Here is a 71,321-nt window from a genome sequence, read left to right as displayed (position 1 = left end):
ATAGCCACCGAGAGCGAAGGCAAACCCAACAAAACAAGTTTTACTGTGAACTGATGATGGGTGATTCGACTGGCTGTGTATGTGTGTGTGTGTGTGTGTGTGTGTGTGTGGGGGGGGGGGGGATTTTGTTAATATTACATTTGTGGGGACCATTATTTTCAGATCCCCACAAAGATCTGTGAATGCAATCAAAAAACTAAAAATGCCAAAAGTCTCGGATTGTGTTTGGTTACTTAGGGTTAAGGTTAGGGCTGGGTAGGGGTTCAGGTCGTCATGTTGGGATTAGAGTTTACCCCATAGGATCGAATGGAGAGTCCCCTCAAATATATAATTACAAACCTGTGTGTGTGTGTTTCTGTACAAGAGATTAACAGGCAAGGAGGTGTGTGTATGTGTGTGTGTGTGTGTGTGCGCGCGCGCGCAACGTGTGCAACCGCGCGTGAGCACCTGCGAATGGGCTGCTCCGGGCTCCACGGCGCCGCAGCGAGGTCAGGCCCTGGCGACAGCACCCTGGGACAGACAGACGCTGACAGACGGCGTCGAGCTCGGCCCTCGCAGCGGGGCTGTCACGGCATGTCACGGAACACGGCTCGGCTCGGACCCCCCGCCCGGCCGCCGCTCACTGACTCATCACGGCCAACTGGCCGCTGAGCTGTTTGTAAGTCTGACTGCTAGGAGGTTTGATCAGCGGTCGAGGCGTGTGATTCCTTAAAAAGGCAGCGGATTCAATCTGAATATGTAAATCTGAACCCTACTCACCCTGCTGCATTTAAAATCGCTAATGAACAGACTGCTGAGCACCTGGCTGAACACAGCCCCGTCCGCGCCAGGTGCTTTGAAGTATATTTCATTCAATGCACTTACCATAGGCGGTAGGGGAAAAAAAGTAAATTGGAGCATAATATATTTATATAAAATACATTATCCGCATTTTATTTAAAATCTACTATGATCGCTATCATTTACTATAATATTTTACTGGGAAACGAGCTCTGTAAAAGAGAAACGAATTCAGTAGAATTCGCAGATGAGGAATCTACTGTAGTTAACTTAATGCCGGCGTCTGTGCTGTTGAGCGTCGGGTCGCTAGGGGGCAGTGTTTCTCTTCACTGCCGACGCCTCGCGGTCGCCGGTGCGCTAAACAGCCTGCGAGGTTTATTTGATCGCTCTTTCTTTTCCAAATAAGATTGTGGTTTGGGCTGGTTTGTATGTGTTTTTTTATTTAATGTTCATTCTCATCTATTTTCGTTATTTTGTAACTGTCCCGAAACATATTTTCAATTATACAATGTAACATTAAAAATAAATTTACGTAAACTTTTTGGGAGTTTTATTTTCGTTTTATTTTTACGTGAAACCGACGTGGAAGTTAAATACTTTTTTTTCAGAAAATAAACACAGGTAGTTATGAATGAAATATGTACCCAAATTATCCAGGTATTCGTCTTCATAATAATATTGCATGATTTATAATCCGAAGTAAATGTTTTATTGTTTGTTCCTATTAACATTTAATTAAGCTGTATTTCATTCGATGCATAAATTGGCTAATCATGACATAAAATGTAGAGTATAATATATTTATTAATAAAAAAAATAAAAGATTCGCGGATTCAGTGTGTGACAAGGGGGGAGTAACCTGGTTATTTGAGTGGTCAAGTCAAAGCACGTAATTTGTTAAATGTGTTATGTAAATAAATACAAAAAATATAATCCGGAAAATTAAGTTTCCGTATATGACACGAATATTGAGATCATATAGGCTGCATTTACAAGCAAGAACATTATGAATAGCAATAATTGCATTAGTTTAAGTCGGGTGGACTTCGTGGATTTTTAATGCGCTGCTTTCTTCTTTTGTTTTTGTAACTTTCTGAGTGCGTGCTATTCAGCCTCTGCGTTATATATTTAAAGTTCCCTTTCGGGGTATTTTCGGGCACAACACGGCTCCCCAAAGCTTTGCGGAACTAATTGTAAATGCACCCTACATCTCACGAGTGCCTCGCCACAGAAATTTGAAGTGGGCCCCCGCCTAAATGGGATTAATTCCCAAAGACTGTCCTTTGCTCTTCCTCCAGTAATTTCATTTGCAGGATCCACAAAATGAATAGCAAAGCAGGCGGCGATGGGGAACGTAGAGGGATGGTGGCGGTGGCGGCGGCGGCGGTGGTGGGGGTGGGGCGTATGGGAGGGGCTGGACATGTCTGTCTCACAGCCTTCAGGTTATGTTACTTTGATAATGTCACTGGCGAAAGAGCTGCACTGTCTATGGCCCGGACACCGGGAATCCAATTTATCTGTCCTACTCGCGCGTGGGAATCTCATATTTTTGGGCTCAGCCACCCCCCCCCCCCCCCCACCCCCCCATGTCCTACTGTATCTTCAGAAAGAGTGGGATGGAATGGGATGGGATGTTTATACAGCTTCCCCTCCGCAAATAGCTTGCAGAGAAGTACAGACAGGGTAGAACTTGAGGTAAACTTACATCGTCCTCCACCACTGCAGACAGAGTTTGCGTTAAAGTTAAGTCCGCTACTATGTATCATTGGAGCTTCTGTTGCCATGGTATTTGTCTGGAGTAAAACGCTCCATTGGGACGATGTCTTAATTGTTATTATTGACAAAAGACAGTGCTTGAATTGAATGGAGTCTCTTCCCAATATGCATCAAGCTCTTTTTAAATGATGTCATTGCCTGAGGATAGTTTGTAACTCACAGCAAACCCTTTACTGAGCAGAATCAGCCACTTCAATTAATTTCATAAAAGAATCTTTACTTCTGGCATGAGTAGGTCATGCCTGTTGGGAATGAACAGGAGTAACTGTATTTTAATACCTCTTTATATCTGTTATTTAATAATATTATAATAACAGCACTGTACCTTTTTTACATTTTTGTTATGAACTTTCCAAGTTAAATACCAGTGGTTAAATACCAGTGGTTAAATACCAGCGCGTGACAGATGGGTTGCCTGACCGTTAACGGGTTTAGTGGGTTAGGTGGGTGCAGGTAACCATCTCCGTATCATCAGCCACGGCGCCCAGCGACGCAGACGGAAACGAAGACACACTCTTAAGCGAGGCTTGGAAAACCTGCTGCCGTTCACCAGCGTCTTTAAACTTCTAATTCGCATTTTGAGATTCAAGACAAAAAAAGGCGGGAGGAGAAGAAGGGATGGCAGACGAAGGCGGCGGACGACTCCACTGGGGGAGATTGGGAAGAGCATCTAAAGCGGAACATTTTTCAAACTCCCAACAAAGAGAAATGAGAGAGGGGGAGAGAAATGAGGGGGAGTGTCACACCGCAGGGCCCGGCGGCACTCCTGGGGGGGGTGAGGATGAGGAGGGGGCGTCCTGTAACGGTGGGGGTGATGCAGCAGCCAGCAGCAAATGGAGGGGAATCAGCCTTAGAACAAAGAGCACGTGCAGTGATGCCAGGTCACGCTGGTGTCTTCACCGTTTCTGATGTTTCCGTCCGCATTCTTTGCTTTTTGCTTTATTTGTTTTTATTTATTTCCCGCTCTTCTCCCCCTCCCCTTCCCCAGCCCTATGTCGCTTGTACAGACTCGCACTCCTCACCTGGCCGGCCCCCCGACCGGTCTTGATTTAATTAAAAGGGAAAAGGGCGCATCAATTTCTCCGCCGTTGCCGGGAGATGACAGTACACAAATTGAAAGTGAGGCACGCGCTGGGGCTGGGAGGGGGCCAGTCCATCATTAACATGGAGCACGATTCTGTGTGCCATGTAACAAGATTAGAAACGTTATTATCGTCCCGCCCTCAGACATAAAGCTCCTGTCAGTGAGTGAAAAGACGACTCCGGCAGTGTACCGCAGCTGAGCGCGGCGGGTCTGCCGAGCTAACGGCACTTACGCGGGAAATAGCTCCGCTTTCACACTGCCATGCTGTTTTGGTTCCCAATATCGGCGTAAAATAAATGTGGAAAAAGACGTCTTATTGATGAATGGTTTGTCAAGAGATTCAGACCTAAGAACGCCAGTGAAATTGCACTCATAACTGTGTCATATTTGTATTTAATGCAGTGTGTTTATATTTATTGTATTTGTGTTTATCATATTTGTATTTATTTTATTTGAATCATACTGGTATTTGTTGTATTTGTATTTATCGTATTTATATTTATTATATTTGTATTTGCCATGCTGGCTGCTGTAACATTTTTCTTTAGAAGGCATTTCTGTTGTACCTTTGTATCAGGTGCTCGACCTCCAGTGGAGTCGTGCAGGTAGCGGCTGTCGCTATCGGCCAGGCGGCGTACAAGCAGCCCTCTATCTCAGTACACGGCACAGCAGCATGCGGCTGCAGATGGCGGCTGTGGATTAGGGAGGCGGGGGCCGCATGTGGATGCGATCGCGTGGCGTGCGCCTAAACGTGCCGCAGCCTTCTCTGACATGCTGACTGAAAAATGCCCCCCCCCTCCCCCCACACCGTAGAGGGGCCTCAGCCAGGGACTCTCCCTTTCAGAGACGAAACTCCTTTTTTCCTGTCCCTGGGAGCTCGCAGATCTGGGAACGACACATCGCTGAGCCCTTCGCTTCAGAGAAGGTCCCGCTTGTCTGCCATCTGAACCGCCCGCCGTGTCATCAGCCCGACGGAAGGAATGAAGGTGCAGCGGACGCGTTTGTGCCCCTCCCCGCCCACCCCCCCCCCTCCCCGCGGTCGGCTGTGTACGACAGAGACTGTCATGCAGAATGATGCGGAACTGGGGAGCGTAAGAGGCTTGGGAACGTTGGGTCATCTGTAAGACGCGTGTTTGGTCCCGCCGAAGGTCACAAGAAGTCGCGGGGACCTGGCGGGATATTAAAGCGGGAAGTGAGGGGGACGGTTACCTGCTCGGGGGCGCAGCATCACCCAGGGTGAGATTTTACTAGCTTGGCGTCTTTCTGTAAAGATCGCTGGCATTTACATTGAAAATCATCACGCGCTGTGGTCCGCAGACGAGGATGGACACCACAACAGAGGGCGCTGCTGCTCACATCCTGGTGAAAAGCGAGTGAGGAGGAGGATTCGGCCTATAACATGGGGTGACACAGGGGGCTCGATCCCCTGGGGGCTAATGCATGAGCCCCCTCATCCTGCCACAGGGAAGTTCTTCCCAGGGTGTTTATTAATCAAGTATGGGGGTCGTGGGGGGATATAAAAGGTTGTAATGTATTAGGGAAGATGAGATCAGTGCCCCCCCCCAGTCCCCCACTGACAGGTGACTGACACTGTGTTTGACAGACCCTGGGAAAGGGGGGCATGCAACTTTCAATCTCATTTACTGTAAAAAAGCCTGCGACAGACTTTGAGCGTAGTGACTTGTAAGATCCTGCGTGGTGTCAGGAAACATGAGTTGTGCATGTTGCCGTTTGTTCAGCAGCGTCAATCTGCACTTCAGAGAGAACGTCTATCGCTCTTGGCTCCCAGCATCGCTGTGCGGCCAAAGGACTCCCCCCAAAGTCGGTGTCACCCAATAGCCCTCCAGTAAATTTAAGGCTGGCCTGAAAGGCGACACCCACCAAAACAGACATAAATATTAAGCTTGAGGGATCAGTGATCATTGGCACTTGGAGATAATGTCTCTCCTACTCCCTTTATCAGGAACATCCATCTGAATCTGTCTTTCTGACTTGCTGGCCAAATGTGAAATATTCATGTGTTAATGGTCGTGTCTTTCTGTGTTGGTTTATGGAACTCGTCCGTTAGTTAATTTGCCCATATCCCCCCCCTGTGTGTTTTCAGTACAAGAATCTGTAATCGTAATGAATGTTTAAGGATTTGTTCTGTAAACTATTAATAAAAGGAGACAGGAACTCCTTTTAAAGCTGAGCCTTTAACACACACACACACACACACACACACACACACACACACACACTAACAGGACCCTCCCCAGCTCTGCGTGTGGGCCCGTTCTGTGCCGAAGGTAGAAATCATTCATAGCCTGACTGCCCCCCCCGCAAACACAGATGCCCTGGATGAGGTCACCGCTGTCACTGGGCTCTCGGTGTCAGCCTGTTCTTTTCCGTGCCGTGCTGCCCGGCTCCGGTTCCCGGCCCGCTGCCGTCACTCGGTGACAGACCTGACGTAGCGACCGCCGCTCCTGTGTGCGGTCCTGTGACCGGCAACTCGACCCAACCCCAGCGTGGATCCTCCACCTATCCAGCGCCCCATCTCCCCTTTCCCTGCCTTCCCCGCGTGCCGGATCCACACCCTGCTGGGCCTCTTCGTGCCTCATACTCTCATCCGTACTGTGCCGGAGGCTGTGGGGGACGCTGCGTATCGCCGGGGCGATCATTGCAATTTATGGTAGCCTGACTCGGTACAGCTTTCCCGGCCACTGTGGCATAAGTCATGATTATGTGGTGACAGCGTTGGGGGGCAGCATCGTGTTACTAGCCCCCCCCCCCCCAGCCAGGCCAGCTAAACGACATAATCATCCTAGCACGGAGGGAATGTTTTAGACTAGGTAAGTTATTCAATGTTTGGATGAACCTGATTGCATTTGCTGCAGAACCTCTCCCTCTCTCTCCACTGTGGTACCCCCCGCCCCACCCTATGGAGGCTAATGAAGAGTCATGTGTGAGGGGGGCAGGGGCGAGGCCAACGCAGGGAATTGAATTAAGCTTGACCTAGGCTTTCACTCCGGGTGGTACTAGTCGGTCTGCTGGATGGCAGGGTTGTATTTATGCTTTTGTTACACTGATGGAGTCTGAAATGAATGGGGTTGAAACCCCCCCCCGTATAAACAGGCATATGACTGCTTCTGTGGTGTCAGACTCTGATTCACCCGCAGAGGTGGTGGCAGGCTGGTCGGTTGACAGCTGTTAATACGGCAATGACAGCGATTTTAAATTTCTGTGGGTGGTGATGGAGCTGCAGGGGTGTAAGTAAAGGAGCTGCAGGGGTGTAGGTGAAGGAGCTGCATGGGTGTAGGTGAAGGAGCTGCAGGGGTGTAGATGATAGTGCTGCATGGGTGTAGGTGATGGAGCTGCATGGGTGTAGATGATAGAGCTGCATGGGTGTAGGTGAAGAAGCTGCAGGGGTGTAGATGATAGAGCTGCATGGGTGTAGGTGACAGAGCTCCGCGGGTGTAGGTGATGGAGCTGCATGGGTGTAGGTGAAGAAGCTGCAGGGGTGTAGGTGATGGAGCTGCAGGGGTGTAGGTAATAGAGATCCGCTGGTGTAAGTGATGGAGCTCCGCAGGTGTAGGTGATGGAGCTGCAGGGGTGTAGCTCATACGTCTTCTTAGTTGAGATCGGTCTATCGGTTTCCTTTTGGCCAGCAGGAACGCAGGTGCCCTGGTCTTCTCCTTTGCATGTGGCAAGTTGGGGGGGGACTCCATTTGTTGCCGGCTGCGTGGTAATGGAGGCTGCGGGTTGCGGGACCGTCTGCCTGTCGCTAGGCTCCCGCAGCCCCCTCTGCGCGTGCCTGCGGCTGCTGGTGGGGGGGTGGCTGGGGGTGCCCCCGAGCGTGACTGTGTCTTATTCACGCTGACGAGTTCCGCTGTTAACTGTCACCTCTCATTTTCAAAGCAAATAAGCCCCGGGAAGGAGTGGGGGGTTGGGGGGGGGGGGGGCGGGCGGCAGGGGAGATGACGACGGGAGCGCAGAGCCCGAGGCCGGGCATCAATCAAAGCCCCCAGGGACTGGGGGTGGCAGCACAGGGCAGAATGGAGCCATCCCGGTCACCACACAGATACAACAGCCCCATATCATCGATAACCGAATAACCGATTTTTCTTTTTACGTATAAATATAATACACTGTCTTAAAAACATATAGATGTTTCTCCGATTGCAAAGCATTGTGGGCATTAGAGTAGTAACCATGTACGGAATTTAATTTAATTAGTGTTTTCGGCTCGCTGAGGCGGTTTGGAGCGCCGCTTGCTGCTGATTCAGGGCGCGTTGGGGGACGCGCTCTTTGTGCCTGGCTGGGCTCGCAAGGTGGCCCCCGTTTCCAGCGGGGGGGCGTGGATAGCTGGCTGGCCCGAGAACACTGTGGAGGGTGAGACTTCCTCTCCAGCCTCTGTCTGGGGCATCATGCCAGCATGGCCAGCACCAGCTACTGTTACCCTCGGACAGCCCTACCCATCCCGGGTCCTCGGGCTGAAGGATTCTGACGCTGAGCAGACACACTCAGCTTCCAGGAAGCTCAGCTTCCGCCTTATCCTACCGAGAGCTGTTTGGGCCGGTTGCCAGGGACTACGATGTGACAGGGTTCTGTTTAAAGCAGAATACAGCTGTGTACCCAGTACTGTCCACTCAGGCAGGAATGAGTCAACTCTGGGTCCCAAATAGACATTTTCGACATCATAATGTCTAAGGAAAGGCGACTGACATAATGCATTCAGCCTGTGTGAGCCCTGTTTGTGCTTGAGGCATATTTCAGGCCTAAAATATTTCAGGACCCCTGAGCGGACAGCGCCTCCCAGAGGACCCTGTCAGTCGCGCTGGTCTAACTTTCTTTGTTATGCCATTATTGGTAAGCAAGCAATTAGTGACACAGTGTTTTACTGTAAAATAACGATGTCATGTGGCCGCCTGGCTCGCGTCCAGACCACTCGCATGGTCTTCCTAACCATGTGGAGGCCACTTACGGCACAGCAGTCCGTCCCCCCCCCCCCAAATAAAACACCTGTTGCCTCCCCAATGCAGGATAATAATAATAACAGCCCCCCCCCCATCCTGGACTGCCGCTGCCTGTGTGATTAAGGCTGGGGGTGCCAGCTGAAGCGGGGGCCTTGTCAGCTCCAGCCCTCCGACGGCTTTGAAGTCAATTACTGCCTGATTGCTTGTCTGTTCGGTTCAGCCGCACCGGAGTTGCTGCGATCACAAGCAGAGCCCCCCCCCCTCTACCCCCCCGAGCCCCAGCCAGATCCCTGCACCTCAGACAGCACCCCCGCAACGGCTCCATCCCGATCATCCTCTCCATCCTTTTTTGGGCCCCCCCACACTTTCACCCTCTTGTGGCTCTCCCCCTCCTCCTGCTCCCCTCCCCCCCCACCCCGCCCTGGCCCTCTGCCTGCTCCTCCGCTTGCCCCCCCCCCCCCTCCCGTTCGCAAATCACTTCTCCCCGTGTCAGCAGGTAAATTGTTTTGTCCCCTCATTCGCCGCTTTCATTACCTTGTGTAAATTAAGCGATATGTCGCGCGCCGGTGCGAGCCCTGGGCCGGCCACCGCGGCGATGCCGAAATCATGAGATTTGGCATAATAAATGAAGACAAACTGGCGGCAGCAGTGCACCTTCCCCGCGCCGACTCGCCTTCATTATCCGCTTAACTTGCCGGAGAAAATGACTTAACCCTGACCTGTGTATTACGTTCCATATTCACTCCAGATAAAAGCCTTTTTACAGCACAGAACAATTTATATTCCGGCAAAGAGGCTCCTTTTCCCTGTCAGTTTTCCAATCTCGGCTCCTGAACACACGTCATTAAACTTGTCTTGCCTTTCTGTATTTGTCCATCAGTCCTTCTTTTTACATAAAACCTGGCAGCATTACTCCAGGATTTGATAGCTTCCACTCATTTTTTTTTTTTACCCCTCTGGAACATTTGATTGGAAGAAATATAGCCAGTGTGGGCCTATCTCCTCTGGTGGGATCGCGCGCTTGATGAAATAGTGTTCCCCCAGCAAGAATAATAAAAACAGACTTGTGCATTACGGGTGGCTCTCAATCTGCCAGCTGGGCTGCAAGGGGAGGGAGAAAAAAAAAAACCTTTTCTGTTCTCTGACAGATTTTTATAGTTATCTGGCTGTATAGATGGAGCTCCCAGCCAAGCGACCATGATGGCCCTCACTGAGAACCAGGGGACAGAGCCGAGTTGCCCCTGCCCCCCCCCCCATCCAAAATGGCAGGATAGATGACACAGGGTAGACAAATAAGCACAGGAAGCGAGGATGCTTTCAGAAAGGTATCTCATTGCTGCGTTTACACGTCACACTGGAAGATATACACCTGCTGTGGAGACTGGTGCATTGTGGGAAACGGAGGCTTGTCCGTGCCGTACTGTTTCAGGCTGTCCCTTAAAAGCGAGTGACATCGTCCTGACTGCTGCTGTCCAGGAGGCTTCTGAATTATCAGTCTGCCAGTGATCAGCTGATAAGTCAACAAGGTCTTTTCAGTCGGGTGAAACACCAGTGAGCATATTTTGACTTCTAAAGGGATGTAGAACATGGAATTTTTGGGGAGACTTAGGTAGGTAAATTACGGTGTTAGCAAGGGAAACGAGAGCTGCCCGTGAAGCCGTTTAGAATGTTCCGTTTGGCTCTCGGCAAGAACTCAATAAGCCTCCTGTGCTCCAGGCCGACGAGGTGCGTCATCGTGTCATGGGACAAAAGTCCATCGTCTGGGGGATTCTCACCCAGCATCCCCCGTCCATCTGCCCCCAGGGCAGGGAACACCCACCCACGTCCTGAAAGATAACCTGTCGGCATGAATATCAAAAATGGCAGCCCAGGGCGCCCACACTAGTGAATAAACATGTTAAGCTGCTGCCTCCGGGTGAGGATGCCGGGTGACAAAGCCCCAGAAAGCTGCCCCCAGACAGCCTCCAGGTGCCGTCCCGCCAACGGTCCGGGCTCCGCCACTTCCTAGAAATGGCAAGACACGTCGGGAAATAATTGTTTTGTCATTAGCCGCTGTCGTCTGGGAGCCGGCAAACAAGCCCCTTTGAATCGTAATGAGAGCCTGGATGCTGTGAGCGTCTCCACCTCTGAGTTTGTCAGCTATTTCATTCCTCAGGCTGCAGCTGCTGTACTTGTGTGCCAACCTCGTTTGAGCCGAGAAACAAGTCAGCCTCGTTCCTCACAAACCTTCTGAGACAGTCTGAGTGGCTTGTCCAAATCCGGCCCTTCAAGTCCCGCCTGAAAAATACAGCATGACAGATGATCTTTACCTACAATCAAACACCATATATCAGTGTGTCGCAATCCGGTCCTCAGGGAACCACAGTCGGTCCATGTTTTTTGCTCCCTCCCAGCTCCCTGCCAGACGGTCAACATTTTTGCTCCCTCCCAGCTAACCCTAACCCTAACCCTAACCCTAACCCTAACCCTAACCCTCCCAAAATGTGGACTGTGTGTGCGTCCTCATGGACCGGATTGGGAAACACTGTCATTTATAATGATCGTCATATTGTTAATGTGCCTTTATATGTCAGTGAAATGCAGTTAAAGGTTTTGTCCCCATCTCTGTCTTAAGCCGAAACATTAAGTGGGAGAGTGTCGCTACACCCTACTGACCTGTACAGGTGTGTGATCCCATCTGCGCTTAGGAATGTACCCCTGATGCTGAGTTTCCCAGGTCAGTGTGAATTCAGTCTGTCACTGGGAGCCCCCCACGGAAGTTCTGGTCATGCGGGCAGCAATGGTCATGTGATCAAGACAGGCGACGCTTTCACGGGAACGCCGAACGCCGCTGTCCGCTGTCGGCTACCGCTCCCATCCCTGTTCCGGCCTCCTGCTGATGGGACAGGCGAGCAAAATGGGAAAAACATACCGTGTGGCATCGCCAGGAGTCCCGCAAGGTCACCGGAGGGGCGTGAGAGCGGCACTGGGGCTACAGATTCACCTCTGCCGCCATGCATGATGCCGGATCTATTTTTTTTTTTTAAAAGAAAGGATCATTATTACCATACAAATAGACAGATCTATTTAACAAGCGCTCCTTTATCGCAGGGCCGTGGATCCTTTAGACGCGGCTCCTCCTCTGGCGAGGGGGTGCGCCTGCGGCGTGATAAAAACCGAGGGCGATAGACGGAGCAAGGCTGACATCTTCTTAAGAGATGATAGGACGGCCGGGCCGAATGGGATGGAGAAGTCACTCCACACTGATAGGTAGCTCATTTGCGGAACCGGAGCAGCCGCATCCCCTGTGACTCCCTGCCTGGGAAAGATAGCTCGCCCGGACTCCATCCATTATTGCCTTCCGCTTCTCCCTTAATGTTTTAACGGCCCCCCTTTTGTTTTAACGGCACAGGCTGCCTCCCCCCCCGCCCCCTTTCTGGGCTTTCGATGAGAATCTCCGAGTTTGAGTTCGGCGTTGGCTAATGACATCGCCTTTTCATTAGAGCATGGGAAGGGGAAAAATCAATTATTTTCTTTGTGAGACGTGCCGAAAAGAAAGGGAGTAGATTGTGAATGAAAGGAAGGTGTGCGTTTTCAAACAGGGACGCCTCTCGCTGTTGATAAGTACCCCCCCTCACCCCACCACCACCACCACCCACCCTCACAGATAAGACTATTTCTTGTGGGTCAAGTGACAATGTACTTCTGAACTAAAAACCGAAAGCATGGATCTTTCTAACTTTACATATCATTGCTGCACAGGGACACAAGTTTGTAGTATGGAGTTTGGAATGGCATGGCAGAGTTAGGGTTCTTCATAGAGCAAATGTAAGCAGGCCCTAACCCTAACCCTAACCCTAACCCTAACCATAACCCCTAACCATAACCCCAACCTGAACTGCATCTTTTCGGGGCCCAGAGCACAGCTATACTTATTTGGCCCTACTACTGAGAAAACTGCCGATCACTTCACTTCCTCCGCAACACAGGTCATTCAGGGCCATAAGCAGCTGCCTATTCTGTCTATAACTAGACACTAAGTGTAATCACCAAAAAACATGAACCATGGTGCACATGGGCTAAAATGTTACTGTCACGACCGCCCCACTTTACCACATTTATTGGACGTCTGGACTGCAAATTGCTTTGTGGTCAGTCTTTAAGCCCATTCCAGTAAAATCTAGATTCAGTTCTAGCCTTGCATGATTGGTATTTAAACAGTATACTAAATGTGTTGTAAAATTAACTAAAATAATCTTGACATGGTACACCACTGTGAATTTGTAGTTTGGGATGAGATTTTAGAAAAAGAGATGCCCATATATTACAATATATATGTCTGTGTTAATCCGCAGGTAAACATGCCTCATGAAGGACCAGCCAGGGCCCAAAAGCATGGCAACCTGTTGATGCATTAAGTTCCTGTTCCTTTTCAGGCTGATGTCCCTGGCTTCAGCAGTCGTAAGGGGCTTGTAATTGTCATGAGGAACAGCATTGTTCTCTTAAGTGCAAGTTATTATTTTATTGTGACCATTAAGAGTCAAACAAAGCAGTCAATTAGCTAATTGGCTTCCATCTTTAATGACCAGAATGCAGCCGTGTTTTCAGACTATTGCGAAAAAACTCAGTGACCAGGGAATTAGAGTGTGACGCTCTTAAAACAATAACCGCGCCATCATGCTATTAAAATTGTTTGTGTTAAACGAGAAACAGCCCCAATAACGATGATGGCAACTCATTCCCAATAAAGCCTGTTATTGTACGTTATAATCAGATTGATATGAAGCATGCAGGAAATATTATGGGCATCCTTTGCTTGGCACTGTTTTCTGACCGAAGTCCAGAAAACCAAAGAAAAAAGGAAAAGAAAGAAATGGAACAGCAAAGCATCTTCTACTGTGTGAGTGTGTCCTGCTTTTAGCTGCTTTTGCATGAATGGACCATCCCTAAGCAACCGACAAGCCGACCGACGTTTAAGGGTTTAGCTGCAATTGTTGATAATTGCGAAAGTGATTACGGCTCTCGCCAAAACGCTAGACGATTATCCCTGGATTACCCATAAGCCCATTACAGCAGGACGCGCCGTCCGTCAGGCCGGTCCTTTATATAATTCGATCAATTACAGAGGCCTGCTTCTATTCAGTACTTAGTTCACCACAAGCTAAACGACTTAACCTAGCATCGGATTGCATCATCACGCTAATTTCACCCGGAGCCGACACCCACTGGCTCCGCCTTGGTTCATTTAGAATATCAGCGTTCTATTTCACCTGTTCTGGTTTTCCAGAACATCCTTCAGCCCCCCCCCCCCCCCCCCCAAAAAAAAAAAAAAAACACAAACTCTTTTACCGAAGCATTGCAGAACTTCCTAGAGAGAGATAGATTTAGCCTTCAAGGAGAACTGGTTGACTTGGCTGATCGTTTGGGTAGGTAGGCGAGGGGGTGCAGTACAGTACTATCCCAGATTAGCAAGACACTCTGCCAAGGGAGGAGGCCTGACTTTAAAAAGTCTGAGGCTGCTGACGAGATGTGTTTATACGGAGGCCCGGTGCCCAGTAATGTGGGAGGGTTTATCCAGTGTTCATGGCGATGATTTTTGATGAGATTGTTTACAGTTCTTAATTAAAAGCCCCACACATTGCTGGCGGGTAGGGGTGAGGTGAGGGGTGCAGGGGCTGGGGAGGAGGCCTGTGGGAGCGTAGCCTCCGCCGATGTGTCGGAAACGCGGACACCACTGTTTTGATTCCTGGGGATTTTCTAATTAATCTCGGGCCATAATTAGGCCTGCTGGCTGATAGCCTGGCGCCATCCTGGAACGCCAGGCCCAGGCAGTTAAGACCTGCAGTGGGCAGTGAAATTAAAGCCCTCCCCCAGTCCCTCACTCACTTTTATGTGCTATTAATGTGACACGGTTCTGGCATCAGCGTGTGGTCATTTACATTTGAGTCCTTTGCTTTAATTATCCTAATTCATTGCCTGCGACTTTACGTTCAAGGTTCGGTGTCTGGGACGAGGTGGTGAACAAGCCCCCTTATTTGTTTTGGGGGTTTGATGATTAAAGAGAGGCATTCTTTTTGAACGAAAGTCATATTTTGTTGGTGATCAGGCTGTTGCCATGACAACCATGGAATTCATCCATTCATGCATCTTCCAGAAACGTTTATCCAGTACAGGGTCCAGTGAGCCCAGAGCCTATGCCAGGAAGCACAGGGCACAAGGCAAGGGATTGGAATGGGATGGCATGGGATTCAGCTCCAGTGATACAGGGTTTTCCAGTGAACTCCAGGTCACTGTCCCAGTTTGCAAATGCATGTCCCCGCTGGCTGAAGGAACCTGCCGTCTGACGTCGGGTGGTCGCGTGGCCTTGACACACCCCAAGGCCCAAGATTTCCAACTTGGAAGCACTTGAAGAGCACTTTGCTGTCATGCCCGAGCATTCTTAACAAGTCCCTTTGAAAATTATTTATAAAAATTAACTTCTCTTGAGGAGGGCCTCAATGAAAGGAAGAATTACATGAAAGATAAAACACTTTATCGTCAATGAAAAGCCGGACAATGCGGAGTGGAGAACTGGGGGAGACGAGAGAAACAATGAATATTAAGTGCTTTGGAATCCAAAGCCGTCCTGCTGGCTAAATTGAAACTGTATATCCTGAGGGGAAATGGTTTCCAAATTGCTAATTATTGCCTCTGAAAGGGGGCCGTTTCTGATATGTTTTCTTCTGAAAGGCTAGTGCTTAATGAAGCAGTGGCTGCATCCCCCCTCCCAGCCAGCGCCCAGATCTCTCGGTGGACTCCTTCCGCAGGCCTCAAACAATGAGGGCCCTGGAGTCATCCTCTCCCACAGGTCCCGGCGAGAGGGGGCTGGCGTCAGGGTACTGAGGGAGCCCGGCCTCCTGCCGAAATGTGGAGGGGACAGATAAGGTGGTGGAGGCACAGAGAGCCCCCCTCCCAGGGGCCGAAGGGGAAATTTGCAGTTATTAAGAGGAAGATGAGAGAGATTAAACAGCTTTTGTGCTCATTTCACTGAGCCGTTTTTTATTTTTTATTTGGTCCAGCTTCATCTCTGAGATGAAAGAAGTTATAAATGACTTTTCTCTCAATTCTGCCCCGCCGGCTTAACGGCTTCAAACTCCTATTATTTGTATGTACTGTTAAATACAGAGTATTAAGCACTGCCGATGTTCAGTGTATTGCATTAAGCTGTAAACATACGTCCATGAATATATAAGTTTGTGCAAGCTCACACGCCGCAATTGACAGGGAACTGATAACGCTACTTTCCGTGGCATTATCTAGGTTGGGCATTTTCATAAAACTGAAAAAAATAACTTTGCACACTGGATTTATCAAAAGAAAAATGGTGTCAGAGCGGCAAATTTTGTTACATTCAAAATATACGTAAAACTTGATTTAAAAAGCTGCATATGACAAATAACCCAAATAATTATTTTAATCGTCTGCAATTTACAAATATAAAAATAATAGACGTAATGGGTTTTACTATGCTGACTCGGTAATAAGAGAGTATAATTCTGTTAAGGTTTCGTTACAGAAAAAAAATACTTTTTCGCATAAATGAAATCACCCGCGTTCGTTTCTTCACGAGCTATAAGCCCACCAGAAAGAGAGGCGGAAATCAGGATGCCCACTTCAATGCAGGGCGGAAGTTGACGTGCCCGTTTCACTGCAGGGCGGAAGTTGACGTGCCGGCTTCATTGAGGGGCGGAAGTGCGTAGCGCGTTTCAGCTGCAAAAACAAAACAAGCAGGAACTGCGGCTGGTGAGTTTTGAAATAACAGTACCACGCCACTGTATATCAACATATTGGCCATAACAGACGTAGGAAGCATGATCGAAGTAAAATTACATGTCTGAAATGCACGACGTGTTCCGCTATTGATAACAGTCTCGGTTGTGCTTATTAAAGTTAGCTGGAGACCTGGCATGTAATGATACATCATGTCATGTGGGTTCTGAGAAAGCCTGGAATTGAACATCAGATTTTTTGGAAAAGTAGGATTTGCAAAGTGACAGCGACGCTGGTCTGCAGTGACAGTTGCATTTCGTGAAGCTTAAACGACGATCCTTGTCTCAAACCGGTTATACGTTTGTAAGAGAAAGAATTTTCCTGTCGTTGTTTCCCCGTCATTTGCCAGACTACCCACTCTAATCGCTAGAACGATAACTTTCAGTGTGGGCGAAACACCTCGCTCCGGCAGGCATTTCCCCTCTTAGAAATTTGATTGTAGATCCAAACGTTTCGAGACTTCAGACAAATCCATGTCACATCCACTATGCGGCTGACAAGCACCATTACCGTCATTTTTGTCGCACGTGAACAATTTTTACATCAGGGGCTTTATTCCACAACTAGCAAAAAGCTCAAATCCTTTCAGATTGTAACGCGAAAGCCAAGATGTGAGGTGTGAATCATAGACCCATGTTTCTCTGGGCAGCAGTTTTTTTTATTGCCTTTCTTGCTTAGCGTACGCTTCTTCTGCATTTACGCCACATTCTGACGCTCGGAGAGAAATCTGCAGAGACAACTTCTTTGGAATATTAAAAAAATTATATAAATTATGCATATTTTTGTACGAGTTAGTATGAGTTACAGCATAATTGCTTAGTTATTTCTTACCAACTCTAAGAAATATATAACTGTGAAGCACTTCTCAAACAGACTGGGTTCTACAAACCAGTGTGGATTGGGGACCCCGACCTTAACGGCCCTGCCATCTATCGCCCCCTGCAGGTGGTCAGTGGTACAATGGATGAGCTGGTGCATGACCTGGCCTCGGCGCTGGAACAGACGTCGGAGCAGGCCAAGCTGGAGGAACTATGGGAGGAAATGGTGCTGAGCCCTCTGCAACAGCGGAGGCAGGTCCGACGGCGTCGGGGCCGCAAGCGGCGCTGCGACACCTCCCTACACCCGACAGAGCATGGCCGCTGCCTGAGTGAGGCATCCGAGTCCAGCCTCGATGAGGCGGCCAAGGACTGCCGTGAGAACACCATCGCCGTCGGCAACCCCAGTGACTCAGACGACATAGTGGTGGCGGCGGCCAAGCGGCGGCCGTCCTCCTCCTCCTCCGCTGCGGCTGCTGCCTCCCTCCGGACCCGGCAACACTCCTGGGCTGAGTCCGACTCCTTCACAGAGAATACGCCGGGCCGGCCTCTACGGCGCCGCCGTAAGGTCAAGCGCATGACTTCAGATGTGACAGTCAGCCTGCAGCAGAAACTCAAGGTCTCAGAGCTGGACGGCGAGCGGTTGGGTGGCCACAAATCAGCCAAGAAGCAGAGGCTGTCCAAGCTGAGGAAGGGGCCCTGGAGGGCTGGGGGCCGCGAGCCAGTGGGGGGCGGGGCCAGGCTCATCGCCGAGGAATGCTGGAAGGACAAGATCATGTTCGAGGCCAAGGAGCAGAGGGAGGCTTCGGATGAAAACATGTCTGAGTGGTAATGTTGTGGTTTTACTCCCTTAAATATGATGCTCATGTTAAATCATCCACCAGGGTATCGCTGATCACATGCTTCCTGTTTGCTTTAGGTAACTGAAGTGACGTGGGAAACTTAATTAAGGAATCAGCTGAAATCTTTTACGATAAACAGATTTGGCCTGCAGGTGGTATAGTGGTACAGGACTGGTACCTGTGAAAGATCAGACATTAAACCTTTAATTAATTTGCTCAGTAGTTTCCGTAACAGTATCTAGGTCCCGTGTAAAATTGTAACTTGTGCAGATCCCTTTGCTTAGCAGCTAAATGCACAAACATTCGTTTGGCCTCACATCAGGGTTTCCAGCTTGTATTATGGGGTCAGAGAGGCCAATTACATGTTCTACAGCATTCGGACATTTACATCCATGCTTAAAATTTCGGTGTAAGTTAAAACTAAATCAAGCTTAAAATGTGACACCCAGCCCCCCTGATCACAGTTTGAAGCAGAATCACACACCTTTAGTGTGTCTGGAAGTCGTCATGCGTCTCATTGGATCTGACAGTGGCGGGTTTGTCACTGCCACCCTCAGGCGCCGTCCAGCTCATTACTTTATTCCTGGCGACACTGTGGTGCGTAATCAGATTTTTGGGTTTATCGATTGGTCTGGAATGAAGTGGGATGCCGAGGAGGGGGGTGGGCCTTTCGGGCTTTCTGCGCACAACCCTCCCCCACTCTCACTGCTCTCACTGCTTTTGGGAGATCCTGCGGTAGCCATACCCGCAGTTACAGCTATTGGTCAGCCTTAGAGCATTTACATTTACTGCATGTGATTCATACAGTGAGCAGCAGCATGCAGCTGCAGGCCAACCGGACGACACTTATCAGGTTTCACTAGCTTTATTAAAGGTCATTAAAGCTGCATGTCACTCTCTCTGCTTAGGACAGTGTTTCCCAAATCCAGTCTTCAGGAACCCACAGTGGGTCCATGTTTTTGCTCCCCCGCAGCTCCCCGCCAGACAGTCCACATTTTTGCTCCCTCCCAGCTCCCTACTGGAGGACCGGATTGGGTAACACCGATTTAGAGTTATTAGCGTAAGACTCCATGTCACTTTAAGGGTCATTAAACCTGTGTGTCACTTCCTCGGTTTTGGGTAATAAAGACTACGTGTCATTTAGTAACCCAGCTAAAAGGCTAAGTATAGTTCTTAATGAATTATTTTACTACTTAAGGAGGAGGAGCCAGTAAGAGTTGAGTTGCTCCTAATGTCAGGGCTTGGCTGTGCGGTGCATGTGAGCATGTGAGCATGATCGTCATACATGCCAGATAGCGCTGTGCAGACCGCCGGCGATGTTGGGGTTTCCCAACGTTTGGAGCTTCTCCTTTGAATTGTGGGGATGGATGCAGGAAGTCCTTCCAGGAAGCGTCAGCAGGAGCTCAGTCTGCCCCCCCCCCCCCCCCCCCCCCCCCGCCCATCGCTCTCCCAGGCCCATAGATTGTTTTCCTTGATGATCTTATTATCTGTCGGCCCATTTAGGGGCGTTTGGCAATGGAGGGGGGGGGGCGTGTGAGGTAACCAGTGATGAAGAGATGGAGCTGTACATCTTCTCGTTTAATTTGTGTTGACCTCTCTGCCACGTGTTTTCTTTTTTTATGGAGAAATCAATACCCTTCCTGACAGGGAGCAGCTCCTCAGCTGCAATAAATGGGGGCGGCGTCCCCAGCTGCCAATCATTTCACACTTACCCCGCGAGATGCTCTGAAGTGGCCCAAGGCCCGTGCCGGAGGGAGAGAGCGGCCCATCTCCCACCCTTCGCCCCTGCCGATTTTGTGGTTAACGCTCTGAAATGCCGTCAAGGTCCTTCAAGGTCACGGATGGTACTTAAGGCCCCCCCCCACCCCCCACCCCGTGCCGAGCCCGGGGCACTTCGGGCAGATGTCGGCATCTCCAGCTGGAGCGCTGCTTTCCCAGCCAATCTGAGGTCGGCTCGTGGGGGAAGCGGCCCTCTGACCCACTATCTGGGCTCACCTGTGGCGAGCCCCCCCCCCCCCCCCCCAATCCCTGAAACAGCCATCTCTCTTTATTTCTCGGCGTCCACCCCTCTCTTTCACTCCCCCTTGATCCCCCCCCCCCCTCACTTTGTAATTTGGAAACTGTGCAAAGAGTTTGGGGAAATTCAAAGCAGAGAAGTTCATTTACTAAATCTCTGGGACTAATCCAATTATCCAAGCTGGGGAAGGCTGGAATAACCTTTTAATCGGGCACCCGTCGAAAAGGGCCCTGGCCCGCTTGTCTGAAGAGCCCCGCACTGCCATTGTTATCAAGCCCTGCCCCCCCCATTTCATTACAGCGCCCCAACGAGCGGGAGACTCGACAGATCGGGCCCGCTAATCCGCGGCGGCACTGTGATATCGACGCTGGGTAGACAGCTTCTCCCGGGGGTCAGGGATTATCTCCTAATGATCACCCCTCATCTGGGTACCGTGCTGGATTCGCCTCCCCGGCTTGCTCACAGGCGGCGGGACCCCCGTTCCTGGAAGGTGGGGGGGGGGGGGGTCCTGGGGCTTGTTTCTGCTCCAGGTTATTGTCATTGTGATACAGGCATTGATGCTGACCTTTAATTAGCTCATAGGAGCTCACCTCTACTCTATGTGTATATGTGAGTGTGTGTAGCTGTTGCTCCCATGCTAACTTGCCCTTGTTACTGCGTGTTCACTGGAAGCTCAGCCTCGCTGCACTTATACCGCACTCACAGACTCACAGACTTGTCTTGGGACGCTTGCTTAATTCCCTGAAAATTCCCTTTATTAATGCTTCATAATAAAAGTCCACTGATATGCCATGTTTAACGTATCTGCACGTGTCTTCCACATAAACATTTTCTTTTTATATTTAGTTTGACTCATTAAGATCTTTTCTTGCCATTTTGCTATTAATTGCAATTGTAGACACTGCCCCTCAAATGGACACTAAACACAAATGTTTGGCGTTTTACGTTATTGCAGAGGTGTTAATAATTAAAAAGCACTCAATGACACTCAGAATGTCTCTTTTAGAAGTATAATGTAGGTTTTACTTAAAACGGTTGGTTGTTGCTAACTTCCTATAAACAAATGAATGAAAACCAATAAATTTGCAATATTTTTACTGAATTAAGAAAGCATCCTAAGACTGCTGTAACTATGACCCCTGGACAGCTATATGGCTGTGATGGCAGATCTCTTTGGAGGAAAACGTCTACTAATGTCAAGGCACAGTCACAGTGTGTCGTAGTTACAAACGTTCCGATCTCAGCAAAAGTTCCGCATGATCCGCGCTTGTAGGGTGTAGCGGTCGGAGATCCTTGCGTGGGGCTTAAGTCGCCACCTGCTTCAGCCTCTTCCTGACGCCCTTTGAAGATGCAGGCCAAGACGCAACAAAAAGGAAGTTTTTGCATATGAGGAAAGGCAAGAAAAATCCCAGCTTCAATTATTCAGCGCATTAATCAGGGGGCGTCCTAACGGAATCGGTTTCGACACCATCACATTACACCTTTAAGGCCGGTGAATAATTCACTGCCGTCTGGTTAATTGTTGATGTCTGTTATTTGTTTTCATACATTCCCTGTGGTCTTGTCTGTATCCCTCAATATAGACCCCAAAGGTTATTTTGTTTTGCCATGCGGATCCGGCAGAATGATTCCAGAGGTAGGATATGGGGGGTGCGGGGTCTGTTTGTTTGGCTGAGGGTGGGACCAAAGAGGACAGCCTGTCCCACGTGACCCCGCCCACTTGACCACCCAGCCACATCTGTTTCTTGGGGTGTAGAGGGGCTATGGGCTGGACCATCTGTCTGGAGGAGGGGGGGGGCAGTCTAGCCCAGGGGTCGGAGCCATGCCCCAGTGACCTCGACGAGGATTCCCGTCTGTAACAGAGCGTGTGGTGTAACCCAAGAAGAGAACTGGCCAGCAAATAAAGCTTAACCGCCCGTTGGACAGGTCCCCGATGACATACCGATTTCCTTTAAGAATGTCCTTCTAAACAGTCAGGTGCTGCTATTTCCAGGGTACAAACGTGCCAGCCTTCCTATGAGTTAATGATTGACATCTTAGGTAATTATTCTACCGAATTGTACGTGACAGTGTTAAAATGTTAGCTTGCTCACCGGATAGACACTTCAAATACAGCTTGTGCGTTCGCAAGATGTCGATTCTTCTGGTTAACACCGGCTTCTCTCGCAGGCTACCTGCTTTCCTCTGACAAAAGATGAAACTGACAAAGTTAGTCACTGAAGTTAGTCACGGTTTGCTCAGGCTGCTGTCTCCGTGCATTAACTCCATCCTGGCGGTGAAGGAGGCACTAGAGAGTAAAATGCTAATGTCATTGCGACAGACAGGCCCATCCCTCGGGGCGGCCGCGTCGTGGATCTTTCTGGAAGCGGTCAGGGCCGAAGCTTGGCTGGAAGCGGTCAGGGCCGAAGCTTGGTGAGTTTCAACTGTGCGCTCGTTAGTAGGGCCCTCGTTAGGCCCTAATGGGCTATAAGCGGCTCTCTGTGTAGAGCTGTCCTACGGTAAACTCAGTCCTGCTGTTAAGAACGGGGCGAACGCTCTTCATCTCCACCTTGGCTTGTAGTACAACCTGTCAGAATGTCCCGCCGCCCCCAGAAGGCGCGTTGCCACATCTCACTTCACATGGCGCGCAGTTTGGGACCCGCTCTCCTGCAGAAGAGGAGCGTTTACTTGCACGTTTGAATTTAACGGCCTCCCCGAAGTGTCAGAGTCTGGCTGCTACGTTTCACGCCAGGCTGTCCCAGGGCACTTATACATTGGTGGTTATTTGTGCACTCGGCAGGGTTCACCTATCCATGATCTCGCGCTCTTGTGGGACGCCAGTCTACCTTTCCATTATTCTTTTTTTCCGTGCGCGCGTTCAAACAAAGCAGCCCCGCCACAGTGGAGGAGCCGCTCTCCTCTATTCCCCGGCTCTGAGAGGCAAGTTGACTTTCTCAAAAGCCCTCCAGGAAGAGAAACACTTCAGTGGGTACTGTCCCAAAAGCCCCCTTTACTTTTCTCTTTGTGAGGGAGAGACAGAGGGGGGGAAAAAAGACTTCTCGCTCGTTCTGCGCGAAATAGTCGCCGTATACTCCCGCGACTCTGAAAACCCGCGGCATGTTTGAGGTTTTGCTGCTTCTTCCCGACAAGACGCTTCCAGACAACGGGAACAAGCTGTGTGACCAACCCTTTGCTAGCGTTTAGCTTTCGATAACCTTTGTAAGTGTGTATCCGTTCGCTATTTGTCACTGGCATTTAGTCGTTCACTGTCCTCCTCTTCGGTTTAACTGCCGGTTGTCCTTGGCTAGCATTTAGTCATTTGCTAGCTTTCACTTGTGTATAACTGTTCGCTATCCTCGGCCAGCATGTAGTCATGCGCTGTCCTTCACTCGTGCATAACTGTTTGCTATCCTTGGGTAGCATTTTGTCATTTGCTAGCCTTCGCTAGTGAATAACTTTGCTATCCTCGGCTAGCATTTAGTCGTTTGCCAGCCATTGCTAATGTTGAATTGTTTCCCAGCAGGACGTTTTCTCGGTTGGGTATCATGACACTACTGCTGTGGGGTGTCAGTCATTTATAGCCTCTTATGTGATTTTCTTAACTGAGTTGCGGTGAAATACAGCCCATGTTGTTTTTTCTCTGCGATTCTTCCATTTAGGTGAACTCATCTTAACTATTTATTGAGAAGAATTCATGAGAAAGAGTTGGATCCTCCAAAAATGATGCTCTCACTTTATATAAATATCACATAAAAATGTTGAAATACTCTGTGCGGAAATACTCGATTGACTGAAGAAAATTAGGAGTGCGTGTATCGGTTGTGCATGGCCTATGTAAAGTACAATAAATGATGAAAATAAATGCGCAGTGAGAGATAGAACTGTGTCCCAGGAATAAACCATTTTGTAAAAGATGCCTGGCTTAGTGTTTCCTACCCGGGGATTATGGGACAGTCACTAACTGTCACTAACTGTTTATTGTCCATGTGAAATATAACAAATAAATAAAATAAAGAACATCAGAGGACAGCAGTTTTCTAGTTATGACTATGTAGGACATTGTCTGTCTGTATCCTAAACGGGCTTGTCAGCTTGGTGTGAGATTGCCCTTAAAGATGGGCTTGTCAGCTTGGTGTGAGATTGCCCTTAAAGACGGGCTTTAATCCCGCGCTGCCACACCCACTGCCATGCGGCAGACAGCTGGACAGAAGGCTTTCGGTACCCCCCCCTCCCCCAAAAAGGGGGCACTGTGTGGAGGGTTGTAGGTCCGGGGGGGCAGCACCTGGGAACCTCCTCTGGAACAGATGCTGGCCAGTTGTGGTGTGTTGGGAGCGTGGGGGGTGGGGGGTGGGGGTACAGGGGCTCAGGGCAAGGCTGGGGGGGGGGTTGTCCCTTCTTGTGGCCAGTGTGCATCGACAGCAGGAGCGAGCAGGGATGGGACGCAGATTGGAGCTGACAGCGGTGGAGATTCGATTATGTAGTGAATGTCACTCACAAGCTTTGATCATGGGCCACCCCCCCGCACCGTGTGTGTGTGTGTGTCTGTGTGTGTATATTACATTATGGGGACATTTGACCTGTTATTTTGATGCTGTGGGGACCTTTTCAGTCCCCACAAGGGGAAATTCAACTTTATAAAAATCTGTAACTGCAATCGAAAAACTAAAAATGCCAAAAGACTTTTATTTTGTTTGGTTACTTATGGTTACGTTTGGGACTGGGTGGGGGTCAAGGCTGTCATTGGTCATTGTTGGGATGAGGGTTTTGCCCATGGAAATGGAATGGAGAGTCCCCACAAAGATATGAATACAAAATATTTGTGTGCGTGTGTGTGTGTGTGTGCAGCATGCGGGAAGGGTGAGGATTTTTTGTTCTTTTGAGATAAGTGTAAATTCAAGAGATCAAATCCCAAAACCTGCACTGCTATCTCCTTGTAGAAAAATATGTATGTATATACATCTTCATCCACACACACACACACACACACACACACACACAACCCCCATCCATCATATATTTAAATCAGGGAAAAACTGTATATATGGTAGTATAAGTTATGTGATAATAACATTAATTGCGCTGATATATCTCCACAAGCAAAGTGAATGTATGACAGCATAAACAGCATTAATAAATGTGCATTTCTGCATCTTTTCAGTGAGACCTCCAGTATTTGCAGCAGTGATCCCGGCCTTTTCACGAACGACGAGGGAAGGCAAGGTAATGTCTGTTCGCTTGTAATTGATGTTTAGGTTTCATATTTTGTCGGCGTAATAAACACGGAATGCCTGTAATTGCCGAATAGTTATGCACGTTTAACAGTTTGTGTCAGAAACATAAAACACACATTACCATCTTTAAAAATGAGAATTATTAAATACACACGAACAAAGATCTCCGTCATCGAACATAAAATCAGTTCATTAACACACAGGGATTTCGATATTTGCATTTACATCTTTTCCATGCTCTTTTATGAAATGTTTAAAAAAACTGGAGCATGCAAAAAATGGAAAAAGAAAGAAAACGCAGTTGTTTTAAAAGGGGAGAAAAATAAACAGAGCAAATAATGCGTAATATGATCCCTAATTCGAGAACAGCGTTCAATTAGCCAAGCCGTGAAAGCATTTAAATGCAAAAATGCAAATGAGCACAATTCAATTATCGTGTTAAGCAGTCTGATCCCTGCGTGTGTGTCTGTCTGTGTGTGTTTTTGAAGGTGCTCCCATACGGATACAGGCTTCCAACACGGTAACCCTCTGTAAATGTTACTTACTGGCCCCCCCCGGCCCGGCTGCGGAATGTGGTAGCTAGGGCAGGAGCCCCCGGTCCTGCCCTGTATGTGCGGTTGAGAGGCACACGGCTGCTTGTTTAAGGGTGTGGAGGCTTGTGGGGGGTACAGGGGCGAGGTGGGGGCGGGGGGGGGCGGGGGGGGGGGGGGGGGGTGTAACAGACGGCCCTTACGAGAGGCTGTCAGGTTGCCGCTAATGAGTGCTGAAGGCCCGCGTAATGTCATTAGCCATGCCGGCGTACGACACACACACGTCTAACCATCGTCAGTGCACCTTGACTGCTAGAGGCGGGGGCCACGTGTTCGGGTGACTGACAGGTCTGCAGAGAGGACGTCTGCTGGGAGTGGGGGTTCGGGGTTTTGGGCGGGGGGAAGGAGCCGGTTGTTAACATGCCTATTCCTGTGGGCCAAGGGGCTGTCTTCCCTGATGGCGAGTCAGTTGACATGGCTTCCAGGGAAGGGGGGGGGGGGGGGGGTGGTGTCCTTGTTTTGACCCATTTACGAGGGACATGTAGTGTGGTGGTTTACGTGGCGTGTGCGTGGTCTACACTCCTGTGCCAGTGTCGCTTAGTCTGATATGGGGAGATGGTGTGACTGAAGACGACTGGGGGGGGGGGGATGTTTGAGTATCTCAGACCAGACGGTACATCACTCTGATAGGTTGCTGAGGCTTGTTATGGCTGCAAGTTGTAAATCTCTGAATGTTCTCATTCTGACAGCGTGTGATGTACTTTCTGGATGCTGTTTTCCCTACTTGCTGTTTCCCTTGATAGAATTCTCGTACCCTAACCCTCTCATGAACTGCCTGTTGTCCTAAATCCTGTCATGGTAAGGACGGGTGCCAGGGGCAGTGTGACTGATGGTTTGTATTACAAACAGGTGATGACGAGCAGAGCGACTGGTTCTTTGAGGGGGAGTGCGGACAGGGAATGGGGGTCTCGGCGCTGCTTCCTGGCTGGGACGCAGAAGCCCCATCTGAGCTGGAATCGCTGGAGTCGGGCCTGGACAAGCTCTCATCACCCACCTTCCTCCATCCGGCTCGGCCCGCTCAGAGAGGTGACTGACTCAGCCAGACTGCTGCCCATCCCTGTCACGCACACGCCCTGCTCGTCTGATTAACAATCAACATACTGCACCCGCAGCCCTCCCCAACAAGGAGCGCAATTTAAATGAATGCTGGCTTCTTGGAATCTTACTAGCCCTGATTGGCACTAATGCTGGAGGGCTTGTTAATAAAAGGAGGCAATTTTGCTGATAATCAGTGACCGCGGAGCCAGAGCTCGCATTTTAAAGTCAAAACGCCAAATCGCCGCTATCCTCGGGCCCTGGGAGCATTAAATTCCACGAATGCTGATGCACGTTTGCCGTGACTCAGGTGCTTCACCTCACCTGCCATTAGAAAGACTTGAAGTTTGGAGAGAATAATTCTGGGATGTTTCCTTTTAGACGAAAATTACATCGAATTTGCAGCTCAAAATTGTTTTTACCTCAAAATATTTTATTGTCTTTGCATAACAATGTTTGTTCGACTTTTGTTTTGTTGAGTTTTAAATGGAGATTGGGAAGGCATGCAATAGTTTATGAACATTAAAAATGTTTAGTCAACAATCAAAGAAAGCCATTTATCAATTTGTAAACACTAAGATGGAGCATTTGTAGTATTCTTCAGACCAGTGCAGAACAGTTTTTGCTTTTCTCTTTTTGGGGTTTTAAAAGGGAGAGCACTGTTTGGAAACGTTTTGAGTACAACAGCATTGTGTTCGGTTACAACAGGAAGTGAGATCTGCTGTGTGGCGACTTAAAACGACTCGTTCGTTATACAGCATATTAGTTACCATAATGGTAACGGATAAAATTAAATAACGCTAAAACAATAAGTTAATGAAAGCAACATGGGTTTAAATAAAATTGCAGTGACTATGACAAGACCCTTTCAGTGAAGTTAAGATGGAGAAGTTGAAACTAGCAAAAATTGAAAATGAACCTAACCTTGTTATGGACACTCACAGTGCGTTTAATCAAAACACTTCAGGTGAATGGACAAACACAACCCCCACCCCCCCCCAGATGAAGAAACGGAACAAGTAACAACACAGTATAAGTGTTATGTCTGTGGTGGCTGTACTGCAGTTTTGAAAACGCTGTGTTACCTTCCACTGAAAATAGAGGACAAACATAGATGCTTTTTAATAAATGCTGAACAACACATTTAAAAACAAAATAAGCTAAGAAAATACTTTAAAGGGTGACTTTTCAAAAAGACACTGGTACTGAATGAGACTTGATGTCTTCTCACTGCTGTAATGATGCCGTTTGGGGGGAGGGGGTGGGGCTCTTAATGTTTGTCTTCTCCTGTCACGGTGTGAAGGAGTTTTGAAATTAAACTGGCACGGTGTGACATGAGAGTGACGTGGTGCCATTCTCCACACCACAGGATACCACGCCCGCCTCAGCCGCCTGCCTGGTGTGGCCGCCCGCTGCATCAGGAAGGGCAGAAGGAGGCTGCCTGGCAAGGTGAGCAGGCCTGGTTCAGCTTGGCTCAGCTTGGCTTGGCCTAGGTTGGCCTGGCTCAGCTTGGTTCAGCCTGGTTTGGTCTGTTTCCGCTTGGTGACACCTGCTTCAGCCCAGCCCTGCTGTCTGCCAGGCTCCACTCTTTATATTACGTGCCCACAACCATGTCAGCTTCTAACAACAGAATTTGTCTTAAGCTAAAATAATGATGTGTAATTTAACTGCAGATTTTTTCACAAAGTAATATTCATCTTATACGTTTAATTCCATCCATTCATCCATCCATTTTCCAAACCACTTATCCTACTGGGTCGCGGGGGGTCCGGAGCCTATCCCGGAAGCAATGGGCACAAAGCAGGGAACAACCCAGGATGGGAGGCCAGCCCATCGCAGGGCACACTCACACACCATTCACTCACACACGACGACATGGGAAGAACATGCAAACTACACACACATGTGACCCAGGCGGAGACTCGAACCTGGGTCCCAGAGGTGTGAGGCAACAGTGCTAACCACTGCACCACCATGCTGCCCCCTTAATTCCATCTTACCTTAGAAATGTAAAGGTCATTGTATTTTGCCACTAATTAAAGTTATTCCAGTATGTGTGGAGACCTGACTCGATCCTTCATTATTATATAATAGCTACATCATTTCTGTTAAACATAGCAGTAAACCTTTGTGTGTAGAATTATGTGTAGTTTCTTGGTGAGCTTCACTGCAGCCCAGCGTCATGAACGCTGGGGATTTTCGTTAAGTGTGGCGTGGGAAGCCATTCTCACTGGCGCCCTCTGTGGCCTTCTCAGGAGAGCAGCATGATGGCCATGTCGGTGGAGAGGATGAAGCATCTCTCCCAGGATCTCTACCAGAAAGAGTGAGCGTCGGCTCTCCGGGGCAGTGGGGTCAGATGTGTGGGGATCAGGTTACAGGGATGTTAGAAGGTTGAAAAATGGTAACCCTGCTACTAATAATGACGATAATTACAATCGCCTTGTTGCACGTCCTGCAGGTTTTGGCTGCCGTCCATTGGGAAGAGAGACTGGCACCAGGTAACGTGTCACCCATTTCCTTTAGAGGCGTGAGGCTTTGAAAATCAGGTTTGATTGTTACTTTATTTATGGCCGCATGCATGGTCATGTGACGCAGTGATACTGTGAAGCTCATGCCCTCTGTGCGCTTTGCAGTTCAGTCCGCTATCTCCGCTGTACCCGGTTGACGTGTCGTCAGATGGCTCCCACCAACGGTGCTCCTCGTCAATATGTAAGAACAGGTATGCACTGTCGCCATAGCTACGGCGGGACAGGGTGTGACCTTGGGCCTTGCCTGAGGAAGGGACTCATACAGTTCATGTATGTGTGCTTGGTCCATTGCTGCTTTCGCACACAAACACGCAAGCTACACTGGTGCTGAATTGACTGGACTGACTAAGTTGAAGGGTCACCTAACTCTACCACAGTTTTTAAGGACAGATCAAGGACATTTGGCATGATTTATTTGGTAAGATATCCTTTTCAAAGGGTCAGGTGCTCAGTGTATCTTCACGTCAAACAGGAATGGGTATTAAATATTAGATATCCCATTGCTACAGCTCAGTCCAAACCAGAGCAATGTGCTGAGCACCTAGATATTGTGCAGGTGTTTACACCTGTAGCTGATCAGACCTTCTCCAGTAAATCATAGTGCCATTGGCCTCTCACACAGAGAGAGGATCTTCTCTGGTGTCAGTGGCCTCACTGATGAGATCTCACAGAGAGAGAGAGGATCTTCTCTGGTGTCAGTGGCCTCACTGATGAGATCTCACAGAGAGAGAGGATCTTCTCTGGTGTCAGTGGCCTCAGTGATGAGATCTCACAGAGAGAGAGGATCTTCTCTGGTGTCAGTGGCCTCAGTGATGAGATCTCACAGAGAGAGAGGATCTTCTCTGGTGTCAGTGGCCTCACTGATGAGATCTCACAGAGAGAGAGGATCTTCTCTGGTGTCAGTGGCCTCAGTGATGAGATCTCACACAAACAGAGGATTTTCTCTGGTGTCAGTGGCCTCACTGATGAAATCTCACAGAGAGAGAGGATCTTCTCTGGTGTCAGTGGCCTCATTGATGAGATCTCACACAAACAGAGGATTTTCTCTGGTGTCAGTGGCCTCACTGATGAGATCTCACAGAGAGAGAGGATCTTCTCTGGTGTCAGTGGCCTCACTGATGAGATCTCACACAAACAGAGGATTTCTCTGGTGTCAGTGGCCTCACTGATGAGATCTCACAGAGAGAGGGGATCTTCTCTGGTGTCAGTGGCCTCACTGATGAGATCTCACAGAGAGAGAGGATCTTCTCTGGTGTCAGTGGCCTCACTGATGAGATCTCAAAGAGAGAGAGGATCTTCTCTGGTGTCAGTGGCCTCACTGATGAGATCTCAAAGAGAGAGAGGATCTTCTCTGGTGTCAGTGGCCTCACTGATGAGATCTCACAGAGAGAGAGGATCTTCTCTGGTGTCAGTGGCCTCACTGATGAGATCTCACAGAGAGAGAGGATCTTCTCTGGTGTCAGTGGCCTCACTGATGAGATCTCACAGAGAGAGAGAGGATCTTCTCTGGTGTCAGTGGCCTCACTGATGAGATTTCAGAGAGAGAGAGGATCTTCTCTGGTGTCAGTGGCCTCACTGATGAGATCTCACAGAGAGAGAGGATTTTCTCGGGTGTCAGTGGCTTCAGTGATGAGATCTCACAGAGAGAGAGGATTTCATCTAATGTCAGCGAGTAGATTTTCTTACAGTGACATCTTACCGCAAACGTTATCGATGCTGCAAACAAAATCAAACTCTTTACACACACCAGTAAACATGCACTAAGTACCAGGTCTGTGTTAGTCTTGCTCTGCCATTGTTTATCAATTTTTTTTATCTGCATATTTTTTGCTAACTGGATAAAAAGTAATATATTTAAATTTCAGTTGTGAAGAATATGGCATAATAATAAGTTTCTGTACTGTCCCTTGGTACTTCACTGCTGTACAGTAATGAAATTAGCAGTTATAGTATTTTTGTAAATCAATATCACCCTTGGAGGGTGCTGATATTCGCCACTTGAGTTTGGCCACGTTTTAATGTACCACTAGGTGGCGTTTCGCCCATTTCTCCCAGAAGTCCCTACAGGGTGTCTGCCATGGAATTCTGCATATTGGTGGTCACTGTTAAATTAATAGACCACCGACAACTCGGTAGGGGGGGGGGGGGGGGGGGGATCATTCTGCTACCTGATACCCTCCCCTCCAGGTAAGACCCCACATCTGGAGGGGGGGTCACTGGTTCCCTGGACTGATTTGGGGCTGCTTCCACTCTTTTTGTATCCCGACTCTTTCATCAGAGCTTAATTCCTTCTTTCTTTGGCTGCGGTTTTGTTTGCTGGGCCTGGTCCTCATGTGGGATGGGTGATATCGCAGCTAGGGCCATCTTTGCTGCTGTCCCAGGCCCCCCCGCCCCCCAGTCACACTGTCACCTTGCGCATTGAGTCATTTTACCCTGAGGTCGCACCACTACTCCCCAGTTTCTCCGTTTCCTCTCCGCGTCTTACATTTCTGCTCCTTCTTAAACTTTCTCCCAGACTCCTTTGTCAAAGGCACTTCGAACCCTAACCCTGCGCCAGACCACCCTGAGAGCTGGCCGCGTCGGTATGGTGGGGGCCCGTATTTACAGCCCCCACCCAGCTCATCACGGGCCCCGTCTGCCTGCCCCCCTTCTCCGGGGCTGCTTCTGAAGCTTCCCCTCCTTACTCCTTGATGAGCAGGCAGTAAACACAGCAGAAACGAGACAGACGGAACCTCTTAGAGCTGTCGTGCTTAAACGGCTCTTTCTTCTCCACCTGAAAGGCCGCTTCCCCCCTTTTTTCCAGATTTGCGGCTGCGGCTCTCTGAATGCTAATTTATATCTATTAAGAGGAGTCGCTATCCTTCCTGTGCTCTCATTTAAATGCGGGGCTCGGGGGAGGCCTCTTAATTCCTTTATGGGGGGAATTCAAGACCCCCATACTTCAAAAAAGTATAAATCATACTCCCAAATGAAGCGAGGAGACGGGAATTTTTGACGGAGAGCCGTCCCTCTGATGTGTCCCGTCGGAAGCCGGAGAGGGAAGCTCGTCCCCCACTGACCGCTCGGAGAGACGTGGGCACAGGTCCTGTCTGTCTGCCTCCTGGCCAACCTGACCCCCCACCCCGCCATTGCCGAAAACGCTCACAGACACTCAGACACCATCCCTCCAAATTCCCCCGACACCCCCACACCTTTTCAGCTGAGCAATCTATGGCTTGTTTGGCAAACAAGGTATTAAAGGACATTTAGGAGAAATAAACAAATAAAGTAGTAGGAAATATAACAAAGGAGTTTACACAATTTTCACAATCTCTCTGGAGAAGGGCGTCCCACTGTGGGCCTCTCTGTGCTTGGGTCCCTGCTCGGACCTCTCCGACGGTTTTGGTGCCGGAATCGGCCCTGGAACAGCGGCGTCGACGTGGGCCTGGCGGGTTTTCGTTTGCACTTTTCGTCTGCGTCTCAAGCGTAAATAAAAGCTGTCAGCTGCCGTAAAGAGGCCCAGCTGAAGCTGGGGGTGGGGTGGGGGGGGGTTATGTGTTATTTATCCGTGCGACGCCGCGTGAATGAAGAGAGCGGCTGGAGAGTGACGCCCCCCCCCCGAGGGGAGGGGGCACCGCACCACGACTTTAAAATGCATAACCGGTTCCCGTGTGAGTGCAGCATTCTCAGGTATCGCTATCGACTCCTGTATCTGTAAATGGCGTGTGGCGTGAGATAAATCAGGCGCCGGCTCTGCCCTCGCTGCTCTCCACTTTAATTGTGAGATCTCGGTGTCAGCAGTTAGTATATTGGTGTGAGTGGCCTATTGATTATTGATTTGGTGGCATTGAACGCTCTTCCCCCGGCGACTCTAATTCTTTCTGATTCATTTGAATACTCCCCGTCCGTCTCCAAATCCCTCTCGCACCTCAGGCGCTTGGCGCCCTAATGAAAATGGATGGAGGTTTTCGGGCGAGCCGAGGGGGGTGGTGGGGGCAGCAGATCGTGCTCCAGCCCCCCCCCTCCTCGAGATTTATTATTTTTAATTGATGTATCTGCTCGCGGGTGCGAGCGGCCTGAATTAAACAGTGACCTCGTGTCAGCGCCGTTTCACTCCTCGCTTGCGGGGGGTCGTTTGGGGCAGGGGGGGGGCCTCAGCGGCTCAGAGGCTGAGGTGCTTTTCTGGGGGTATTCGACGTTCGTCTAGCTAGTCTTTGCCGCGTGTTCTCCAGTATTTCAATAACATAATATAATTTTTATAAAATAATTTTAAATGAAATAACTGCAGTTGGAGTCCTTTTCTCAGCGACTTGTAATCTGTAAGAGCATCTATTAATCGAATAAATTGATGTTATTCACAGTCTCGACAGTGGGCTGGCCATCCCTGCAGGGTGTCCCCTGCCTCCTGCCCTGTCTTTCCTGGGACTGCTCCCAGTATCGGATGGTGGATGTCTGGTGTTTATAAACATACCCTGTGTGTGTATCTTATGGTAGTACCTCCCAGCTGGCCCATAGTTCCCAGTGCTCTCAAACACCTGCCCTGATGTTACTGGTGCTGTGTGGGCCTGTCTTGTGTTTATGGTTACACCCTCCTGCCCTGGTGGCTCTTACTATATGGAGCCAGAGCTAGAAGGTGAAGCCTGTGCTGCATTCATGGGGCTGTATCTCAGACGAGGGGCTGGTTCAGCTTAGCCTGGGCAAGACGATAAGGTACATGGAGGCTATGGAGCTCCTTACTGGTTGCTGCTAGGGTCACCCAAACCCCCAATCAAGCGCCGCTAGGACCGCCCGAGCCCCCAACTGGGGGCCGCTAGGACTGCCCAAACCTCTGACTGTGGCCCACAAGGACCGGCCAAGCCCCTGACTGCAGCCCACAAGGACCGATCAAGCCCCTGACTGTGGGCCGCTAGGACCGGTCAAGCCCCTGACTGTGGGCCGCTAGGACCAGTCAAGCCCCTGACTGTGGGCCGATAGAACCGGCCAAACTCCTGACTGCGGCCCGCTAGGACCGGCCAAGCCCCTGACTGTGGCCCACAAGGACCGATCAAGCCCCTGACTGTGGGCCGCTAGAACCGGCCAAACTCCTGACTGCGGCCCGCTAGGACCGGCCAAGCCCCTGACTGCGGCCCACAAGGACCGGCCAAGCCCCTGACTGCGGCCCACAAGGACCGGCCAAGCCTCTGACTGCGGGCCACAAGGACCGGCCAAGCCCCTGACTGCGGGCCGCTAGGACCGGCCAAGCCCCTGACTGCGGCCCACAAGGACCGGCCAAGCCCCTGACTGCGGCCCACAAGGACCGGCCAAGCCCCTGACTGCGGCCCACAAGGACTGGCCAAGCCCCTGACTGCGGGCCGCTAGGACCGGCCAAGCCCCTGACTGCAGCCCACAAGGACCGGCCAAGCCTCTGACTGCAGGCCACAAGGACTGGCCAAGCCCCTGACTGCGGGCCGCTAGGACCGGCTAAGCCCCTGACTGTGGCCCACAAGGACCGGCCAAACTCCTGACTGCGGGCCGCTAGGACCGGCTAAGCCCCTGACTGTGGCCCACAAGGACCGGCCAAACTCCTGACTGTGGGCCGCTAGGACCGGCCAAGCCCCCAGCACTGCACATTGGGATGAGCGACTCGGTCCCCCTGGACCCTATGGTGGCAGAGGGGTGGCCCCAGCTTGAGGGTGAAGATGGGCCCCAGGACTCCCGGACGGAAACAGCGTGGTTTTAAGTTGCTGCTAATCCCAGCGGCCACACGAAGCGAAACGACGAGCTGCTGAAACAACGAGCCGCTTAATCTCCGCACGACTACGGGATTAAAAACTTCGTTTACGAAGATTTACCGTGGCCCTTGGGTGGGGAGGGGGGCGTGTCGGAGGGGGTCCGGAATCTGACCGCTTCATCAGAGGCGCAAATGGCTGGTTATACGCTGTTGGACAGAGGAGCGGAGCGGGGATCGATAGGCCTGTGATTTACTAACTGGCCTGCAGGTAATCGATAGGTATAAAAATAAATGAAATATGCATTAGGGGCATTTTATTAGTGGAGAGTAGCTAGCAGGGAGTCACAGTCAAGCCGTTTATTTTTATACCTATTGATTAAACAACATGCAGGCCCCGCCGCCATCTCCGGCTCTATCCCCCCCCGCCCCACTGATTTACGCGTTTCGGGATCTGGGTGACACGCGGCCGTTTAAGGGCCTGCTGTGACAGCGGCCTGTCTCTGTGTACTCGGATCGGCGTGCTGCTGGCCGCTGCCTTTGGTGTGGCACGGCACCCTCTGTTATAAATACGGATTTTATCACATTTTCGTGCTTTCTGTGTCCGAGCAGATTGTAAGGCAAGCTCTTTCTGGGGGCCTAATCTAGGGCCTCACGAATACGACTTGGGTAATCTGTTAATCTGTGCTTGTGCTGATAGGGCTCAGTCCCCCCGTGCCCCCCATACCCCCTTCATTTCCCCCACATCTCCATCTCCAGGGCTCATGTTCCTGAGCAGGGCCTTGTCACCTCCACTCCGCTGCCCCTTACCATCAATCCACAGACTCCCTTTAACCCCAGTTGCTCCAGGGACCAGCAGACCCTACTTTCTTGATTATACATTACTTTGGATAAAAGCATCTAATAAATAAATGTAAAAGTATGTGTAAATAAGTAAATGAAGGTTAACCTTGCTGGGATCTCTGTGGAAAGGCCCAGCTGACCTCGACTGCTGTGAGTCATGTGACCCACCTCGGGGCTATCTCATTGGTGTTTCATGCCCTCCCCCCATAGGCAGACGAGCGTTCACCTGGGGCTGCTGTGCACGAGTGACATCAAGAGGAGGCGCAAGACCACGGCAGTGCCCGGCTCGGCAGCAGGTACCCAGCTTTGCCCCAACAGTGGCGTACATGTGACACACCTCTCAACCTATCAGCATTAAGGAAGTCAGTCGTAAACTATCAGCATTAAGGAAATCAACCTGTAGGCCAATTCTCAAAAACATTCACCATTTTTTTCATCATGCGTCTAATTGTCATCTTTAACAAATCAGAAGCTCTGCTTCCCTGTGCCTTTATGTCACTTTCTGAATCACGTTCCCTCATATATGCAGGCACTGCCTGATGAGTTTTCCCAGCACCAGAAGCTCCCTGAAAGGAGCACGTTTACTTCAGTTCTGTATCCTGTATCCCTTCCCCTTTCCCGTTTCCCCTACAGTCAACCTTTAGCCATACGTCCATCATTCTGAAAGTTTGGCCATTCATTTGCAGGACAGGGGGAGGGCATGCTGGGAAAACGGCGGTAGTCATCGTCGCGCTTGATGGCCCTCTTGCCTCGGTCGGGCTGCTCTTTTTCATTAGGCTGATGGACCCCCATACCCCTCCCCCCCCAGCCCGTCATCGTCATCGCACGATTGGAGTCCGAAGTGGCCGGTCCACCTTGCCGTCGCTGCCACACCCCCTGCCGCCTGCACAGCCGCTGTTTGTCATTTAAATAACAGATGCCTCCGGCCTGCTGATTTAGTGGGGGCCGCTGGCCCCTGATGTGTATTAATATGGCCGTGCGGCACACTGTACTGGGCCCCATCACTCATTTGGATAAAAGAGGTGGAATTTAAAAACGGCCCGTGTTTTACTGGGATACGGATCACATTCATTTATTGTGCTGAGTGATGGAGCGCCTCGCTGCCGCGTCCTTCACCTCCCTGTGCCACGCCACTTCCAATAAAGCTAAAAAAAGACGTGCCGCTGGCCCCCGGCGACCCCCGTTCTCAAAGGACCCAGCCGACCCCCCCCCTCCCAAAAAGCTGCCTCATCTCCTTCCCTCCACTGGCCTAAACTGCAGATTTGTGTAAAAAACATATACCTTTTCCCCCACACAGACCTCAAACAAGCAACCCCCCCCCCCCTCCTAGTTTGTAATGGTGAATTAGCTGTGGTCTCTCCTTCTGTCTTCCCCGGTTTTCCCATCTTCCCCGCCCCGAGTGGGCTGAACCTTGTCCGGTGTGATTTATCATGCACTGGAATGCACCCCCTATAAACGCCGGTTCAGCTGCCCCCCTCCGTCTCCACGGAGATTCACAGGAACGCGGTTACATTTTGAACGTTTTACTGATTATTTGTGTCAGCGAGGGTTCCCCATTATCCTCTTCAAGCCCACCCCTCTCTTTTTAATGCTTGGCCTTTCTGTACATGTACAACTCTGTATGTGTGTTTCCCCGGTGTGTTTTTTGTGTACGGCATGTGCGCAGTTTGTGCCGTGTGTTTGCGTCAGTGCTATGCGTGGTTTGCCGCATACGTTTGTGTGAATATTGTGTGCGTGTTTTGTGTTGTGCTTTTGCGTGCGTGGCTTGTGTGTGTTTCGCGGTGCGTGACTGTACGTTTGCATGACTGACGTCTGCCTGTTTAGGGATGTGTGTTTGCGTGAATTCCGTGTATATATTTTGAAGCATGCGTCTGTAGGAATGCAATGTGTGTGTGTTTGGGCGCATTCCGTGTGCGTCTCTCTGTGCGCGGCGGCTTGTGTTCTTCTCCCTCAGTGCTTTCACTGCGTGTCTTTCAGCTCAGGTGTGAGGTGAGGGGGGGCCCAGCGGGTGCTCTTTGTCCCCATGACTTCCAGTTTCTCTGGGCTGCTGTTGACCCCCCCCTTCCTCGACCCTCGGCCCCATGTGACCGACCGTAACTTTCTAACAGAAGCCCGATCCCACCATTCGGATCAACAGACAAAATCAACAGGCAAAAACCCGCCGCGTTCCTTTGAAGTGGTGATGTGGTACAGTCACACGTGTGATGGAAGCGGGTTGGACAAAAAGTAAAGGGGTGGGGCTTAATACAGTAAGGGTGTCCGAGCAGCTGAACGCCATGGGGCAGGTTGGATCCAGGGTAAGGTTAGTGATTCTGTAATGTGAATGTTAGGACCCAGTGGCCCTGTCACATGACTCTGGGCCGTTTGCCTGGGGTGACTCGGGTGACTCGGGTGACTCGGGTGACTCGGGTGGCTCGCCTTCCCAAACAGGCCATATTTGGACTCCTCAGCCTCGGCGAGGTGGCTGACGGATCACCAACGAGTTCCTCCTCTGTTTGGCTCCCCCCCCCCCTTCTCATTAGTGCTGGGGCCATGTGGCAGTGCAAGACAGATAGCAGCGTGGGGCGGCAATCGCTTCTACTGACAAGAGAACTGGTGCCCCCCCCTACCGTGTCCTTCAGGGCACACTGTCTACCCACAGTGCCCCACTGCCCCCACTCCAGTTTTGGGGGCCGACCAAAGTACAAGTAGCCCTACCTGCTTTCTGAACCCCAGACTGTGCTCTTATTGGATTAGAAATTAGGACCTAGCAAACTGTTCAACCAATAGAGAGAAGCCAACTCCCCACACACCCTCACCCCGCCCCATCACTGTGTGTCTCAAGTGCTCTGATTTAAACACACCGCCTGTTTCAGTGAAGTACCTGCCGTGCAGCAGCAACGCTAATCATTACTCGCTCATCTGGCTGCCTCGCATTACGGCCCCTGAATCAGTCGGCCCATTACCGGCCCGGTGTGATTAGCTGATTAATAAGCAGGGGGCGGGCGTGCCGGGGAGAGCACTCCAGGTGATTGGCTGGGGATGGCGCATGAGCATTTTGCAGGTGTGCTTGTCGTCTGGGGATTCGCAGGTTGTGCGCATGCGATGCCTTGTTGCTGTTCTCTGTGTTCCTGCCATTAGGTACCTGCAGGTACAAACTGACAGTTGGCCCAGGTTAGATTTAATAAGTCTGAATGTTTTATTCTATTACCAAATAAAGACGCAAGCAATCTCAAGTCACTATCTGTAGGGTTTTTTGAGACATGACTATTGGGGGGTGGGGGGGGGCTTTTTTGCTGCAAATCTCCTGTAAAACCTTGTTGTTTTTCAAGCTTTATCTTGGCTCCAATTTTAGTGGGTTGTTTTGCTGGATTCGATGAGAAAATTGAGGGTGAAATTAACCGATATTTCTGGTCAACTTGCTGAAAAATTGTTGCACTTCGGTGGATAATTTCAGTGTGGTTTTCGAAAAAAATAACGATAAGTTTGACAAAAGAGTAAGAAATATCCTTTTTTTCATGATTTTTTTTTTTTTATGTGACATAACTGGAGAGAGAAATGATAAGTTGAATCTGAAATGTTTTGGGCCAGTTTTTACTCATTATTCACTGTCAGTGCCTACTGCAGGGCGTTAGTAGATTCACAGAATATTTCATATTAGAGTTGAGGAGGAGAGGCTGGTACTTTACTAGAGTAATGAGAATGTGAAAGGTTATGGTCCTCAGTCAGCTGCGTCCCGCTGGAACGTGCAGGTTCCTTATGACTGGGTCATCCTTCCCTTTTATTTTTTCTTTTTTCTAATCCAGGGGCAGACGGGCGTGAATTCATAACTTAGGCCGCGCTTAACCTCCGAGTAATTGGGTGTAGGTTTAACCGTGACCACGGTCAGTCGTCATCCTCCCAAGAAGCATCAATCAGTTATACCCCCACTTGGGATTGGCAGCGGTGGGGGGGAGAGGGGGTGAGTTGGGGAGGGGGACTCGGGAAGTTGAATGGACACACCAACCTAGTCCCCCCCATCCCGAGCAGTGCTGTATTGCCTGATCTGCACAGCATAAATCAGTTCCAGTTTAGTCTTTTAGTTTGCCCCCCCCAAACCAATAATCCAACCCGTGCCAGCCAGCCTCTAGTGTCCAGTAGGAAACCAGCTATTAAAAGAATGACCCTTTGTTCACAGACGGTAGATGCCCCGTTATTTCGATGGCTGCGGGAGGGGGGGGTGTGTCCCCTGATTCCTGGGACAGACTCCAGGCTTGCTGTGACCCGGCACTGCCTGTCTGTTCTGCAGAATGGGTGGGCGGTCTCGCCGTGATCCTTGAGACTTCTTGCCGGTAGATGTTGTCTGCATGCTGAAACCTAGGGGCTGATGTGCGGACCCTGAAATCCAGCTGTTTTGGTCGAAGCGGGAATGACGCTTCCATACTGCAATGAAACACAAACACGACTCGAAAAAAGCTGGAACTTGGACAATTTGCCGGACAGGTTCTAAGGAACCCGATGTGGGTAAGATGAGGGGAGAGAGGGAGAGAAAGAGAGAGTTCAGAGGAGAAAGGAGAGAGAGAGGCAGGAGAGAGACCACATGTACGTGATGTATAAGTGACAGTTAGGGGCTTCATCTTCGTCTATCGTCTTCCTCCTCAGCATGCATCCCATTCCGCGAGGACAGCCTGGGCGAAGTGGCGGAAGGGGGAGGTGGCGAGACTATGCCTCTCATCGCCATGGAGTCCATGGGGGCCAGCCCGCCCGCCTTGGGGACCCAAGATTTCGCCAAACCCGGCTTGTATTTTGGCATCCGGGGAGACCTGGAGGAGGACTAAGGGGTGCCCACCCCCCAAGTAAAAAGGGACCTAACAGAAGGAATGCAAGGCCTGGAGGAGGAGGGTGGGGTGGGGGGGGGCAACAAGAGATTAAAATCGCCCTAGATAAAGGAACAGCTGAGAGTCACAGCGATTTAAAAAAATAAGGAAATCTGTGGCCACTAAAGCAGTGACTCTTTATCGCCAAACAGGGGAGCGAAGCACTCAAAGGCAAAGCAGGGAATGTTAATGCAATCAAGCGTCTTAATCCCCTATTGGCCAGTTTCCTGGAACGACCCCACTATCCAAACACCCCCATTGAGATGTTGTGCATTTGTCAGCAGGGACAGAAAAATAGAGTTGCGGTGGGGGGGGCCGCGGGTTGGGTTACTTAAATCCAAACCCCCCCCCCCCCCCATAAAAACCAACACGTGCTTTGCACCCCTGCTTGGCTCACAGACACTGCCCCCCCACCCCTTGCCCTCAAAGACCAGGGGACTCCCTATTAGCATGGATTTGAGCACCCGCATTCCCCGTAAAGGCCCTCATTTCCACAACAGAGGCGGTCTGTGTTTTTGGCCCTCGGGGGGACTTTGCCCCCCCAGGCTAACCTTCGCCTTTCAGATTCCTGCGCATTGAAGTCGGGGCCGACGGATTCTCAAAAAACTGCTTTGTGACAAACAAACAAATGTTTGCTTTTTGTTTCTGATCCGCTGAGTGGTATGGAGTGGGGGGGCAGCAGCTTCTGCGTCACACAAACAACAGGCTCCTCCCACTCCCGCTTCTGCCCAGCTGTGCACTGAGCGGTCAGCCGCTGCACAGACTCCTGTAAATACTCTAAGAAATGAGACCGCCCTATTTCATTGGAACAGCCTCGTATGCTAGTGCGGAAGATACATAGATAATAAATAGTAATATTAATTAGTAGTAAAAGTGGTTACCCTCCGATAATCCCCCGTCACTGTCCTCTAAACACATGGCGAGTGTGAGGGTAGGGCCCCAGGAGGGCGGGGCCCCGGGGAGGGCGGGGCCTGTGGTCGCATATTATGCGATCCCCACCGGGTCAGCGCGGTTGATGTGGTTGCCTCTTGCGGAAGGCAGGTTTCTGGCGTCCCATAGTAATTAGAGCCCCCCGCCTCCACCCAGGGTTTTCTCCGCAATGGATTTCCAATGCCGGGGGGGGCTCGCGTGCGCTCCGTCACTGGGGTTGTTACAGTTAAGAAATCCAGCAAGCTGCTGCTGCTCGTCTTTCATCCCCGGTAAGGATTACCTGTCAGGTGCCACGGAGATGCATTGATCTGTTTTCCTCTTTCTGGCATTGCTCACCTGACACGAGCTCCTATGAGCCTCCCGAGTGACTGATACCCTCAGTGCCCCCCCCCCCCCCCCTTTTCCCCACACACACTCCAGCCTCACGCTGGCCGCTGGACCCTGTGCTGCCCCTGCCCTGCCCCACCCCCAGGTCAAAGGGCAGCCAGGAAGAATTTAATATTTTAACAGAGGCTCTTAAAATGTATGACTATAATGAGTAAATGTGTGAATGGTTTTCCTAAATCAGTGTTACACGAAGACCAGCTTTCCAATCTGTGGTATTTAGTTACACTCACATAATATTGACAAATAATAATTTATATACTGTAACAGGAAGGCAGTGAAGTCGGCCAGCCTCTATGTATCCTTTCTACACTTTATTATAATAATAAATAGTAATAACGAGGTGTGATGCACCCCCCCCCCCCCCCCCCCCCCCCGAGCACTGGCCTTCGCCTCCGCCTGCTTTCAGTGTCAAGGCTGCCGCAGATGTCGCCGTGGTGACTGCTGGCTGTCCGGCAGAGATCTAACGGCACTTATTGCGGAGGGTAATTGTATGGCTGGCGAACTGGGCCCTGCTGAACAAACACAGGGAAAATACAAGCCATCGAGGACATTAAGCTAATCAGAAAATCTGTGTCTGTCAGAGTGTTCATGCATATATATATGTATATATAAAACAGACACACACAGCTCTGGAAAAACTTTAGACCACTAAAAATTTTTTCTAAAATTTTAAATCCTGGTTCTGCTGGCAGAAAGCTTCACTGTGTGGTACGCTGCTTCCAGCCTCAGTTTCTAAGGCAAGAACAAGGTGAAGCAGGAGATCAACTGGCAATGACCAGAAACCAGCCAGGTGGAGGGCAGAAACAACTTTCTAATGTCAGAGATGACTGTCAACTTATCCGGCAGTGCCTCATAAATCGGAGGATGACCTCAAGTGACCTTCAAAAATAATGGGAAACACTAAGTGGTGTGAAGTGCACTGCTGGGGCAATTCATAATGGGCTCCTGGATGCAGGAGTGAAGACCCATAAAGCAAGGAAGAAACCCTTCATCAGTGAGAAACAGGCTGCAGTTTGCAAAAAAATTATATTTTACACAGATGCAAACCAATAAACTGAAAAAATAAGTGAAGCTGTGTTCTCAATTTTTTCCAGAGCTGTATTTATAAATATATAAAATGTTCTAATTTCGAGACCTGGCAGCCTTGTTAAAGTTAATTCCTTCCTCCCATATTAGTGCAAAGGGGGTCAAAAGCCCGAATTCACCACCCTTATCAAAAATCCACCTGCAGTTTCAGAGTTAGTTTTTTTTTGTTTGTTTGTTTGTTTAGATTTTTTTGCACCCTTCTACAGCTGGAGTGATGGAGTGACAGAGAGCAGAAAGGTCTGGGGATGAATATGGCAAATGGGCTGAGTGCCGAAACAGCTTCATCCATCCAGAAAGTGTCACTCATTTCCCACGTCATTCCCTTGACTCTCGGGTGGAGGTTTGCTTACTAATTTCTTGCTATTTTCCATCTTTCTAGGCAGCTATTCTATATGTTGTGAACATGAGCACAATCATCCTGTTAGTTATTGTATCAATAATTGTAGCTATGGAAGCATGCGGTGAATCGCCATGGCGGCACTAATTAGCCAATCAGGAATCGAGAGCCAGTCCGGCGTGTCGTGTTCTGTGTTAAATGTGTAGTATGGTGTTTATGTGGATTTAAGACTTCGGTTTGCATTGGATATTCCGCTGTTGGAAAGGGAAGCGGCTCTCGGACCCAGGCAGGGAAGAGGAAGGAATTCACAGGTTTGGGGTCTGGGTGAAAATGGCCGACAGCTTCACACCAACAGAGGTCAACCAAACAGGAATCCAAATGCTTTAATATACGCTTGATGTGTGTGAGGTCTCAGCCCCGACTTTTATTGCAGCGCGGCTCTGAATTAGACGGTATCTCGCTGTCCCTGTTATCACAGAGCATCACAGAGGTACAAAAGCTACAATAGGCTTCCGTGGAAGAGGCGGATCTGCCGAGGACTGTTTGTTAGGAGCGTAAGTCTTTGGTGATGCGAAGGGGCTGCTCACCTCTGCCGTTTGTTAACACGTGACCTTACCAATAAGAGGTCATTTGGCCTGGAGGTGGTGTCAGGAAGTACGTAATAGTGTGTGACGTATATTAATGAGGCAGACAAATAAAAATAAGTATGTATATGTACATACAGGGCTGGAAACTGAACGCTAATATAAAAAAAAAAATAACTTGCATGTCGGACTACTTATTGGATAGAAGCAAAAATTCTTCTTTTCCACCCCGGTGTACATATATATACAAATAAAGAGCCCTAACAGATGCAGGGATGTATGTCTTGCCGCTTTTTGCATGCAGTCCAGTTAAGCTGAATAAATTCGCCCCCGACTGAAACTTCGTTTTCCACCGGTCAGCTTGGGTTTTAAGTACGAGGCGTGCCGTACTTAAAAAAAAGATTTTTTTTAAAGCATGTTTGAAAAATATGAGATATGTGTATAGTCACTGGAATCTCTCCTGGTGTTACGTCTCATTTGTAAGTGTTCGGTAACTATCTTGTATTTGGAGATTTCTTATATACTGTATATATGGGCCAAAAGAACAGGACCAGCTTTTTGTACACAAACGTTACCCTGTTAAGTTCTGAAGTTGCATCTTCATTTCTTTTGTTTCTTTCTTTCCTGTGGTTTGCTTTTCATCATGCATTTTAAGATACGGTATGTATCATTGTACTTTAACTGTAAGCGGGAGGACAATTGACAATAAATGTTTTGAAAACACATCTCCTGCTTCGGGTTCATCTCTCTGCCACGTGCCCCGATCCCAAGTCCCTGTCGGCTTTTTTTCCAACGTCCATTTATGTTTGCTGACACTAAGATGACTTGTTTTCTCGTGTCTTTCATCCCTGTTTCTCCCTCGCACCCCCGCTGCACGTGGATCAGTCCTGTCTAGGGTCTTACAATTACCAGGTAGGTGCAGGTAAAGTGTCAAGCTAGTAGTCCCTCTAGGATGGAAAGGTGTGCTGAGCTGTATACTCGAAGATGACAGACAAGTGATGTAGCTTTGCTGTGATTGGCTGGGCACCCTTTGCATCACACGGAAGCAGGACCTGGTACCTGCAACCCTCTGGTTACCACACTGAGCAACCAGAGCTGGACTATTCAACTCTGGTCCTCGATTCCAAATCCAAGCCAGGTTTTCAGTTCTCACAGGCAGTTAGTTTAATAATTACCGGTTCTGATTGGCCAGAAGCTTCACGCTTGGCTCATAGGTGAAGGGAAGCTGGAAAATCAGCACAGCTCGGACCTTGAGGATCCTGAGTTGCACAGCCCTGTGCTAGAGGGTTAGACCCCCTGTCTGATTCGGCCACCTGGCTTAAGGCTGTTGTTTGGATCTTCCATCACATCAGAAATCATAGCCCTGGATGCATTTCCTGTACATTTTGAATGAGTTACATTACTCATTCGTGACAGCAGCGTTTCTGATGGGTGAATGGTAACGGTCCAGGTTGAGCGCTCAGGTCCATAAGCGTGGAGTAAACAAAATTCATAAAAAAATCCACATTCCACATTCGGTCTTCCGGAGCCGAAGACTGCGAGGAAATCCAAATGATTAGGAAGACGGCAGCGAGACCCTTTGCTGAATGCTCCTGCTGTTCCCAAATTGCCACGGCTGGGAAGTGACTAATGAGCCTTTGGGAGGTAAATCGATAGTCCTACCACCTCCCCATGCGCTCTTAATCTTCAGGTGGGATGGGGGAGGGTCCATAGCCAGTCAAGTCTGCTTCAGGGTCCCAGCTTTGGCAGTCAAGAGCCACTAATCGCATCCAACTCCCCAAACTCCTCTTTCCTCTTCAATGGATTGATGGCAGAACAGGTGAAAAATCAATGCCCTCCTCCAGTCCAGAAATGGAGGCTTGCAGACAGAGGGTCACTCGCCAGGCTGTGAGCTGCCACAGACCCCATAACCTGTTTTGCTGCTCATCCTCAGGGGGGTTTTTGGGATGAAACTATTTAACCTTTGTCTGACCACCTTGTCTATGAACTGGTGGGATTTTACTGGTACCTTGGGCTGGCACCTGCTATTGGTCAGTGTTTGAATAGCTCAGAAGGTGAGTGGAAGCCTCAGGTGCCAATCATGAAGGCCCAACTATGGATGACCAATCGGCACCCTCTGCTGACTCTCCCGGGGGTGGGCCCTCAGCCTCTGAGAGCGGATCTCCCCAGCAAGCTCGGGCCGTGGCCACGACCGCATGCCGGCGTCGCTCACCCACCCCCACCCCGCCTCTGCCATTCCTCCTCATTCTTCTGTGGCATTTTAATCAGAGCGTTATGAGGTTCAGCGAGTGAGGTACGCTAAAAGTTGTGTTTCCTGACAGCCAATAAAAACCTTATAATATCGGCGATTGGAGCGGCTCCGCTTTAAAAATACTATGCAGCGCCATCGCTCAGCCCCCCCCCCCTCCTTTAATACCCCTCCTTATTTAATATATAGGCCGTGAAAAATGAGAGACTCCGGGCCCGGCGTGTAGATATTTTGTTGCTGATGATGCGAGACGAATTTCCATCACAGCTTTGTTTCCAGTGAGCGAGCGGATAATCTTTTACAGCGCTGGGGGAGGCAGACGGATCCATCAATCTCCGGGGCTTATGGCTGCCGTTCGTGGACATTATCCGGCCAGAGCGCACACTCGCGCGGCGACGGTGCTGTACCCAGAATGCCAGGTCGGACGGCCCCTTCTGGACCCCGTCCGCTAACGGAACCTAGTGTCCGGGATGGAGGCGTCTTCTCCTCTGTCCTTATGGAATGTGTGTGTGGGGGGATGGTGGCAGGGTGACTGTCCTATCGTGAAGATCCGCTGGCGTCCGCTGGAATTTTCTGGAAGGGACCGAATGCCCCCTTCGCTCTCAGGTAGAGACTTAGGCCTTACATCTCCCTGGGACACACTGCCTCCCCTACGCCAACCTGCAGCAGCCCCCCCACCCTCGTCTCCCGGTCGACCGCCGGTGGCCTGCGGCTGACGGTAACGAGAACAGGCAGCACGGATAGGAGACATGCACCTCCCGCAGCTCCCAGTCACAGCCTGGGGTCTCTGCTCTGAGCACATGGCTCACCTGTCACCCTGCCCCCCCCACAGACGGGAGCCAGACCGGGGGGGCCGTGTAGGTGTCAGTGCCGCTGACAGGTGGGAAATGGAGGCTCTCTCCTGCAGGCCGCGGCAAATCGCTTTAACCGAAACAAACAGCGCGGTGGCCGGTGTGGGAGAGGCGGCTGTGTTAGCGTGGCGCTACACGACTCCGCCTGTCAGGTGACAGGCACCTTCACGCCACGCTAGGTGGTTAGCAGCCCGGAGCCCGGGGGAGATAATGTCAGCGCACTTAACCCCTAATCTGGCTCTGCTTCCAGCCCGGCTCGGTCCCTCTCACCGCCGGCGAGTGCTTCGGTGGAAGCGACTTGCGCTCGACACCCTAAATGGGAAGGTGGGCAGTAAGGCCCCCCCCCCCAGGCGGCAGCTATATCAGTGGAATGAAGTGAGTCTCCCTGTTGTTAGGGAGAGTCGTATCGGGGGGGGGGGGGTGGATGGGACTGTGTGTGTGCTGGGGGGCACCAGGAGGCCAGAGAGAACACGAGGGCTGGGGTGGGCTAGGGTGGGGTAGGGTAGGAGGGGGGGGCACGAACCCCGTTTCTCTAATTGATGGCCAAAAGATGCACATGAAGAAGATGTTAAAGCAAAATGAAGTCATAACGGCGAATTGAGACATTTATTAGGTCAGAAGAAAAGCCTCTCAGAGACGCTGAGATTGTTTATTGATTTTTGCGTTTTGGCTGGCTGCACCAGAGTAATCGCTTGTGCGGCTGCCAGGAGGGGACCAGCCCAGGGGCCGGGGCAGGGGGGCCTGGGCGGGGGGGGGGCCTGGGCGGGGGGCGGCCTGGAGGGCACGTTCAGGCTGTGCATCCCATCCCAAACCAGGACGCGTTAATCGCCCGGATCTTGCCGGCACCACCCCAGACTGTCTTTGAATATGTTCTCGTCTCAGTTCCCCAAAACTGCTGCCCACAGTGCAGGCCTGTTTCTGTGGGAGCAAAAGCTGGGGCTTGATGACCCCGTGTGGGTGAGCTGACCATCCACAGCCGACAGCCACCGCCGCGCCCCAGGTGAGTGTTGGGATCCCTGCTCGTCACCAGCTTTCAGGTACACGCTGTGGATGTTCTCTGGTGCCCGCTTGCCGTTTCTGCTTACTCATCTGGGTCAAGGTCTCCAGGGCATGAAGACTATGATGGCGACACATGACCACAGCCTCTTGACCATGTGATCAGTTTGGTAAAACCTGTTTAACCGTTTGCATTCGATCTGCTCGGGGTGCTTTAGTTCTGCTCGTGTCTATGTGTGTGGGTGGGGCGGACTGGGAGGGGGGGTGATTGGGGTGCTGTACTGTATATTTGTCTCCTCAGGGGTTATTAGATGGGGTGATGAGCCGTAACTGGCTTCATTGTGTTCAGCACTGGACTGGGGACTCGACATCAAGCGGGACAAGAGTATCCAGCACCGTCACCTTGATTTCCAGCACCAGCGGGCCTCTTTCTCTGAAGTGGAGGGGAATTTGGGGCTGGGGCCGGGGCACAGTTAGGGGGACCAGGTCCTGCTGTATTAAAAAAACACAGTAACTAGATCTTCCCTAGCAACAGTTTCCGGGTGCCCCCGCCACAGGCGTGTAAATGATAATGCTGCACGCTCTCCCTCCCCATAAAGAGCTGTAAAACAGGGTAGTAAATCCTTCCAATTAGCGGCGTCCATCAGCCACTGTAATTGCATTGTGGGCCAGACCGTCGGTGGGATGACCTTGGCAGTGCGAGCGAGTGAGCGAGCGGGAGGGAGGGAGCCAAGGAAGGCGGAGCCCACAGTGGAAACAGGAAGTAGGCCGTCAGTGTGTGTCCTATCACTGTATCTGGGGCCCCCACTCTCACGGCTTGCACTTCAGACGGATCTCCTTCAAAGGAGGATGATTTGTGTCATCATTTGCCCCCCTCCACCCCGCTATCAAAAAAAGCATCACGTTTGATAGGGTTCATATCCCGTTTCTGTGGACCATCCGACGCAGGTGTCCCTTTCGGTGCTCATTTAAGTTCCCCCCAGCGCCTCTTGGGGTCCTGTCCCCCACACACTGCTCCATCATGGGGTCACGTCACCAAAGGCCAGCATGCATCACCGATCGGAAGCCCTTCAACAGGTGGCTGGGTGGGGGGGGGGGGGGGGGGGCATCCTCTTCCTCTGTCCTTGATGGGATTAGCCGGGAGTCGCGTTTAAACAGCCAATTGTGAGGCGGGACTGGCTGTTTCCTCGCTACGCTGAGAGCCGCTGCCTCCCGCCTCCTGGGCCTTCCGGCCCCTCTGCAGATAATTCTGTCGTCGGCCCCCCAGGCAGTGATAAGGGGCTGGGGGGGCTTGCTTTTCACAGTCTGGGGGGGGGTCTCAGCCAGATTTGGTCTTTTAACTGTGCACCTGGAGGAAGGAGAGCACCTGAGGCTGTGTGTGTGTGTGTGTGTGTGTGTGTGTGTGTGTGTGGGGAGGGAATGGGGGTCAGCCCCCCTGGGTGCCTTATGGGCTATACATCCATGCACCTTGCTGTACCAGTGAAGTCCGCTCCTGCCAAAATCACATGGTGTGTTCACAGGGGCCAACCAGCGGCCCAAATATGATTTGTGGTCTTTCTTCAAACTCCTGTGATTGGCTGTGTGGTTGCCTTCACAGTCCCCCTCTGTCAATCTGAGAATGACTAGTAAAGCCAGACAGAAGGGTTAGCCCTGGTGCATTATGGGATATGATCCCGAGTTGCTTATGTAACCGCGCTTCCCTTGAGACCTCTCGGACATCCTGTGCTTCCTGGATGGATGGCTCTTGGCGTGATTCATGAAGGGCGCTCTATATTGATAACCTCTCGTTGCTTTATCCATTTTATGAATGCAGAACATCAGCTGGGGAGGCAGGGGGGTGCGGGGGAGGAAATTAATTTGCAATAAATGGATAACAGAGTGGCTTTTGTCCGGGCACGGCACGCGGCGCTCTGTACCTGCCAGGTGCTTTGGTGCGTGACCCCCCCGCCTCATTGTGCCCGCCCCCGGGGGCAGGGTACGTGTTGACAGTCTCTGGGCCGCCCTGTCAAAGGGGCCATTGAGGGCTGGCTGTGGGCAACACAGAGACACACAGTGTCGGGGCCAGAAACGCGACACCCCTCGACACCGGGTCCGCTCAGCCCCCCCCCCCCCCCAGCCCTCGCTGACAGAGCCCCGAAAGCAGATCTGTTGGAGGGCTCGGTCGCTTGCTGACCCTCGCCCCCCACAGCCCTGAATCACTGATGTGGTGGACTGGAGGGGGGGCTGGGACCAGTAGGTGCACGGGAAGGAGTGAGGAGCATTAAAGGACTTCAAAGATGGGCTCAGGTGTCCCTCCGCAGGTGTAGCGGAAGCAGAGGTGCGGCTTTTGGGGGTGGGGGTGGGGGGTGCTGAGACCCCATATATATTTATTGCTGTGTTGACACTGTGTTGGCCATTAAGCCCCAACCTTTTACTCCAGGACATGTGACACGCAGAGGATGCCAGTTTGCTTAAAGAAATAGACCCAGCCCCCTTTGGCTGTGTGGTTTGTTCCCCGGAAGGTCCCCTTGTGGGGAAAGCAGCCATTTCTGCAGGATTTGGGGGCACAGAGCCCTCCCGACCCTCCCTGCCAATGACAGTACTCCCCCTCATCAATGTTCCAACCCCCATCCCCCTCCACACCGCTGCACCGCTCTAATCAGGGAAGCAAGCGCCTCTCCCACTAATAGGAGGTGTCATCGCCACTGAGCCCTGCCCCCCCTCCCCACATTTGTTCAATCAGTGTTTGGCCCTAGCCTATCCGGTTCTAGGTACCGCACCATCGCAACCACCACCCCCCACCCCATCCCACGTTTCCTTTTAGGGCGTTTGAAAGGACGTTGCCTTCCCCACCTCCGGACAAGAGTCTCCGAATTTAGCAGCGGTGGGGTCACGGCTGGTGAGGGGGGCGGCACAGCAGTCATCGGCGCCCTCAAATAAGCCTCACCTGTCCGGCTGTAAAGAGCAGCCGGCTGTCAGTCACGGCGTGGCGACGGCGGACAGGTTGTCACCCAAGTTGCCAGAAGAACCCAGCCGGGGGGCGGGTGGTGTATTTATAGAGCAGGATGGGCAGAAGACATCTGTACGGCGTGGGGGGGGGGGGCAAATTCAGAGCAGGGACTTAATCCCATCATACCCCCCCAGTCGTGTGAAAATGCTCGCCAGACCACGGTGGGCTTCTGATCAGCTGACAGTCACACGGCCCCTGTTCGGCCCTGCGGCCCCCAGCCCCCAGCCCCCAGCCGCTGTGCACCAGTGGGAGGCTTGTAAGTGATACCGTGGTCTTATGCTGCGTTGGCAGCTGTAACCACAACACTGAAGCGACCCCCCACCCCCGCCACCCCCACATGGACCAACCCCACTGATCCAAACTAGTCAGGAGGCTTCTGAGAAAACATCTGGTTTCAGGGAGAATCACAGTATGTAGAATCAGGGTGAAAGAGGCTATCAGCAGCCCATAGTTTGGGTTTGTCTATAATAAAGCATTTCATATTCCTATGCATGCTTTAGTTCCGATTATTTTAATGAATTATTCTCGAATTAATGATAAATAACTCTTAATTGGTAAAGCTTCAAGATGATTGGATGAAAGCTTCCCTGGCATTCTGCTAAGCCCTAGTTTATTTTGGCCTCATTGGTGAAATTCTCACTGAACGCCAGGACCCGTCCGCTCGCCCTTGCCACCTTAACCCGAGAAAACGGAACCTTAAATAATCTCACTGTTATTTGCAGCGATAACTTAAGTTGCATTGCCAGGCTTGACATACCTTCTGTTTGGCAAAGCGAACCAATTGTTATGATCACGAGGGGTGGAAAGGGGCAGGGAGGGTGAATCCGAGCACTATCAGAAATTTATCCCGGAACATTCTGTGGGCTTCCACACGTGACCGTTGGTGGGGTTCCTCCCACCTGCCGCCTTGTAACCAGACAGGTGCTACTGCCTTTGAACTAAAGAGTCATGTGCTTTCAACCCCCCATCCATTTCACTGATATGTTCCCCACTTAGTGCATATTCAAATCACCATGGCCTTGTTAGAATACTGAAGACAACGGGTTCACGAGTTACATGTTGGGGTGAGGTTCAGGCATCGCGATCATTCTGGGGGTGGGTGTATGAGACGGTTCCATCCTGATGAGGAAGACAGACTGTAATTCATCAGAGCTGGGTGGGGGGGGGGGGGGGACGATGAGGCCGTCATGGACAAACTCAGCAATGGAAACTGCATGCAGTCTTCTGGAATTTGCTTCTGGAAAAGCAAGGACCGGGTTCATTCCAGAAAACGTATGTGGGTGCGACCACCCTCGTTGCCATTGTGTGGCATTCCGGTTGATCACCCAATCCGTCGGCCCGACTCCCTCCTCGACGGGGGAAAGGCGGGCGGTGCCCCCCAGCCCGGCTCCTTGAGAAATGTCACCTGTCACCCATCACCTGTCACCGATGGGGCTTAATGACGGTGTCATGTGACAGACACTGATTTAGAAGCCCCGCCCTTTGTTTGCCTTTACAAACACCTGATGGTTTAATTAATTAATAGACTACAATTAGTGTCGCTCAGGAAGCCAGGTGAGCCCCTTAAAGAGAATTATGGGATGTTAAAATTGGAGGAGGAACTCCATTAGAGCTGACCTTTTCTTTTAAATTACTGATATTTGAGATTTAATTCAGAATTCAATGAAAACTTCATTTTTATTCTTATGACTGGGCCTTTTGTCTTTGACTCGGAAATGGGGTCTCTTACAGCCTTCAGGTCATTAATTATGATCTTTATAAATTAAATTAAGAAGATGTCAGCAGTTGGTTCTCCTTGCTCCCCCCACAGATTACCAAGCTACCTAGCACCATAGGACCAGTTTGGGGCAGGGGTGTGTGGCCCCCTGTATTAGCTGCCTGAAAATGAGAGATGCACTTTGAAGGGAACATGCGACACACTCCGGAATTTATTTTCAACTTTGCCGTCAAATGTAAAATATTTTTGGGACGATGTTTTAATCATAGACATGTTGAAAGTGCTGGACAGTGCAGCCAGGATAAAAGACTTTCTTGTGCTTCAGAATAGCTTGAGATGACCATTATCATTACTCTCTGGGGCCGGCAGTACCTGATGGTACTGGAACAATACTTCTCCATTGCTTTGAAGAGCGATTGAACCTCTTCTCTAAAACATGTCTCTGCTTCGGAAAGTAGGAAACATGAAAGTCCATCGACACGCCAACTACAGTGTGACCAATTTTGTTTTCTTTGCTTTGCTCAACGCCGATTAATGTCTGTACGTGCTGTCAGCTGTTTGGATATAACCCCCCCCCCCTTCCCCCGCATCCCCTCCCCCCGGGCTCCCCAAACCCCCTCATCCCCAACGCATCTTCTGTACATTTATTTATTTTTTATATTCCCTAATTCCGCTTGATGAATGACTGACAGGTTGACACCTCATTCGGCGAGATTAATAGGACGACACAATATTTACGTCGCAGAGACTGCCAATTATCCTACCATCTATCATCAAGATTATCTTTCTGATTGAAAACTACTCGTCCATGTAATCGGAATTATTTGGAATTAGAAGGGGAATTTATGGTTTCTTGTGTCGCTTTTCCTGGACGATGGTAAATGAGAAATATTAGATACATAAAGAAAAGCGCGGAGGAGTTGGAATCGCAGAGACGGGACGATCTGATTCCGTTTTCTGTTTTCATTTTGGGAAGGCACCTCATTTTCCTCTGTGCTCCACTGGCACCAGAGCGTAACGGGGATGGCTAATTATCAGGGATCAGACCTGATCATGGCAGCCTTGGCGTGGGAGGTCCAGCTCGTCCGGCGATATCGAGAACATGGTCCTAAGTCACCATTGCTGTGCTCATGCTCTTCACAGCGGCCCCTGTGTCTGTGAGTGATGTTAACACCGGACAGTTTCCGTTCTGTGCCCCACAGTGCCCCCTTCCGAATGTACGCTGGTTTTCCCACCCCCCACCCGATTTCCACCACACACTGGTTCCTCCCACTTGGCCACACTCCTCTAACTTCCCTGTTTTTTCCTATCGTCTTACTCTCCTCCTGTCTTTCTCTTCCTGAAGGAGGTGGGGCCTCAGATGGCTGGGAGAAGCACACAGCTGGACTCCACAACCCCAAAATTATTGATAACTTACGCCATTCCCCACATCTGTGAATGGAAACACTACACAGCGCCCCCTCCCCAGTTGTTGGTAGTTAAGCTGTGCACTGTTCCGTAATGCCCAGCCCCCTGGCTATGTGGTTATATATCAGCAGATGCCCTCAGGTTGCAGCCCTGAGATCACGACACCTTGATTGCGATAAGTCCGCCGGTCCTGATCCGTCTGCCACTGCTCTGACGGGACAGGCAACCCAGCAGAAATGCTGAAAAGCAGTTGTTTGCCCCACAGAATCGCAATCCGTTTCATGCGAGGGTCTACAGAATTGTTTTCCTCTTCTTCTTGGGGGGGGGGAAATGGTGTGGAACGAGACTATCAGAGCCAGAGTAAGATTTTGAGAGATTTATGTAAGTTTGCCAATGTGCTCAACAGCACTATTAAAACTGCTTTGGATCCTGACAGTACTGTACACACGCATACACACAGCAAAGCTGACGTCTTGCATTTGCACAAAAACTGCAGGATGCAATGACTTCATTGTGTAAACAGGCCTTGCTTGCAGTGGTCTTGCTTAAAGTACTTCTGGTAATATGATTGAAAACCTACTGTCTTTCATCCTCTTAGCAGCTTCAGCTTCGGAATAATCTGGACTCAACACTTTTCCGTATTCCCCCGTTTTAAAAATAGCGCAAATTGGCCTGCTTGGCGTGGTATGATTACGCTGGGAATGGATCGGAACGTTCAGGCTTGTAAACAGGATTATACCATCTCAGTATAGTGCTTGGTTTATTTTTATCCTCTTATTAAGGGAATATATCCTTAAAGGGTACCAAAATTATCCCAGGAAATGCTGACAATGACAAATGAAGGGTCGATTATTATGGGCGAGCTGCCCGGTGCACAGTGTCTGCTGGGCACGCTACGACACTGGCGGCGACCCACCCTCAGCCACAGGGTGGAGGGGGTGGGGGGAGCACTGTAAGTCAGGGACAGGCACAGGAGAACGGTCACCAGGAAGTAGGAAGGAATCTGCAGCAGTGACTCAGTATGCGTCTCCTCTTTGGATTCAGTGTGATTCCTTTTGGACTGACAGACTTTCCAGGTCCTGGAAATCTTTCTGCTAACTTCACATTACGGATCTGGTTCAAAGTATTTCCACCATGGAAAAACTCAAAGCAACGGCTTCTGTTTTTGTTTTTTTTGGGCTGTATTTTGCCACAGAACTCTGCATAAATTATGTGCTGTTTTCTTGACCTTCAATATCCTTTACAGTTTGGCGCATTAACTCCACTAATGATTTATTGCGTTTTATTGTACAGTAACATAAAAAAATACATAAAACACTTATTAGTTTGCATAGGAATGCGAGACAGCAAGCCAGTTTGATTGGGAGCTGGATAAAGTACATGAAGCGCTGTACCCTCACAGCATGCGATATCCCCGAGCCGTCTGCAGCCTGCATGTCGACCTTTGCGCATTTGTCCGCGCCTTGCAATGCAGCCAGATCAGCTCCTGGAATAACACAGATCCTGCCGTTTTTTTTTCTTTGCGTCCAAGGATACCGCCGATGTTTGAATACCAATTCAGCTGCTCACTTTGCTCTCAGGCCCAGAGGATGGGGAGCTTGGCTGCCCCGTGACCCTCACCCGTCCCTACATGATGTATAGCAAGATATACATTTAGGCCTGGAACCTCACTCCCCGGAAATGAGCTGCATACAATTTGGTTATTCAGGTCCAGAGAATAAAATTCCAGACCAAGATTTTGTTTCGACCAACCAGTTGAGTACTCGGTGACTGTGACTGTTTATGCTCAGCTGATTGGTTGAAACAAATTCTTACTCTCTGGACCTGAATTACCCAACTCTGACTGCATATGAAACAGAGCCGGGGGTGTGTGATTGGGGTTGACTTTCTGGGATGTGGCCTGAGGAGGGGGTTATGCTGCGTTCCTCAGGAATGGAAGCCAGATCGTTGCTGGGGGGGTCCAGGGACATTGACCTACGGCATTATGGTCTGCATCACCACATACGCGCTCCTCGCTGGCTCCGTCGACACCTTTCCAGGTTTCATTTTCACGCCTTAGGCAGCGGTTTTACCTAAAGCTGATTTGTAGTTTCACCCATTTGTACCAATTATGGTAGCTTGTTCAAGGATATGACCGCAGGGAACCCTGTGGGTAGTCATGTGCCCGGCCATTGCGCTCACTGCTGTTGACAAACGGCTGTTGTCCACACTGATGAGTGCTGTGCCATTCCTTAAGCTACTGTGGCAGCACTTTTTAAAGATAAAACCCTTATAATGATCTTGTGTGAAACGAGGGTGGCACAAGGACAGGTCACCATCCCCCCCCTGCCTTCCCCTGTTGGGAGTTATGACAGGGCAAGCTAGTGCAGTGGACAGACCTGGACCAGACCACTGGTGTGTGTGTGTGGGGGGAGCGAAGAAAAGAATACCTCTCTGTAGAGGTAGTGGCGCAGAAGGTCACGGTCACCAGGCAGGAGGTGGTGGCCGTGGTGTGGGGGGGGGGGGGGCAGGGGTCTCACAGAAGATTAATGACTATAGGGCTGGGGCAGGAAGAGCGTGGCCCCCAAAGACCACGAAGCCCTTGGCCCCTGTCCGTGGTCCCTGTGTATGTGGGTACCTGTCTCGGAGTCCTTTCATGTTACACGTTACACATTGGGCCTTACGTAGCACACATATTCTGTGCTTAAGATGCACACATTACATGTGAGCTCATGCAAACAAAACATGTTACATATTACACATCACAGCGTATCTAAATGGCTGACTTTGTTAACCACAAGCTGGATTCTGGGGGCGGCATGGTGGTGCAGTGGTTAGCACTGTAAGGGGCGGCATGGTGGTGCAGTGGTTAGCACTGTAAGGGGCGGCATGGTGGTGCAGTGGTTAGCACTGTTGCCTCACATCTCTGGGTCCCAGGTTCGTCTCCGCCTGCGTTACATGTGTGTGGAGTTTGCATGTTCTCCCCATGTCGTCGTGGGGTTTCCTCCAGGTACTCTGGCTTCCCCCCACGGCCCAGAAACATGCTGAGGCTAATTGGAGTTAGTAAATTGCTCATAGGTGTGAATGAATGGTGTGTGAGTGTGCTCTACAATGGGCTGCCCCCCCCGTGTTTCCGGGATAGGCTCCAGACCCCCCATAACCCCAAAGGGTAAACAGTTTGGAAAATGGATGGATGGAACCTGGATTCCACATGTTTTCAAGCAGAAATAAGAAATGTGACATAGTTGATTTTAGTAAATTTGTCATTTAATATACTTAATACTTTGGGTCAGAATAATGCCCAGGACCCTGAATATGACAAACGGTTACAGAAGATGGATGGATGGTTCTGTATAATGATCTGTTGTGATAAACTTTTTATTCAAAGTCTAAAATTACCGGCTTATAGATAATTTATTAAGAATAGGATGCATTTGATGTCCAGCTTTGAGTATCTGGGTGATCGTGTGACCCCCACCCCCACGGGAGAGGCAGAGACGCCTCCTGCATCCCACTCAGTGAGACAATAACAGGGTCGGCCTCCATGTGGCTGAAATTCCGCCTCTGGAGTTAAGTTGTAGAAGCGCTCTCTCTCTCTCTCTCTCTCTCTTTCTTTCTTTAGGGCTTGACGCCTGGGGAATCACAGTGGGTAAAAGACTCATTTTCTCATCAAACACAGAGTGAGTGCTTTGGAATATTTATGAAGAATCCAAATTTAAGTTAAACATTTAACAAAAAGCATCCGATTAATATTAGACGGCGGGAGGAGTTAAATTCCCTGTGGGTGACCCAGGTTAGAAATTAAACCCGCAAAGCCAAGCTGACTCCGAACCGCTAATTTCACGAGACAGGCACCAATTTCGTTACCGCGGAGTAACATTTATTGCCGTACATCAAAAATGTATTAAGTGCTCTGCCTTTGATTCATGTCATAATTTACTTCAAACGGTCTTTAGACAAAAGACATGTCTGACATTCGTTTAGAATATGCCGGAGTCCCGTTAAGACCCCCGTGTGGGTTTCTTGCCGTAAACCAGCTGGCTCTGTAGAGGGACAGTATCATGGCAACGTTTTGACGGTACCTGCAAAGACAAACTCTGCCAGAGGGGTTGGTGGGTGAATGAAATAACTTTATTAAATGCATTTTTAAAGATGCCTCTGTAAAGTAGATGCTGCTTGAATTCGTGGGCCGTTTATTAATGAAAGTAGTGATAAATTGTGTGTTATTGTTATGAAAAATAATCCAGGACTGCAGGGTCAGGAACATCGACATCGAGGTTTGGCCTGATTCAGCCCATTTGATAATGCAGCTGTCCCTGCGTGTGCCAGGGTGGAACTCTGCCCCCCCCCCCCCCCCTTGATCCATGCTCCATGTCCCGTTTAATCGCCGGCCCCCTGGGGAGGGGGAATAGGTGGGGGCTCCTGAGCTTCATGAATCAGGCATGGAAAAAAATCAGCAGCTTTATATCACGGCAAGACAAAGAAGTTCTGCTAAGGGGGGCGGGGGGGGGGGGGCGCCCTGATTTACACGCACGGCCCCCGGCTGTGTTATGACAGCACTGCCTCCTGCTGCAGGCCCACGTACCACCAGCCTCGAGTCGCCATTATGCACAGTGTAGCTGACCAAGCGGATCGTGTGCCAGCCTGGCAACCCAGATTACACCTGCTTTATCCAGCTGGGAGTTATGCAGCCGCGCAGTGATTGGATACTGCTTCAGGGCCCCACTTTCGTCCCTTGGTCTGTCCCAATTCAGGATGGACTTTTTGGGTTTCCCATTTGGTGCCCCCACTTTACCCCCCCCCCCCCCCACTCTCGGTCACCCTTTTTGGGTCTCCCATTTTGCCAGCCCCCTCACTCTGAGTCTCACGGCAGGCTCTGAGGCGACATCACACAGGCAACCCAGAGGCTGATGCTCCACCTCCTAGAAGCAGCAGCAGTGAAGGTGTCAGCTGTCAGCCTGGGATTCCGGGTGCCACCTGTGTCTATAGGATATGCGTTTATGTCTGTCTGGGCTGCTTTATCAGTCCGGCCCCGGAGATGTCTGTCTGGCCTGCTTCCGGGAGATTCGGCTCTGCTGTTAGTGATGCTGTGGCTTCGGGAAAACACCTCCAAGGGGTCGAAGAGGGGATGCCGCTTCAGATCCTCCGAAAAGGAACCCCTTGCGCCCCCCCTCTCCCCCTACTGCCTCTGAGATCGCTTTTTACATCACGTTTCTGGCCCAAGGCATAGATTGTGGCCCCCGTTGGGGTTTGAGAGCGGTCTCTGACCTACTGGAGAGGGAGGACGAGAGTGAGAGAGAGGTGACACTTAAGCTTCTCCAGGAGCGTCTGTTCCTGCAGTGCCAGGCTGGAGATCGCCAAAGCCAAAAGTCTTCTCTTGCTTTTATTTCCGCTGAGATTTGTACCACATCTTGAGATTTGACAAATGCCACTCCGGTGATCTTGAAGCTCAGAACTGACATTTTCTTTTTTTATTACATAATGAATCATTTTAACTTGTGTGTGATGCGGACAGACGGCTGATATAGGCTGGGGTGTGCGTGATAATGACATTCCAGGGAAACTACAAACAGCGTAAAAATAAAATAAAAGGCAGACTTCCTGTGGAAAACACCTTCGGCGTGCCGCTGTGATTTGCTCGACTCGATGATTGACTTGCTGAATGTATAAAGTCAGTCAGGTGGGAGATAAGTGCAGCAGACTCTCTCAGCTCTGACGTACCTCAGAAACACGGAGAATTATCCAATTAGGACCAGAGACGTTATGGAGGTTCGCCACACGGACTGAATGACAGTAATCGAGAGGCGGTCGTTAGCGCCTGTTACTGGTGCACGTTAGAGTAATTTATTACTGGGTTTGATTTATTGTAATGTTCCTGCTGGTCGATGTCGGCGGTCCTCACTAATACAATGAGGTCTACAGTGAAGTTTTCTTCGCTCCTTGCTGTTCTGTCACCACCATCGTTGCCGTGGTGACCTCCCGCCTGTGCTGCTGGTCCAGGCGGTCCACACCGATTTGGATAGATGATGACAGACAAGCTTTTTCTGCAAGCTGTCCCTTTCGTGGGGGTGGGTGGCTGCCATCACAGAGGTGAACGGGGCAGATATCGATCCATCCACTTCTTTTTTTTATGCTGTTTTTTGTGCGCCGGTCATCCAGTCACTGACGCCTGCATTACCCGTGTGACGTGGGTGTTCTTTGTGAAATGGGTGACTTACATAATGCGCCACCCCCCCCCCCCCACCCCCCCGTGCTGGTGGCTCGGTGACTTGCTGATGAAGATGAATTTGAGAGCAGGGGATACATGGAGCACTAACGTCCCTCTTGGTCACGTATGGGCGAGGGATCGTTCCTGGCCGTAAGGTCACTTCTTCCGCATTGTCCTCTCGGAGGGTAGGAACACGCCTCGGTCATTCCCAGTAGCCCGTGACCGAATACAAACGCTATACAAATATTGGGCCATTGTATTTGTAATGGCTGACTGAGTAGTGAAGCACCCGGAGGCAAGCCTGTGGAATTCGCAGAGGTCAAATGTCAGGTTCCAGGCAAGGGGTCATGTGACAGGTGCCTGTGGGCCTGGAAAATCCAGTCTAGAGCCCGGGGACAAAATTGTGGGGGGGGGGGGGGGGGTATCTTTGTGGCTGTCTTAGGTATGAGCCACTGGGGGTCAGGAAATGTATTTGCTATGCGGACTGTTACCTTGGTGTCTTTTTGTCCTTCTTGGATTCTCCAGGGAGGGGCAAGAGATTTTCCTAGTCAAACAGTCAGGTATGTGTTCAGATCCCTCCCCCCTTCTGTCGGCAAGGCCCACATGGACCGGGAGTGGGTGGGGGCAGGGGGTTGACAGTGATGAATATTTTGCCAAAAAGTTTGTATTGCACGTTAATGATTTTCCCTAATGAGAACTGATGAATGCAGCCCGGCTCTGCAATGCACAATGAATTCTGTGGCTTGTCATTAAGACCCCCTCCTCATCTGGGAGTGCAGGCCACGGGGGGCCCTCATTGCTATGGGGGTGTACATTTGGACATTAAAGGCAAGGTTGAAGAAACTGCAGCCTGACAACGCTGTGATCTGTCACTCACACACACACACACATATATATATATGTGCACAGGGTGAGTGTACGAGAATGTCTACAGAGGTCCAAACGATGGAAGAGGGCCGTGCGACGCAATCAGCCTCCCGCGACAGACCCAACTTAGCCACTGCCTGCAGGCGGACCAGCGGGTGGGACTGCTGCCCATTCAACGGTTAATATTGTACCAGGGTATTAGTGTCACATGCACCATCAATGGACTGGAAACGCGGCCCCCAGCCCCCAGGCTGTGCCTAAAGCCCGGCTGGCTGATTCACCCACACACTCATGCCAAAGCCAGCAACTCAGACTTCATTGATCAATATGGGAAAAAAGACTTCGCAAACATTGTATAGTGTTTCCTGAGAAGTATCAGTGTAGATATACCCATTTACAGTGCATCACCATGACAACCACCACTGCAACTGTTTCTACACCATAACAACTATGGAGACAGTCAGCGTTGACTCATTCAGACGGCACGTCTCCATGTCTTCAGGCCTCCCAAACAGATGCTAATTGTCTCGTTTATATATTTTTTCCCCATTTACAGGTTATGATGTAAGTTTCAGTCTGTCTTCCTGTCTTCGGTGTGTTTGTGGTCTAAATGTACCTTTGATTCGTCATCATTTAGATGCTTCCACCTCTACTTCCTCAATATCCGCACCCGCCCCCCTTCCCCCATCCACTGAAGCATGTGACTCGTCACTCAGGGCTGATCTCAGATCAGGAGATAGGCCAACCTTAATATGCAAGCCGCCCTTTATTTATTGCCTGGCAGAGGGACGGCCATGATGACAGCTTTCGAAATCTGAACTAGCTGGAGGTACGTGTCTTTTGGGCTAGTGGGGAAATGCCGCGTTCTGGTGACCTCCCAGTGACATGGCCTGTACTCTGTGGATTGCACATAACTGGTAGCCGATAGCAGGTGCCAGTGCATTAGACAGCAAGCAGCGGGTCGTTGGGAGCAGGTACCAAAGCTGCAAGTAGCTGGAAGCCAAAATATCAAGGGCGCCTTTAGCAGGTATGAAGGCTGTAATAACAGGTAATGACCGCAGGCTGTTTTAGGCAGTTAGCTGGTAGCAGGTACCAAAGATGTAAATAGCAGGTAGCCGATAGCAGGTATGAAGGCTGTAATAACAGGTAATGACCATAGGCGCAGGTAATGACCACAGGCTGTTTTAAGCAGTTAGCTGATAGCAGGTACCAAAGATGTAAATAGCAGGTAGCTGATAGCAGGTATGAAGGCTGTAATAACAGGTAATGACCACAGGCGCAGGTAATGACCACAGGCTGTTTTAGGCAGTTAGATGATAGCAGGTACCAAAGATGTAAATAGCAGGTAGCCGATAGCCGTTATGAATCTCTGAAGGACACATTGAAGTCACAAGACTACCAAGGCATCCTGGAGTGAAACATATTGCCCTGTGTCAGAAAGCTCAGTCTCAGTCGCAGGGCATGGGTCCTCCAACAGGATAATGACCGAAAACATACAGCTAAAAGCACTCAAGAATGGATGAAAAAAAACATTGGACTATTCTTAAAACGCCTATGGAAAGATTTGAAAATTCCAGTGTGGAGACGCCACCCTTTGAACCTGAGACCGTTTGAACAGTTTGCTCTGGAAGAACTACCTGCTGGCAAATGCAGATCGCTTGCTGGCAGTGATTGCTGAAAAAGGTGGTGCCCTAAAATGTAAAATTATGGGCACCATCTTTATTGTCTGTGCCATTTTCATTTGTTTAATTATATAAAATATTCAGCTGAATCAATAATAAAAAAGCAAAGTTAGATTTGTGTTAAATATGAAATAAACAATGAGGGATGTCATTACATTTTTTCAAGATATTTCAGTGATAGTTGTGCTTTTTTGTTATTTGTGAAAGGGAACCAAGAAATTTGTCCATGTCTGTAGTAGGTAGCCAATAGCAGGTAGCCAGTAGCAGGTAGCCAATAGCAGGTAGCCAGTAGCAGGTAGCCAATGTCAGGTAGCCAGTAGAAGGGAGGGGTGGATTAGCTTCTCTGGGGGGGCTAGGCTGATATGGCTGGAAAGCCCCCAAGTGGGGAACTAGAGTTATTTTTTTGGAGCTGAAAGTGAAATGAGAGAATTATTAAACAATGCAACGTTAATAATCTGCTAATCAGTGTCCCGGTGGTAAAACTTACTGATCCTGGGGTGCTGTGGGGTTTAACCATTACATTTTTCCTGAGGCCCTATTTTGCTGGACAGGGCCCCAGATATGCCTGAGCCCCTAGGCTATGGCCATTAATCTGCCCCTGGTAGCAGGTATGAAGGTTGTAACTGGTAAGTGGCCAAAAGGAGGTACCAAAGCTGTAAACAGCAGACGGCAAATAGCAGGTATAAAACTTGTAAATAGCAGGTAACAAACAGCAGGTACCAAGGCTTAAATGGCAGGCAGATGTTAGCATGTATGAAGGCTGTAAATAGCAGGTAGCCAACAGAAGGTACCAAGACTTAAATGGCAGGTAGACGTTAGCATGTATGAAGGCTGTAAATGCAGGTGACTAACAGCATGTACCGCGGATGTAAATAGCAGGTAGCTGTTAGCATGTATGAAGGCTGTAAATGAAGGTAACAATAGCAGGTAACAAGACTGTAAATAGCAGGTAGCTGTTACCATGTATGAAGCCTGTAATTAGTAGGTAACAATAGCAGGTACCAAGGCTGTAAGTAGCAGGTAGCTGGTAGCATGTATGAAGGCTGTAATTAGCAGGTAACAATAGCAGGTACCACAGTCATTCAAGGCAGGCATCAGGATGTTATGGGCATGAGTAAGCAAGAAAGTAGCTTTACTACTTTGGTGTAAATATAAGCAATTATGGAAAGATAATAATAATCATAGCCGTTATAGTTATCCATTTTAAATGTTTTTATCCACTTCGTTGATTGGCTTGAGTTCCGGAACAAGTCAAAGGGTGACTGGGCCGTGCAGTTATCCGAAAGGCATTGTCTGTCCGCCTAGAGAGTCAAACACGGTCTTACACATGCCGGCGTGCTTGTTTAATGACAGTTCCTGATAAGCAGAAGGGCGGATGGCGGGTAATTGTTATTATTTTGCCTGTTATGCATGAATTGTCTGAATTTTAAATGGAGACGTTTCAGATCTAAAAACTGCCATGTGGGTAAGCACCTTTCAAACAGATCAGTGTCTGTTTTTCAGCCTCTTCGATTTTGCCTTTGTAACTGATACGGCCTAAATTCAATAACATGCTTTATTGAGTGCCGTCCTTTGTACAGAGGCAATTTGCATCTTAAAAGGGAATATTGCATGCTGATTGAACTGTCTGTCTCCAAAAGGAAATATATCACCGCACGCAGCACCACACACAGGGAGAGTACAGCCCGCTCCAATCTTAAAGTGATCGATTTGGCCTGACTCTCGCACACGACGTGGGGCCGAATTCAGATTCAAAGCGGTCACGTGACGGCGGAGGACGCCAGACGGCGACGAGATCCCAGCGTATTTTCTTTGGACGCCTGTTCAAAACATATCAAACCTCAGATTTTGTCATGGGACAAAAACGACGCGGTTGAAGGCCGACCTATCACTCAGAGCTGATATTTTAAATGGGATTCTCCAGCAGATCCATCGTAAATGGGCACCCGCTGACCGTCCTCACTATTGGATTTCTTTCCCTGCTACCTCTACGCGTCATTTCCATTTTTTTTTTGGTTACCCAATCCCATTTAAACAGGCTGCTCCGCAAGCCCGCATCTCCGGCTCAGTCATAATCGAAGCAGCTCACACGCATGCAATTTTGCACACTCTATTAGAGAGATAGATTGTATCTTAAATGAAGTCATTAGTTACGCAAACCTAATGATCGTTCTGTTTGTTTTTATAAGCCCGTTTCACATCCCCTGCTCCGGGCAAATCTCTCCCCTTTAATGAATTTTAACCCGCGGCGCAGATCAGCAGCCCATCGTGCGTCCGCCCCTCCGAGGCGTAGATAAAGCACAGCCTCTCGAAACCACCGCCACTATTGCCCCCCCCCCGCTCCCTCCTTTCCACCCCCTCCTCCTTCCCTGCATGGAAACCTGCATGGGGGATTACCCCAGGTACGCCAGGGGTTGATTATTAAGTGCTTGCGAGGTTTCGTCTGAATTGCCCCCGTTAAACGAGAAATTGTAGGCTGGAGAAGAGAGGCTAATAACAGTTATTAACCCCTGCGCGGGCGTCGCCGTAAAAGTCCGCCTCAGTAACGAGGCCTACCGTCAAGGCCTGCATGCCACTGCAGCCAGCACTCCCCCAAAGAGACGCTAACTTATTAAAATAATGAATTAGCCGACCAGATTACTGCAGCCCGCGGCAAAGGCAATTATCCCTCTCTGAGTCCCCGGGCTCCCTAGCGTCACGATAAAACAAGTGCTCTGGAATCAGGAGCTGCTCCTCGCAAATGAATAGGCTGTTAATTAGGATCTCTCCCACTGCGGGCTGCCTGCCCACACATTTAAATGGAGGGAGAGGGAGAGAGAGAGAGATAAACCATACTGGTGAATGTGGTTGGTCATGGTCCATACGCTTGGGTCCCTCCTAGAAGCAAACAGATCAGGGTGGTGGCTGATTGCGCGAAGGATTCTCCACCCCACCCCACCCGCCCTCCCCGACCCCACACAGCATCCAGCTGCTTTTCCGACCCCCGACATCACCGCACATGATCTCTGAGTGGGCCCCTGCTCAGCCTTCACTGTCAGCCACACCTACTGATGGGTTTGGTGCCAAGCATTCTTTCCCCACCCAGCACAAATGGGGTTGATCCTCCCATCGGTTCACAGAGGGGGGGGGGGGATTTCTCCATGTAACTCGCTGAGGGGGCATCCCGTGCGCTGGGGGTGGGTTCCAGCTCATCTCTAAGCCCTCCATCTTCATTTATCCATGGATCTGAAGGTGAGAGGAAGATCACACATGTTAGCAAGTCAGGCTGGGACACAAGTGACAAGTAAAGTGGGACAGCGGTCACTCTCACCAGGGGGGGCTGTGGAGTTCTCTGCCGCGTGCAGGGCGCCTTAATGGTTATAAATACGCAACCATCTCGCTCCTGACACGCTGAACCCAATCTGCCGACCGCCAGCTTTAACCTTCTAACTTCAGATCGAGGGCACGAGAGCTGGGGAGTCCTGAAGGCTGGACTCACCTTGCCAGCGTGAAGCTCCACTCACCCACCCGCTGCTGGCTACTCATTCAGGCTAAGTGAGGAACCATGTGCTAATGCTAACGTCGCTAACCGCCACGGGAACATAACTCTGGGTGCTTTGGTGTCTTTTGCCGAAAGACTTTACTGGAGGATTAGGGTTACCAGGTTTAGCATTGCGATCTGTATGACCCAGTGCTGCAAGTTACAGCGAAGTACAAAGGGAAGGAAAAGCCAACAATTTTCAACATATGGTGGCCACTCAGTATCAGCACACAGCGTTTGCAAGACGTCTGCACACGTAAATATTAAACGATATGCACACCCCTACGTGTCACGATGTTCACGAGTGATATCAACTTCCGGAAAGTTTCACGCAGTGTGACAGCGTAATATGGAAAGGCGGCATTTTTACAGCTCTACCCATAAGGCCTTTGGGCAACCAGCAGGTGTGCATCCTCTAAAGGAGCCTTTCATCTAACCCAGTTTTTACCCCATCCTTGACCAGTATGTCACTGGGCCGGTCTATAATCTGACCACAAGAGGAGGACTGTTAGCATAGCGCCATCATTAGCATGTGCATTTCTGATGATCAAACCCCCCCCCCCCCAACTTTTTTACACTCGTGTCCCACGTGGGGTTAACTCTGCCTGTCCTTGGTTTATTCACTCTTTATCTGCCATAATGGCTATTTTATGCTCCCCTGTGGAACATTTCCGCAGCTCGCCCAGGGATATTAAATGTCCCGCTACATCAAGCAAAAATATGGACTCGATAGGAATAGTCATTTTACCCCAGTAAATGCGAAAACGGGCAGGCGGCTGTTTTATGCACCTATTAGAAGGCCGTTCATTCTTGACTTCATACCCATGATAATTTTTTTTTCCAAAAAGCCATGTGTAAGCAATCGTTTAGGTCACTCATACTGAAAGATGCAAACGAGGGCTGGAGGGGGAGGGGGGGTGTTCACCCAGCAGACTTATTTACACTGTGATGTTTAGTAAACGTCAGTGTGCCGGCAGGAATGTCCTCGCTGTACTAACTGTGATGAGTGTGGTGTGTTTTCCGACCTGGGATGCGCAACGATGCACAAATTTGCAGTGGTCAGATGACGCGAGGAACCAGGAACCCAAAATGCAGGCATTGGAAAATATCTGCTGATCGTTCACTAGGTTAAGAGTTACGCGCCGTTTACCGTTCACCCGCCACTTAACGGGTGCACGGGTCCTGCAGTTTTGCTAACTACACCATAGTCTTTTCTCTTGTGTTTCTCCATCTTCTCTCCTCTGTCAGCCCAGCTGGCTGTATTTTCCAGTTTGATGAGCCAAAACAAGAACCAGCTGGGCAGCACTGGGAGAAAATGCATTTGAGTGGAGCTAGATGAATGAATCTGGGTGTCGCCGTCTGCTTCAGCACCGGGGCCTCTGGGTGCAAGTGGCAGGTGGCCTAGTACCTTGGGACTCGGACCCTTCATCTGGTGGGTCGCAGAATGGCTCTTTGAGCGCTGGGAGGAGACTCTACTAGTGATGGTACCCAGCTTAACGAGACTGGCAGCTGGAACTACTGGAGAAGAGTTAAAAAACACAAAAATAGCCCGGATCCCGCTGTGCCTAACCTGCAAGGCAGGCTGCTGTGTGTACATTGCTATCTTCAAACCAACCCCCCAGCAGTGGCTTGCGCTGTGTGCAATCAAAGCCCACCGGCCCGCTGCTATTCTTCATTTTAAGACATTAGGCAGGCGCACGGGTGAATATGAATGAGCTCGCCTTCACAGGAGCCTCACACCAAAGCCTCCTTGTGGCGATGTACGTTTTTTAATCGCGGCTGGGATAGAGTTCTGGGCCGGCGTTGGGGCTCCCCAGGCGTCTCCAACACCAAAGCTAATGCTCCCGTTATTTATTACACGTGCCACATGGGCGGGGAATACGCAGCCCGGCTCTCTTTCATTTAAAAGTCTATTAAAATATTAATTAAGAGATCGTGAGCTTAAACAGCTGGGCCGTGACTCTGCGCAGGTATAGTAATGCAAAATGACTGCCGCTGTTTGGGCCTGAAATCTGAACAGGTGTCCCCTTGTACCTATTAATAACATTAAAATCTCCTGCATTGGTCTGTGTTTAACTAGCCCAAGGAAACTTAGTTATCAGCCAAAAACCATGAGAAATATCAAATTAAGAAATAACATGATGTGGATTTTTCCGGATTGTCCCAATAACTCCCAGAGGAAGTCGACAAATGGAAACGTGAAGGTTCTGGTGTTTATTTAGTCTGGGTCATTCTGGGCTGAGGGGCAGATTCTGTGCCTCTGTGCTGTGGGGTAAGGGATGTGAGCTGACCTCTAGGTGTGGGGGGGGGGGTCACACTTCCCCCGAGCATGGACCTGACCGGCCCACCCAAATCCTCTAGTGGCGGGGCGGAGTATGACAGGCGGGACCTAAGGGGTGAAGTGGGTAACACTGGACCGCACAAGTTAATTGGAGTCAGACCCCTTTAGCGTCCCTCAAACCTGTGTGCCCCCCATGCTGCCACCCCCCCCCCTTCTGTCTGCCTACCTACACTCCTCTCACCCCCACATTCTGCAGAAGGGAAGCAAAAAAACACAGGGACACAGCGATAATCTGCACGTGCTTCCCACAATGCCCTGGTGACGCCCCAGGGGTCACCATGACGCCCAGGTGACCGCTGTCCCCTTAAGAGTCTGGGGGACACTGCGGGGAAGGTCCCGACACGCTGCCGGGGTCCAGAGAGGAAACGGGAGAATGCTTGTGCGGACGAGCGATAAAACGACATATTATAGCGAGTAGAGAAAAACTCTTTGAGCAGACTTTGAACACAAGCTAATGCCTTTAATAAAATGCAGAAAACAGAAAGTTCAGCAATTAATTCAGTTTTAATCATCCTTAGTCAGCAAAGAGGACTTCAGATATTTTAAAATGAATGAGCTGTTGTACCTTTGAGTTGTTTCCCAAGGTGTTAAAGAAACAAGTTCTGAACTTACGATATTTAACCTGAAAGTGTCAGTGGAGCCTTGGACTGGCCACAGGCTCTAGGTGACAGGATGCTTCCTGTCAGGATATACGTCTGTCAGTAGGTCTGCTCGTGGCTGACAGCTGTCCTGTGTAATTACACGCGTCTAGCATGCGGAGAGATCTGTATCAGCGCGTGGTGTCAGAGGGGATGCTCTGACTAAGAGGCCCTTCCTGTACATAATTACACACAGAGGACGTTTCTGGCCGGCCTGTTAGCAGTGGGAGGTAAATTCTGGGCTGAAACACGCTCGGGCGGCTCCTGCCAGCCTTTATCAATCTCAATCTCTTTCATGGCCTCCGAAATTGAAAACTAAGGAAAGTCATTCTCTGCCCAATGGAAGTTTTCCTTTGGAAATTTTGCCTTCCATTAAGAAGCAAATTAGTTCCTGGAACGCTGCTTTCTGGGGTTTCTTGGCCCCCCCACCCCCAACTTTTAATTTGTGATTTATTAAGTTCTGCTGGAAGCAGGTTTGGGCACTGACGAGTGAAGCTGAGTTGATCCACTGCATGAGGCTGCAGTGTGCGTGTGTGTGTGTGTGTGTGTGTGTGTGTGTGTATGAGGGGGGCTGTTTTAGGGTTGGCAGCTCAGAGGCGGGTGGGGTGGGGGCTTAAGTGTGCTGCCACTCGCTCGCTTACTCAACTGGGTCAGCGTGCGCCGCACGTGATGGCAGGTGACCACAGCTGGACAGGAAAGGTCACATGCCCAGCGGCCTCCTTTCCAGAAGCTCAAACAAAAAGAATAACACAGTAATAACAGTAATGGCAGAAAGGAAATTCCCCAAATGGGGCCTTTCATCACCGTGCTCCAGGCCGGGGCTCACGGCAGCACAGACCTTAACCTGACATCGCTGACCGGTCCCCTGTCACTCCGGGGCCCTCTCACACTGGCGTCTGTCACTCTGGGACCCTGTCACTCCAGTGCCTGTCACACCAGGGCCCTCTCACACTGGGGCCCTCTCACACTGGCGTCTGTCACTCTGGGATCCCGTCACGTCGGGGCCCTCTCACACTGGGGCCCTCTTACACCGGGACCCTGTCACTCCGGGGCCCTCTCATCTCATCAAGGGTAGGACTTTATGGTGTGGGGAGCCATAGGGTATGACATCATAGTGTGGGGACCCATAGGGTATGACATCATGGTGTGGGGAGCCATAGGGTATGACATCATGGTGTGGGGAGCCATAGGGTATGACATCATGGTGTGGGGAGCCATAGGGTATGACATCATGGTGTGGGGAGCCATAGGGTATGACATCATAGTGTGGGGACCCATAGGGTATGACATCATGGTGTGGGGAGCCATAGGATATGACATCATGGTGTGGGGAGCCATAGGGTATGACATCATGGTGTGGGGGGCCATAGGGTGACATCATGGTGTGTGGTGCCATAGGATATGACATCATGGTGTGGGGAGCCATAGGATATGACATCATGGTGTGGGGAGCCATAGGGTATGACATCATGGTGTGGGGAGCCATAGGGTATGGCATCATTGTGTGGGCACCCATAGGGTATGACATCATGGTGTGGGGAGCCATAGGGTATGACATCATGGTGTGGGCACCCATAGGGTATGGCATCATGGCGTGACCTTGAAGGCACAGTGCTATGTCAGTGACATCCTGTATCTGCATGTCTTACCCCTCCCGAGACAGCACCCTGGCACAGACAACGCCTGTCCACACATAGCACCTGTGTCTATGGACTGCCGGCTTCATGATGAGGTTCTCCCACGGCCAGCCAGGTCCCCAGATCAACTCAG

General features: G+C 50.3%; 1 protein-coding gene across 3 annotated transcripts; it reads left to right on the top strand.

The window, feature by feature from the left end:
- Positions 1-16,224: 16,224 nt before the first annotated feature.
- On the top strand, positions 16,225-41,901 carry LOC125707741 (G patch domain-containing protein 2-like). Of its 3 annotated transcripts, none has more exons than XM_048975037.1 (10): positions 16,225-16,356; positions 17,329-18,026; positions 25,195-25,256; positions 26,707-26,883; positions 28,262-28,341; positions 29,148-29,215; positions 29,351-29,390; positions 29,526-29,611; positions 36,160-36,245; positions 40,570-41,901. In XM_048975037.1, exons 2-10 carry the CDS (start codon positions 17,344-17,346, stop codon positions 40,743-40,745), a joined length of 1,458 nt encoding a protein of 485 aa, XP_048830994.1. In that variant the 5' UTR covers positions 16,225-16,356; positions 17,329-17,343; the 3' UTR covers positions 40,746-41,901. The 3 variants fall into 3 exon arrangements, with proteins under 3 accessions (XP_048830994.1, XP_048830993.1, XP_048830992.1); XM_048975036.1 differs by lacking the exon at positions 16,225-16,356 and adding an exon at positions 16,363-16,433; XM_048975035.1 differs by lacking the exon at positions 16,225-16,356 and adding an exon at positions 16,458-16,999.
- Positions 41,902-71,321: the final 29,420 nt, after the last annotated feature.

Source organism: Brienomyrus brachyistius, chromosome 14 (assembly GCF_023856365.1).
Source record: "Brienomyrus brachyistius isolate T26 chromosome 14, BBRACH_0.4, whole genome shotgun sequence".
In the NCBI taxonomy this organism is placed as follows: domain Eukaryota; kingdom Metazoa; phylum Chordata; class Actinopteri; order Osteoglossiformes; family Mormyridae; genus Brienomyrus; species Brienomyrus brachyistius.
The sequence above is the reverse complement of the archived record's forward strand: the minus strand, read 5'-3'. Positions and strand labels throughout refer to the sequence as shown.

Bases quoted from the DNA above. Each gene is read 5' to 3' on its own strand.
- LOC125707741 (XM_048975035.1), top strand. From the start codon at position 16,871: ATGCGGCTGACAAGCACCATTACCGTCATTTTTGTCGCACGTGAACAA. The intron at 18,027-25,194 runs GTAATGTTGTGG...GCATCTTTTCAG, and splicing joins GATGAAAACATGTCTGAGTG to TGAGACCTCCAGTATTTGCA. The intron at 28,342-29,147 runs GTGAGCAGGCCT...TGGCCTTCTCAG, and splicing joins GAAGGAGGCTGCCTGGCAAG to GAGAGCAGCATGATGGCCAT.